This window comes from Aulostomus chinensis, chromosome 21 (genome assembly GCF_037954235.1).
Source record: "Aulostomus chinensis isolate RoL2024-O1b breed Wild chromosome 21, RoL_Achi_v1.0, whole genome shotgun sequence".
Lineage (NCBI taxonomy): Eukaryota > Metazoa > Chordata > Actinopteri > Syngnathiformes > Aulostomidae > Aulostomus > Aulostomus chinensis.
This window is the reverse complement of record NC_141340.1, coordinates 11,535,200-11,606,861: the sequence shown is the minus strand read 5'-3', so window position 1 is coordinate 11,606,861 and position 71,662 is coordinate 11,535,200. Positions and strand designations below refer to the sequence as shown.

The window sequence follows — 71,662 nt, the reverse complement described above, 5'->3', positions numbered from 1 at the left end:
GCTGTGTGGTCTCATTATGGATCATATTGAGCATATCAACGTGGCTTCCGAATCATAAACAAATCATATCTACTTGCCAATATTGATATCTGTGCTCTCAGAGTTTATGTCAAGAGCAGGGCTTGCCTGGCTTTGTTAACTTGCTCAGATTCTGCTGATTTGGTCATTGTCTCTTGGTTTATGTGTTTCTATAATGAGCACAGAGATTATAAGTATAAGTACCAGTTGCCTTTATTGTCACCAAGGGATCGAGCCCAGGGCGAAATGCCATTACACAACTCAAAGCCTGATACAACTATCACAATCGGTCACAATTATTACAGATTGGAAGTAAAAATGGTACACTTCAGAATTTAACAACAGCACATATACATGTGTATGTACGCAAAACTTGAGCAGTCCGTTGACCCAATGGAGGCAAGCGAGAGTGAGGAGTCGCAGTGGGGGCCGCGCCACCAAGCCTGGGTGGGGCAGGCTGCAGCCAACAGGCACTGCCACCCCAAGGGAGGTGGAGAGGGCAGAGGAGGGGGTCAGGAACACACGGGGTAGTACTTGCCATTTGTGTCACCAAGGCAGAAGGAGTTCTCCTGGAGGATAAACAGTGGGGCAGATGACCTTCAGTAGCCGTGTTTGGGTTTGGGCAGAGGAGCACACATTCCAATCCATCTTCTCTTTCAGTCCAATCCAAATTGTAAAGTTAAAAATGTTCTGGTCTTCAACATCACTCTCCTCTTCGCAGAGCGGCCAACTGCTCCGAGATGGTTTCCATCCTGCGTTTCAGTTCAAGAGTCTGTTGTTGCCCCGCTTTGCCAGCCTCAATAATGAGCACAGAGATTATGTGGTTTATCGTGTCCATTTACATTTGTTGTTGAGATCGGGAGTTTGCACATGGTGTTTTATTTTGAAAAATGACCAGATTCACCATGCCAATGGTGTGAGAACTTCCTATCCATGGATCCACACATGCACATACGCCATGGCACTGCCCCTACATCACGCACAAGTACACATGGTCACCAAATAAGATATTTAGCAAATATCAAGTTTTAAGGCATTGTCAGTGTTTCACCAGTGTATTTATATTAAGCCAACTATTTATTAGTATGCAAGGCTGAAACCAAATTATGCTTGATATTTAATTTAACGTTGACAAGAGAATCACATCAGTAAATGAACACTCCACAATGTAAGCGAACACCCAAATTACTCTCTACAAGATCCTCAAAGTCCCAAAAGAGGTCAACTTTAAAATCTAAAGTCTTATGTGAAGAAGTTATCAGATGCCACATGTTTATGATTATTTACAAAGCAACAGATGGTTCTGTCAACAAATAAATGTAGCAAACAATGGTGCAAAGTGTAAACTGCTGAACAATTGGCTTACATTTTAACTCTGTGGTTTCTCTACACATTAAGAAAGTCCTCAAATGGCTTCAACAGAGTGTGTACCAGTGAACAAGATAATAAATCAACCAACACTTCAGGAAACAGAGCCGTTCTTGTCCCGTTTGGCAGTATTCTCACACCACTAGCTTGCTAACTTTCTGACCCGACTGTCGGGAAATTTTAACTGAGTGGTTTTATTTATGACAAAATACGGCAATAACCGTTTCAAGAGATTTGTTAGGGCTTTACCTTAAATTTTTATTCGATATTCCAAAATGGAAGTCAGTCCTAGGTGAAGTTTTCCAGGTTCCGTCGCTGGTTGAATTCAACACTGCGACAAGTCAGGTACGGCGACACACCTGGGAGTTCATCAATTAGGCCATGGGCGTCTCTTCCGGTTTAAAAATGAGGGAGCAAAGTTAGAAAAATAAATAATTGTCGGGGGTTAAACATTGTTAATCATTTAACTATTTTCGAAATACGCGGTTCCTTCAAAGTACGGACATTTTGGATAATTGAAATGGCCTCCAAACGACTGATGTCAGTCTCATCTTCTGACTGCGTACTGAACTGGTTAAGCGCTGTTTACTGAGCGGAAACACAACGCGTTCTTGCAGAAGTTTCACAATAAAAGCCGTGGTAAGGAAATTTAGTTTGTCACGCTTTAAAGAAACGCTACAAGGCTTTTAATTTGAAGATGATGCTGAACGTATTAGAAAGGGTCCAAAAAATGCGTGGTTTATTTTTTTAATTACTTGTTTTTTCCGTTGTTGCTGTTTGAAAAAAAAAAAACTTTGATAAAGGATGCTCAGATATCAGCTCCTTATTGCAGGTCATATTCCAGTGGTGGAAGAAGTACATGTTTTCTTTACTTTGGTAAGTTAATGGATTAATAGCCAGAAAAATGCAGTCATACTCTGGTAAAAGTGTTTTTTCAACATTCTACTTCAGTAAAGGTAGTGAAGTACGGGATTTAAAATTTTACTTAAGTATCAAAAGTAAACATACATATTCAACATGTCTTTTGTGTATTCTGGTGCTGTGGGGCATTCATTCCTTAAACAACCTACCTCAAGGTTGTGTTTTAGTGGTGTGTCACATTTGATAATGTCCTAATGTTTCAAATTTGAAAGTACATCATCTTCCTCAGATTTGATCACGTTTTCTTCTCAAAGTTTTTCTCTACAATTAACTAGTAACTTCATATAGATGCAGCGAAGTAAAAAGTATAATTTTTCCTTTGAAATATAGTGATGTAAGGTACAGATATCTCAACGTTTTACTTATGTGCAGTATAGAGCATTGTACTTTTGGCAAATTAAAGATTGGCTGGACCCTTAACAGGATAAGCGGAAGAAAATGGAAGGATGGATGTAAGATTGGCAGGAAAATACGTACTTGTTCAGCTATGTATCATATATATGTATCATACCTCTATGTATGTAAAACACACCCACAATATAATCACCCTGCCCACTAGAACAGAGGACTAATATCATAGTTCGGCTAAATGCCCTCTGCTACACACACTACTTAATATCAAATAGATGGTTTGTACGACTTGACTATAGAACGATGTTTATTGTATGCACAATCTTGTCTACATGTTTCAAACAAAGACAGAGCCCAACTGTGATGTAGATATCTTTTAAAGGGTTTTACATAATTTTATTTTGGTAAAGATTCTTACTCATAACACAGTCCATATCATCAGCCTGATTGAAGAATTTGATTTTTTTTTTAAAGAAAGTATCTTTTTTTTTCAATTTGAGGTATAACTGAATAATCCTATTTTCTAAACCCCAAACTCAAAGCATTACGATGCATTTGTTTGTCCAAGGCAATTTAGAAAAAGTGTGAACAATCCTCAGAGAAGCAGCATATCAACATTTGGAAGAGCAACCTGACAGCATGATAAGTGTGATTGTAGTGCTTAGTATTGTTTTCTTTCCTCCTAGAACAAATCTGTCTTCTCTTGAACCAGGAGAAAAAAGTGCAGTTTCTAACTATGACTATGAGGTAGCCTATGGGGATTAAAAAGTCCTCCAAAGACAAATGACTGTAGTGCAGTGGTCTCTGATCTTGCAGTTAATATATTGGCCAAATAAAACCAATTCAATTTGGGTGAAATTTTAAGTACTATTATTTTAACCTTAAGTGGTTGACCAGGGTCTAGATGTCCTTGCAGAACCTACATCTGGTCACAGATTTAAGACCAGAGTCAGAAAGACGACCCACTATAGATATGAAACCTAAAAGCCACTTTCAGCTCAACTTATGAGACTAATTAGTGTAATTGATCTAATTATTAGTTAAAGTGCACATATTTAACATTTGTAAAAATGTTTAAAAGTGGATGATTGAGGACACTCTGAGACAACTCTATAAAACACAGAGTGAGACTACAATGGAACTTGTCCAATTAATCAAATAAGTGTGGCAATTAACTAAGTGAGTGCTGAAGGGGGCGCCGACAATTGATTTTCTCTAAAAGTACCCAGCCTCTCATTTCATTAGAACTGAAGAGTGGTCAAGAGGCTGAATCCAGATATAAAATGTACAATAAAAGTGCCTGCAGATGAATTAATAACAGCGAGGAGGTGTGGACAAAGAGGAATGTTCACACCCTAAAAATGTACTAATATACTGGCAAATCTGGTGTAAAGATTTCAAGTTTGTTTTGTTTCAGCGAATGACTGTATCCTGGGTTAATTCTGAGCCTTGTGGTGGGGAGTGTAAAGACAAGAAACGCATCCAATCAGGACAGCCTTGGAAGCAGCTCTCCCTGCCTAGATTAGTTTTATTGAACAGATGGCGTTTCAATTTTGAACTTTTGCACTGGTGCAAAATAAGCTTGGAGAGTCAGGCTGTTTTTCTCACATCACTGACAGAAGCTGCGCATCAGATGAAGGGGATGTGTGAAATAGCATTCCCAAGCACTTCTGTCTTCATGCTCAGGACACAAACACTAGATGCGGGCGCAGTGCGGAGGCCGGACCATGCTGCTCCATCAGATGTTAAAACAAAAAAATGAAAGTAGGAATTCAGAACAGGCCGTCTGTTGAATGTACAGCTTTTTTATGGTGTTGGTTTCTATAAAATACTGTATAATAAAGTAGGTTTTAGCACCTTGGGGCGTCTGTCATACCCAAAATAGAATACCAGTCACTTATTGAATGTCCTTCTTCCACCATCCGCTCCTATTGCCCCACATTAGCAGCATCATGTTCTCAATTTTCCCCCAGTAGCATTGCTCGTCCTGGCAGCCAGCTCACCCACGCCGGCACGAGTTGAGAGGACAACTGGAGAAAGATCACAGTTCAGGCTCAGTCAGACGGAAAATATGGAAATCAGGCGGTGGACGGACAGACCACTGTGTGTTCCCCCTGTTTCAGCAAGCTGCCACAGTTTGACTGACAAACTGACTTTTTGAAGGGCCTGTGCCCATTCCAGTCAGAGTTTATTGAAGGTGATTTTGATCTCCTCCATGAGGCCACAGCAGTGGTGCTGCCATCTGTCACCTTGATTGCATGGCGGCCTCTCTAGGGGGAGCGCCATGGCTCCTGATCGTTTACAGATTGCGCTGCTTTTGCCTCCATAAGGGCCACATGCACAGGGCCAGATGGTGAGCATACACGCTTATTATGAGTCTTTATCTCTGTGCAGGAAGGAGTGGAACCATTAGGCCTCCCTCAGGATCTCCACTCCTCTCTGCAGCCATGCTGTTCTTCCACAAATACAGTCCTCTTCTTCAGCTGTCACTGGCCTATGACAACATACACACACACACACACATAATACACAGGACAACTCGTCAAAAAACAAACACAACTCGACTCAGGGCATGCGATGTCTGTGTTATTACGTTTGCACTCAGATATCCTCAACCTAACACCTGTTTCTGATCCTGAATGATAGGAAAATATGGCATGTGGTGAAATATTAGGCAGGGCATGATGCTATTTGTCGTCTTGGTAACACACTGTCAAGTTTATGTTTTGACAGCTAGGATGATTGACATGAGTTACACGGCCTTACACCTGCCAGATCATGGCGTTGGCTATTTGGTCAAGACTAATAGGATTGTCTAAATATATTTGTCTGGAAATGGTCCTAATAAAATCATCAGAGCTCTCATGTGAAATAGAGTCTGTGTGCACAAATGTCCATTCATGCATGAGACTGATTCAAACAGATTCAGCCTGGTATGAGACTTTGGCAGGAGTCTGTTGTCCCTATCTGTGACATATGTACTGCATGACCAGGAGGGTGAAGAGTATGTTCAGGATTAAAATCTGACATGTGAAACGTCATCACACATTTGTCATGCTCCTTCAAAATCTCAAGTTCACTCACTTTAATGCTCTTCACTGTTTGGTAAACTGTGTGATTTTTATAGGGAGCTGAAATGGAATTCATAATTATGCAGGCATTTATGGTGTAATGCCTTAATGAGCGTTTACTAAGCTCTTCATGAGAGGTAATATCCCACTTGATCAGAGATTAACAAAGAGCAATTCAGAGCACGCTTTAATGCAAAAGGCTTAACTGCTTGAAGCATGGCTTCATTTCTCTCAATTACATCTAATCTAATGTTTGGATTCCCTCAGCAAAGATGCACTATTCAAGCGCATAGCTGACCTAATGAGTGCAGAAACACTCCTTTGCATAAATAATGTCTCTTCACTGTTGCATATCAGCGGAAAAAAATCACGCCTTTGTATGAGAGAGCAAGTAAACTGTTGTCAAAGGAACATAAAGTACCCTCACTATTGTCCTTTGCTGTCCCTGATTCTCTGTCCTGAGGTCATAAAGCAATGTGCTGCACTTTTAGGGACAACAGACGGCTATCTATGAGGGTGAGCCCCCTAGTCAGCACGGTGCTCAAACTGACATACTGTATGCCAGCCTGTGGTCACATTTAAGCTCAGGGCAAAGCGGAAATGCTTCACAACCACAAACTGCTGCACTACTTCACTTCAATTCAGCAAAAGATCCCTGGAAAAGCTATTATCACTTCTTGGTATATTTTAAAAATATTGAAACCAGTGCTCATTGTTTTTGAAACCAAACATGTCATTTGCCAAGAGAATTTTATACCCACTAATATATCAGTGTCTGCATTTGACCACATGCCACTGTGATGTCACCACACTAAACATAAAAATAATCGCTCATGAAAGAAGGTCAGTAGGACCCTCAGGGGGCATACATACTGAACTGAGCTGCACCTGAACTGGACCAAACTGCACATCGACGGGGTATCATGGAAAGTGCCACAAGCACCCAGCCCTTGCAGGCCTGTTACAGACTGAAGGTGTCACCCAGGAAACAGCAGTTAAATTAACCTCCGTGGGCTCCAACCAAACACAGCCTGCAGCGTGCCAGCACACTCCAACTGAGCCCTCGTCATTTTCTAAAGCCTAAAAATTACTGGGAGGATTCTGGTGATACAGGATGGTGAGTGTAATGCAGAATCAAAGAGGAAATAGGTTATCCACCCATGCATAAAGTAGCATCCTGCAACTAAATACCTTTATTTAAAGCAATCACCTCTTAATTGTAATATTAAATTAAAGAATCCCCGTGAGACAAACCTGTGTGGTATTGTGTTGTACAAAAGAACTTCGGCAGGATTGCAGAGGTCAGCATCCTAACTGTGGCCCTGAGAACTCAACACGGCACTGCAGTTTGTGACCAACTAATCTTACGTGAAATGAACAAAATATATATATATACATTTTTTTATAACAATGCCATTTCTAAATATATATTTGTATTATGTTGGAGCCCTGTGGTAACGCTTTGGTTGCTGCGTCATGGAATTAGCAGCACGTGTTTTTGCAGCATCCTCTCTAAATGTTCCCATCCTGTTGTCAAATGTTTGCTTATTCCATCAACAGATAATTTTACTTATCGCATGCAAAAATATGCCAGAATTCATTATTTACTTGTTTATTTGTATTTGCTTTTTTGCTTGTAATAAATTAAATCATCTGTCAGTGGAAATAGCAGGATTTACTGAGTAATTGTTTTTGGAAAAATGTATATTACATCGTCTTTTAAACCTGCCACTTTCTCTTGTGGCCTTTTTTTTAATGCTTACTTTAAAAGTGATCCTCCTGAGATCATTTTACAAGACATTCAATACATATTGTAGACAAAACCTCACTTTTTTTGTGAGATGAATATGTGTTTTTGAGTGTGTATTGTGGCCACGGTACTTTCAGGCCATGCTCAGGTTTGGTTCTTCCATATGATCCATCCAATGTGAAAATAATCAAATGTATATTTTCTATAATGCATCTGTGTTAGAGGACGATTGTTGGCCAAACTTCCGTATAATTGACAAAGCTATGCTAGACCCCAGCTGAGACATACCATCAGAGCTGAGTTACTTAGAGGGAGCTTCCTCTTGTTTGCCTTGGAATTAGCTCTGAGTGCACATACACACCCATTTCAGAACACACATTCACTCACTCTCAGCCTTTTTCACCCCTCTGCATCAATCTGTTCCCAAGCTGTTCCCACATTTTGGTGAATTTCCCAGGCTTATTCCTTGGCACAAGTGGATACTGGGGCTGATTACTTCAGTGTGAACCCATTAAGTCTGCCCAGTGCGTGCAAAACATGCACATTTAAAAACTGGGCTACCTTTAACTTCTCAAAGAAATGTAATAAGTGCGAGTTATTAACATCAGTTTAGTGAACACGCATATAAACTGCACACATTCCCCAGATGCAGTATCCACTTTTAATAAAGAACAGCCACCAGCAACAAATCCAAACCTCATTAAAGAATATAAATTCAAAATCTATTCTGGCACTCAATGCAGTGCAGCTTCTCTCCCTCTCTCTGTCTCATAAATTACAGTTCTGGTGCACTGTGCAAATATTACCAAGCTGTAAGACAGCTGTGCTCCATTAAAATGTGTTATGGTTGCTGATTTCCTACAGCACATGGTCATCGTGCCAGATCTACAGCCAGTAATTAGTGGAGATGAAATGTTTAATTGTGCCTTAATTTTGATAAAATTTATCTGTCACCCATCCTATAATCAGGCAGTATGCTCACAAATCAGTGTCAGCCGATTTAGGCAGGGAGACATCCACTAACCTGACAGACATGTCTGGATGTCACTGCCCTGCTCTTGCTGCTTACAGCCCAGGAACAGGACGGTGTGTGATCATAACAACGAGGGTACAAGCACATCATCTAGCTAAGCTTATGCAAATGTAAAAAAAGAATATTGGGTCACTAATAAACAATAGCTGTGTGTCTCCCTGTGAACATGATGGGAGCATGTGTGGGTGATCTTGTAAGAATTACTGGACAACAGGAAGAAAGCATTCTCTGACAGATGGATGACAGGGGAGTGGGAGAGGGTCAAGATGGGAGAAACCATCCACGCTGACTGGGAGAGAGTGTGTGATTTCTCGGGGTGCTAAACAGTGTAGTCCTGCCAAAGCACGGAAGAGGCAGGTTGAGAGGGGCTCTCAGCAGTGACACCGCTCTCCTGAGGGACATCGAAACAAGGCAGTGGAGAGGGCCACTTTTTAGATCATGCAGCAAGAGGATGACAAGGATTGATGGTAATATTACATAAAAGTGAACATTTTATTCTGCTTTCTGTATTGGTGTGTACATCTGCTTCAAATGTATCACCTGCTTTAAATCACAAGCGATTTGATTTTAGTTTGAGCAACCTTGAACTAAAACAAAGCCTGTTTGTGGAATAGCATGCAGTAAGGACAGCAGCCGTTTTGCATATTTATGACTAATGTTGTCCCTGAGAGAAGCTGCCCCCTCCCTGGGGGAATTATGGGTGATTATTGTCATCTCAGTGCAGCCAGTTATTCACCAACATGCACCACACAAAACACATCATTACAAAGGCCTGCGACAGGAAATGAGATGTGGGGCAGGGCTCCAGGAGCAGCCCTTTCTAATCACAATGGCCAACTGTCACCCTCCGCATCCGCTCGTCTGCCACAGCATTAAGCATCAGCGTGGAAGGATTTCACTGCAAACTTTTGAGTGGATCTGCAGTGGTAGGACATCCTGTGTAACATGTGGCACCCATGATAATTATGGCAGAATTAACACAGGCGGGTTTATGGCCCTTCTGCCGCCAGAAGATGGCTGCCAGATAGACACAGGCCTCGTGTTTGAGCAGCATACTTGGGTCCAGACGCCCACCCGTCTCTAATGCTTCTCACTACAACAACTGTTCCGGAGGAGAGGACCACTTTCAGTAGAGATGCCTGTCAAAAACACTCTCATCCTCACAGCAGAGTCTGAATAAATTGAGGAGAGTTCTGGCAAACTGGCAAATTAAAAACACAAAGTAGCCAAATGAAAATTGTTAGTGCTAGACTTATAGTTTCCACTCAGTATTTCTAATCAGTGTTTTGTCAGAGCAAATGAAAAAAAAAATATAAACAGAGCATACAAAAGTTGATTTTAGGGAGTTATTTTATTATCTAGCCATTTCAACTTCACTGTGAATCAAACTTGGATCGTACCCCAAGTCTTTGTTGTGTCTCTGGTGCAGATGAGAGTACAAGATATGATGATCATGTATATCTGCTGGCTGAACTTTATACACAGGCACATCAATGATTTTGTTTCCCCCATCTATCCATGAAGGGGAGGAGACATCAATAAATGAGCGCCTGCCACCACCCCGTCCTTGATTTCTCCAGTTTTTGTTCTTAGATTAAAGAAGAACGTCTTGCGATTTGCATTTTAAAACATCATGATCAAAAACAATTACCCTCCTCTGGATGTATTTCCTCACAACAAATGAATGCGATTACAGGCCTTGGTGAGCGCCGGTGTCTTATGGCCTTGTTGCACTGACAATATTTGAAGTTTCCTGCAGTAACTTCATTAGGCGTATTTTGTCCAGAATTAGTGGAGCGTGCTGAAAATTGCTAATGACAGATGTTTCTCCACACTGTCACACTCCTTGTATCATTTGATTTGGAAAGCAACATACGGTGTTCTGCTCCATCAGTATGTCACAGACTGTCTGCAAACAGCTGGTCATAACTCAGTTCAGTGAAAACCATTACTTTCCAATGAAGTGCTGGACATGTTCCAAATTGGGTTTTGGCATGGCCTCAGCTGCACCCGTGATGCTGTGCAGCTTGGTCTTTGCAGGTACACGTGGAAGAGGAAGAGGAGGAGGAGGAGGAGGAGGAGGAGGAGGAGGAGGGGTTAAGGGAGCAGGTGAAGAGGTTTCTGTCTCTCTGCTGGGCACTCGTAGACAAGAGGAGGAAAATCCCGGAGAGCCGATACAGTGAACAAAGACCTTCAACCCAGAGAACACATAAGAAGGTTGTTCAATTTGTGCATGATTAATATTTGCAACCCCCCAAAAATGTGTTATATAAGCATATAAATCCCACTTCATGCTGTTAAATATGTAGATCCAAAGAATATTGTCAGAGCTCCTGTCTTGACTTGAATGTTTGTCAATCTCTTTTATTTTGTCATTTGGTTTTCATGTGTTTGTTACATTTACTTCCTGTCTCTGATTGGTTTTCCCACTCTTTTTGATTACCTGCCTGTCTGATTAACTCTGTGCATGTGTTGTCTTGTATGTTCCTCTGCGTGAGATGTTGATTTTAGCATTTCAGATGTATTCCTTGTGCTTTTCCTAGTTTTCTTCCAAATGACTCTTTTTGTTTGACCTTTGAACTGTTTTTGTCTTTGACCTTGAGCTTGTCGGACAGGTTTGCCTTCGCTTGCTGATCTCTGCATATTTTGTACGTTTATGACCTTTACATTCAGTTAACTCCTTGTCAATTATCAATATCTCATGATTGAGACTTTTACCAGTGAAATTCTTGCACACGTCTAATCCCTAGTTTCAAGATCCTAACTAATAAACTGTCATGTGCACGGCATTTCTGTCTGAACTCAAGTTTTATTTACTATATCAAAACATTGTTCAAAGACTCGGTAAGCACTGAATATCCTTGTAATTAAAAGGTAAAGATTCTGGGTGTTGGGCTACAAAGCTCTGGCCAGGAAGAGGGAGCTGCGTGCCAGGACTTCTCACAGCTCAGCTGCCGCCTGCATGCAGCAGAAGTGTCATCGACACCTCTCTCCATCTCTAAAGATAAGGCAGTAATGACGTTCTGTATTCCCGGGCCTGACAAGCCTGGGTGTTAGGCACTATTTGGCCTGAGTGGTAAGGATCTCTGCCGGAAAATAGCACACTGACAACATATGCTAAATTAATCTATGGCTATTCATTAACAAGTCACATTTCTGTCTTTGGAGATAATATTTGAAAACCATGACATGTCAAAGGCAGCAAAAACCTTTGGATGAACGATCCTCCTACTGTCGACGGTAAAAGATGAAAAACTCGTCCAACAGTTCCGTGACTTCTGGAAATATCTGCTCCTTTTGCTTTAAATATGCAACTATTTGGAAGCAAATTTGACAGAACAGAATTGAATTAATGACAACAAATGTTTGAACTCGCTTGCGACCCTTTGGATGGTAGTTTTTCTGCAGAGGCCTCAATCATTGTGATAAGTCGGAGCCCAGTGAGAGATTTGACAGCTCAGAGAATTCTGAGCTGAGGACGCCCTCGCTCGCCACAGTCCAGCACACGAGAAGAGAAAATGAGCAGAAAAACAAGAACTGCAAAGAGTTTACAAGCTGCCTTTGAGGAAAACACTGCACGTGGTAAAATTTAAGAGAGGCAATAGAAGTCTTGATGTAAGGATATAAATGGATTCTATCATCTTCATTTTTTATGCTTCCCTTTTCTTCTTAATCTACTGTATGAGTTTCTGTTCAAAAAACCTTGTAGGACTTTTTTCAGCATCAGTCACATTAAATGTGAATATTACTTTAAATATATTTATAAAGGGACCACTGATCCATTTGTTTAGCACAAAAAAAAGATTAATTTTTCTCCCTCTTGACGGAATCCAGAAGTCCGGAGTGAACCATAGACCCTTTTCACGACTGCCATTTTGACGGCTTATCACTGGGTGAACCTAAAGGTGTAGTAAATCGCGGTAACTAAAACTGGGTTCATTTGAGGTTGGCCACTAAACTGGACGAGATTCCAATTGATTTTATTTGAAAATAACATGTGTGTTTACCTACGAAAACAAAACGGCTGCTCTGAAAAGGGTCCATATTTATAGCCGACGCTATAAATGTACCAAGTCATCTAACGGTCGCCTGTATTATGAATACCTATATGAATGAAAAAAAATGTGTTTTTTGGAAAAATAAATCACTGTTTTTTTAAAAACACACAGCAGACAATCAGACTATCAGAAGAAGAGAAGGAAGAACTTATATGTTTCTGCCTTTTTCTCGCTTGTCCTCATTGGACACATTTGTAACAAAATTTATTTATTTCCCATATATCCAAAATTTTAAAAAATGAACAAAAACAAAATCTCAAATATATTTGTATATTATTTTATCTCTGTAATATAAAGGCATAGAATGGTCTCTCTGATCCTGATCCCTCCCTCCATCACTTTGGACTCAAGAACATATCACAATTGAGGAATTTCAATATTTATTTGATAGATGTTTAAACGAATAGTTAATTTAGATAATAGTGAATACAAATGTTATTTTATGGCAGGATGAGGGACCCTTAATAAGTTAAAAAAAAAAAAGATATAATTTCAAGGTTGATCAACGCTGCTGTATTATCTCGTTATCACCACTCACATTGCTATCAGACCATGTGCAGCGCAGTGGAAGCATGCATGGAGCATCTTTAAGGAATATGGTCCCATTAAGCTGCTCCGACGACAAGAACCAAATTTCTTGTTGGCTTCTGTGGAGTGTGATGATGTGTTGTTGCTATTTAGCCACAAATACGTGAAAAATGTAACATCATTTGTGTTTTCACGGTCGCGTAAGCATTCCTCGAAGCACGACATCTCTTGCTTTTAATAAGATCGTTTATACCCAAAGACACATCTTATTGCATTCTCCTCATAGGTGCTATATTATTGCAAAACGAACATAATCATCTTTAATAAGTGAGCTATTTTAGTATGCATATCCTTACCTTCTACACCATGACCCAAAACTGACAATTGTGTTAAGTATATCTGATGAGGTTAGTTGACATGAATTTACTACATTAAAGTGAACGGAGGAAGACATCACCTTTAGAGCATCAACTCAATCAATACTAATGACTCCAATGCTTCTTTGAATTTAATACTTCGCACACCTAATTGACACTCATGAGGAAAGGTGAGAGGTCGGATACAATCTCAGTGAGCCATGTTACATTTTTATATTTATATTTTTCTTATTTGCTCTCTTTCATCTGCATTCGTTCTTCTCTCCATCTCTGCTTTTGCTCTTTAGTCAAAACATTTTCATGTATTTGGGTGTCTTCAGTCACTCTCTAATTGGCCTTGAGTAGAAAATGTAGTTATTACTGCATTCTTTGTTTCATTTCTTCCCCTCCACCACTCCTTTCTTTCATTTCTTTTTTTTCCTGCAACTTTTGCGCCAGTAAGTTCAATGCATGGGCACGTATACGCTCTGGAAAGGTAATCTAGAAGCCAGTTGAGCCATGACAAATAGGGACAGCTGGCCTAATTGAATCATTTGAGCTAAGACAGCTCAACTTGGTTATCCCCTCTGCAGCCCACACTGATATTAGTGCGGGAATCATTAGCCATGAAATCATGTCTGCTCTCACTGACTGCATCCTTTATGACATGACAGCCAGCCCAGCCTGTCTCTTTCACTCTCACACCGAAAAGAGCCCTTCATCATAAACAGGAGGAGGTAGAGCCGATGCAACCGCGACTCTGTGTCTTGTTCTTGTTAAATGCCATGTCCTGGTTTCTCTTGCAAATGAGACAAATGTGTCTGAAATAAACTTGCTAGTAGAGCTTCAAAATGACCATTAATATGTTGCTTTTCACCAAATGTTCTGTTAGGTGTTTTGTCACATTCTTATGAAACTGTTACATCCAGTCCTGAAGACCATTTGTGACTAATATGTTAAGGTTTGAAGGACTGGATGGGGGGGTGGAGATGTTGCATGTTCAGAGACCCTCTTCACTCCCAGCCTGCTTTCTCTGGTGTCTCTCTGCAGCACAACCCTTCGTGCCAGCCTGTGTAACAGAGAGCCCAGGGGATGGAGCATCCGGCCACACATCTCATTGAAGAACGGGTTCATGCTTTATTTGTTAAGAAACTCAAAAGGCCAAACACACAATTGGAAGCCTTTTCCTTTACGGCCACTATAGGCTCATTATTCAGTGATAGGATGAAGCATGGTGAATATGAGTGTAATGGATGGCCCTTGTGCAGTGCAGTAATGGATATCCAACTGGGAGTGAGGACGCCTGGCTTAATGGAGCCCAGACTAGGGATACTGTGCAATGTTCAGGCCCATTTCCTTTTGACTCACATTCCACCGGGATGCCGTGACCCCAATGAGACGCCTGCTTTCCCCAGGTGGCAGTGAGCGATGCTCCTCCACAGTGTCAGTGCAAGGGAGCGAGGAGACCCTTCTTTGTCCAGTGGGCTGGGCTGGAAAAACAAGCACCCATACACTGACTTGCACATCTCTTATGCACACATACACTCAGTTACCCTCAGGGGCTCCAGCCCACTTTCAAGGAAATTTTGACATGAGCAATTATTGAGGGTTAGAGAGTGACAGGTCTATTCCAGGTTTCAACAGGCACGGAGAGGAGGAGCGGGCTGACAATCGTCTGGAATTACCGCTCGGGTTGAGGCGGTGTCGGGCTAAGTGAGCTGCATGTCTGCCTGCCTTTCTCTCTCTCTTTTCCCCCTCAGGCCTTTTTAGACGAGCGCTCAGCCTCTCCCTGGATGTTTACACATCATTAAGGCTCCCCTGTCTCATCTCTGCACCGTCTTTTAAGAGAACAGAGCTGGAGTAGGTCTGAGGTGGAAGAAAAGACAGTTTCTGGTCGAGTGTAGAGGAAAGAAAGAAAAAGGAAGAAAGAAAAGAAGAAAGAAAAAGAGAGAAACGGGGTGGAGGAACTGAGATAACAGCGAGAGAGGGGAAGTTTACAGTTCAAGTCTAGACTTTTAGATTACAATAATATTGTAATCAAAACTTTTCTCACAGCATCAGAGTATCTTTAAAGATCATACAATTAATCATTTAATCAAATACACAGAAAATCGACAATAATTATCAAAAGTAAGGCAATCAGACTGCATGCATCATCACCACAGAAAAGAACTTTACAAATGTGACTCGTGGAGGGAAAAAAAGCAGCAGGAAAGTCTGGTGTGTGGCAGACACATTAGACAACACTGGTAATGAAGCATTGGCAGAAAGTGATAATTATTTTAATTAATGATAATGGTTTTAATGATTCAACATTTTGGCTAATTGATTATGATTGATTGCACATTACTAAACAAGGAAAGTGAATCAGGGAGGTAATCAGGGAGATGACAGCGCAGGTCAACACTACAGCGTGACGGAACATACACTACACATGCTAATCAGACCCGCGGAGACAGAGAGAGAGAGAGAGAGAGAGAGAGAGAGAGAGAGAGGGAGCGAGAGAGAGAGGGAGAGAGAGAGAGTCAGAACTAGTGGATTGGGTTCTCTGCAGAAATGGAGGAAGATAAAAGAAATCACAATAATTCCAAAGAAACAGACTGGTGTCTCCAGGCAGAGGATGGTTGGTCAAGAGTTTATATCCAAATTAAAAGTGACATTGTGAAAATAGGCCAAATTTTACTCAGAAAAAAATTTCATATTTATAATTACTATATTTGCAGAGAATTTTGCAAGACTGAAAAAAAAATAACATTCAGCATTGTTGCACATTTTCCTGGAACCCGCATCTTTAATGTTTGTGTCGTCTTCACTTGCGTTCTATGCTAGTTTCCGTCTTTCTGGATGCTGATATATTTATGCTTGAATATGTTATCGCAAATTGAGATGAATGAAACACTAAAACAATGTGTTGACATGTCAACATGAGTTCAAATTGAACTTATTTTCACGGAAAGTTTCAGTAAAAACCACAGACCTCAGACAAGCAGTTTTATGCCGCCAGCAAATGAAGTCGTATTCACGGTGCTCATCAGAAGAGACGCCAAGAAAGAGTAAAAAAACTCCCTATTTGAAAATCCCGCTTTTACTCAAAACCAAATCTTTTGTCATTTTGCTTTGATACTTGCATAGTGTAAAAGAAATCCAATTTGCCTATGTTCTGAAAATAAAAATTACATGCAAAGATTGACATTTGAACTAATTAACCACACATTTTTTATGACGCCACCTACTGCAAATTCAGATAATCAAATTCCCAAACTCACAATAAATGAAGATGAACAATTATTCCTGGTTCTTTCACGTGATTCGGACCATTTAATGGATTCCTTCTTAGCACACGCTAACAAACATCCTTATTTACTGACTTGTTTCTCTTATTTTCATTTGGATCAAATTTAGAATCTACTTGCTTTATTTTTATTGTCCATCAGATTTTAGGAACACCGGTGGCTTTCCACAGCAGTTTGACGTGCGTTCATCAGGGAGGAGACATCGCATCTCCGTACCAGACCACCTCATGACCTGGAGAGAGATTAACATTTGAGAGGGGAGCCCCCACCCCCACCCCGCCTTCTCCATGCACCCCTCTTGCTTCTCCCACTTATGCACACACTTGTCAGGAGGATTTTTTAACTCACATTCCCTCACCCCACCTCCACCATCAACCACTATTGTCTAATCTCCTGGCCCCATCACAGGAACCCACCACATGCAAATCCATCCCCTTAATTTCACTCTGAGAGATGGTGAGTGGCGCCATGAAGTGCCCTGCCCTCTGCCACCCATATACCACCACCACCACCACACGCTCCCCCCCAACACTCCCACTCCCCACTCGTAGCCTCTGAATGAGGCGTGCCACAAAGTGGATGGACCAGGTTTGATTTTAATTAATGAAATGTATGATAATGTGATTTCTTTAATAGAATGACATAGTCTAATGGTGTTGTGTGATTATGATTAATATAGTACTTTGGTGGGAGAGAGCATCCGCCAAGGGCTAAATGAGGACCTTCCCTCTCCAGTTCCAGTCCTGGACACGTTTCAGCTCTGTTGTGGTCCTCCTGAGTCTAATTCCTAGCTTCAGTAGTGGCTGCGCAGTGGCACTGTTGTTGGATATTTAGGGATTTTTATTTCTTTCTTTCTTGGAGAAATTCGATCAACAGTCATCTCCTGTTCAATCCCATTTCATAGGAATATGTGAAATGATCATGGAACTCACCAAGACCTCTTAAAACCACAATTTAAAAATTAAAATGGAGAGAATGTCAGTAAAACAGCATTAAGGATTTTCTTCAGGTTCAGTGTTGTTCTGTGGTTTAGAAAACTTCATTTTATCCTTCTTTTACCCGCTGAGGGTGGGAAAAAAGGTAACATAGCTGATTTGATTCTGTCCAGATGTAAGAAATCCTCATCCTGAGACTAGAGGAAGTCGTCACTGAGCCCAGCCAAGAAAAAGCCTTGTATAATCAGCATTTGAGCTCAGTCTCCCCCCGCCCTTTGCTTCTGTCTTTGTGTTTCATCATCTTTTGATAAGCTATGAAGGAGTAACACAGCATATCACAAGTGAAGTGTGATGGGAGATTTGCTGCTGAAAGCTACAAAGTTTTTCAGTGACAAAGCTGATTCTGTTTAGTCTGTCGGGTTTCAAAATTTTATTCTGACTTAAGAACATGAAAACAATAAAAAAAATAAAAACCACACCTCATTCATGAAATGTTCTTACGTACAAAGTTGTTCTTGCACGCAATGAGGATAGTTAGCCCTCGATTTACAGACAGGAAGCAAACTCTTTACTCCTGACATCTGTTGTGTACCTCTTGTCACATTCAAGTTTTTGCCAACTTGGGTGATTGACAGTAACAAGAAATACACAGTAAATGTCAGGGGTTACATGAAGATTTAGGGCTTCGTTTCTTGCCTGGAAGACTAAAATGAGGGCAAAAAACATTCCACAATATCCATTTTCTATACCGCACCCTATCCTGGACGGGTCGCCAGTTCACCGCAGGGCCATCAGGAGCAATTAGGGGATCAGTATCTTGCTCAAGGACACTTCAACATGGTCACCGGGGGAAGTGAGGATCAAACCAGCGACCCTTCAGTTGCTGGACGGCCACTCTGCCTCTAATCCGCAGTATGTAAGAGCAAATTTGTGCAGAAGAACATGTAATAAATAAGGTCAGGTGTTATTTTTACAAGCCAGAAACCCTCAATGAACGTAGCTGTTGTAGCATGTTATTGAACGGTGCTGGTGTTTTTATCTCTCTACCTTTATAATAAAAGAAAAAATGCTGTTCATAAATACGTCTCATATAACAAGCAGAAGACTTATGCCTTAAAGGAATCACTCATGCTTCTATTTGTAATGATCTAATGGGTCAAAGGTCGCTATTTTCTGTTTCTGATGTAGTGATGTGGCAGTCAAGCATGAATCATATTATCCTTGAAGAGATTAATGTAGCTGAGGAAATGAAGAGGGTAATGATGTGGACAAAGGCCTCTTATTTTATGTCAAGAGGAGACACTTCTATCTTCTGGTGGTGTGTTTTCTTTATTCCAGTCTAATTTTACCACGAGGAAGCAAAACACTAGGTTTTCTGGTCCTTTTCGAAGCGTAAATGTCAAAAACCAATGATACCGGTACAACAAAGCCTCCCGAAGTATCTGAAGGTTACTTGAAGGACAGAAGCCATCGTCTGGAGAAACAGGAGGTTTGAGGGAAGAGCTTCTCAACAACCGTTTGTCACCCTGATATCTGGTAAATGTGATAATTAATACCATAATTTAACTAAACCCACTCTGTGAGGTCTGTAATTAAAACTGATGTACCTACTTAGCACACCAAGCATCACAGGTGGGCCCAAATTAATCTGCAAATAGAGCTAAATTGCCTGCGCTTAGCGTTTTCGTCAACGTCACTCACTTTGGGGGGAAATATCGGTAATTAATTCTGATATAACAAAGTCATAAATTTGAGGTTAAATGCAGCCTTGACAACAGACGCCATGACAGCAAGAGACCTCATCTAGTAGTCCCAGATGGGATCCGAGACTCTTTGCTTTCTCCCAAGAACTTGGCTGAGACTTCCTCTGACTGTTTGCCGTCTTAGCAACTGTTTTACTGCAAAGACAAGGGGACACATTAAAAGATAGACTCGTCTTTTCTCGCCTTCCTCTCTCTCTGTCTCTCTTAGCCTTTTTTTCCCCCCCTTCAATTTTGAGATAATCGAAATGAACTGGAGTGAAAGCTGACTTCCAGGCTGCAGAACGGAAAATGAAATGATTAGTTCTGGAAGGAAGCCAAATGAATGGATGCATTTTTTTTATTATTTTGACTTGCAATGAAATGAAGCTGCAGGCGAACAACAATTTACAAGCTTGTAGAGTGTGACTTTTTCAAGTTTTCTTCTATCATTTCACACCCAAAAACAACAACAACAACAACAACAACAACAACAACAACAACAACAATCACTGAATGTTGACTAGCAGTTAAACTATTCCAGCTTACAAAACCTGATGTTACTTAGCAAATATTAGTTTTTTTCTTTCAGGGGAAAATGTCCGCGGGGAACCATTCAATGAATTCAATTCACTTCACATTCCATTTTGCAACATGACCTGTGACATTCCCAGCCTTTCCTCGTACAGAAAAGGATTCAAATCATCAACAACCGCAGAGAAACAAAATTAGCATATGTATGATGTAAAATAGAGGTGTATTGAGAGTAAAGAGACAAAAAAAGTAAAAGGTTCCTCCTCTGAATGCACAGTAATGTTCATTGTTCTCTCCTGGATTTTTGTTTTGGTTGGTGCACATCACACCGTGGACCGGCATCCTGCTATTGTTGAGCCAAAATAGTAGATTGAACTGAACAACAGTCAAATCAAAGAAATAATCAAATATTTATGAATATTTAATATGGTCATGGCAAATAAGGCGAGTAATTAGGAGTTTCCATAAATTAGCAAATTGTTATTTTATGTTAATGAGAGATCTTCAGCTTCCTCTTTTTTTTTTCCTCAACATGAATAATTTATAAATCAAAGTTTTATCAGCGAAGGAATGAGGAAGTCAGCGTTGATCAGACAAGCTCCCATTGTTCGGTGCAGTTTGTCACTTTTAATATTTATAAGGCTGAAGATGGCAGGTTTTGTGAATTTACAGCTGGGCGCTGACTTTTTTTGGAAAGGAGAGGTGATACTGGCGTCGCGAGCCGCAAAAGACCGTTCACTTTATTCACAAAGCAGAATATCCCAAAGGTAGACAACAAAGAAAAGCTGGGGGAATAAAAGACAGAAGGGGGACTGTTAGAAAAATGTTTTTGGAGAAGAGCTGCAGGAAATATGAGGATGAGGAAACCTCGGCTCATTGGAGAGCTGGGAGGGGTCTCACTAAAGGGGTTAATATGAAGGCGGTGGGGAGGAGAGGGTGGGGCGCGGAGGGCAGTGAGTCAGAAAACAAGTGCAAAACAAATCTGTGATCTGGAACTCGGAGAGCAGCCACTCAGAAGGGATTAATGAGAAGTAGGAGGCTGTGAAATTATGTGGCCTTTGAGTGGGGAGAATGGCCCTAGCAGAGCATGGCCCTGAAATGAGGTGAGACAAACTTCACCTGATCCACAATTAACAGCGTCATCCGGATGGGCGACGCGGGGGTCACAGCAGGGGAGAAAGATATATACATACATACATACATATATATATATATATATATATATATATATATATATATATATATATATATATATATATATATACACACACAGTATATATACAGTGTATATATACAGTATATATACAGTATATATATATATATACATATACCACTCTTCTTCTGTCAGAACCCTGAGGTGGAGGAGAGGGTTTAACATACCTGTCTTTTAAAAAAGACAGTGGAGAGGAGAGCAGAGCTTGTTAGAAAGATTTATGCTTAATAAGTGCAGACAGTAGCTGGGGATGAAGACAATTATAGGTATGGAAAAAACATAAAGAGAGTGAGAGGAGGAGGAAATAGGGTAGAGTTGATTGCACAGGGGGTGAGGAGCAATAACAGGAGCAGGAATGATTAAGTGGTGTTAGGGACTAGGAACACTTGTTTGCAAGGACAATCTTTGTGTACTTTTGTTGTCTGCCGGCCGCCTTTATCTTTGTGTAATGATGAAATGTGTTTAAAGAGATGAATTGGGATCGGAGGAGCCGTCCTGACATGATTATGAGGGATTCATCTGCAGCCATCTGCCACCGTTATGAAAGGGGGAGGGGGTGAGGGAAGGCTAGCAGAGAGATAGAAAGGGAGAGATGGAGGGAGGTGGGGGAGGGAAGTGTAGACCTTCTGTTCAGCAACCCTGCCACAAACCCACCATTACACAGGCCTCTGGCCTACAGTTTAACATGAAGGCTTGCTTTTCCCCAGTATGTGAAGGTGAGCTTTGGGTCCAGTTAAAAACACACAGGAGTGACTCATAAAACATGTGCACTTGTTATTGTTTTACATGTTTCGATGAAATAAAATAAATTTGAATTCTATATGTATTCACATTGCACACAAGCTCCAATTTGACCATTTGTAGAATATTTCCCAGGTACAACTGGTATTATATTCCAGTTTGGAAGTGGCTCCTACAGATTCACACACCAGTTGGAGGAGAGGGCACAGCAGATGGGTCCATTGCTCATCACAACGTCCACTTGTTCGGAAAGGGGAAAGCGGGGGACTCAGACAGCATCTTAAGTTGTGTAATAGGTTTTTAGAGTCACAAATAAAAACTCGCACGTACATTTTTTTTTCTCAGGTTGTTTGTTTTTGTTGGAGGGAAGATTTTCACGATGCCCAACATCTCTTTGATTTTAGCCTCACCGAGGAACACAATTTCGCAAAAGCGCGCGGTTATATTCATAATTACTTCTGATATTCATGAATATAATCTCTTATTTTACGTGGATGGAGTCAAATTCATCGTTCACTGACAGCTGTCCTCTTTTTACAACTGCTTTGTTCCATGTGTAAAAAAACCCACCAGCTCTCATGTGTTTTAACAAAGCACCGTTTTCATTCTTGCTCACTTCGACCAAACCATTACTTCATATCACAGGTCAACGTTACGGTGCTTAATTATGTGCCGGCTGCTCGGGGCTCCTAATAACCTGTCATTGAGGGGAATTTGAATGTCACACCATATTGTTGGGCCCTAATGGCAGCCGGCAGATCCACTGATGAGCCGTTTTGGGACAATTACAGCGGACATTCAAATCACAGGTCCTAGTGTGCGCTGAACTGCACCCCACACAACCTGACAGGGTTTGACCAAAAGTGTATGCAGCGCACGTGCATGCACGTATACACTTGTTGTACCTTGACCCTGTAATCTAAGTCTCTTGACACATAAAGTAGATGCCCAGCAGCCCCCCCTCCCTCCCCGCTGCTGCTGAAACACTTTAACTGTAGCCTGATCGCTTTTATTATCTGCCTAATCCAGATATCAGCGATTTCATCAAGCCAGGAAGATATGCATATCATGAATTATTTTGACACTGGGACCTTTTAATTCTCGCTGGCAATATTTCATCCCACCAATCAGTGCCTGGAGTGGTTGTCACCGGGCAGACGTGGCAATGTCAGAGGACCAGACTCCCCCTGGCTGATTCAAATCATCCGGGGGGACAATAATGAGCTATGGCCACAATTATGAGCTGCCTGTGTGTGCATGCATCTCATCAAGGCCCCCATGCAAGCTGCTGCTGCTGCAAAAGGGGGTAGACACAATGCAGGAAACACACACGTTAGAAATGAATTTTAATTTTTGTAATGCATCCACCTTACCTGAGGAGAGAATTAGTGATACTTACATTCTACATTTAATTTATGGATACCAAATGCAGGCTACTTCAGTAGTAGCATACGTCTTGCGCATTGCATCCATTTTGGCATATTATGCTATTTTTCAGCAGTTAATTCTAATTTTTTAAGCGAAAGAAAAAAATGAATTAGCTGTGCTGAACATGTGGAATGGCAAGTTGGTTAATTCCTCTTGTGCAAGCTAACATCAAGGCATACACTGTATAATTTGACACAAACATCGGTTTATTAGCCCTGGTTGAGGGGCTTATTTTGTCTGTTTTTTGACACCTAAAAGCATGGAATATTTTCCTGCACTCAACAACAGCTGCACAGATAGCAAAAGCCCATCAGTTAGCTTACTTGTAGGCTTTTAGCTCATTTCTGCTAGCACAGTGTCCGCCGCCTGGTTTTGTTAAAGTTTTGCACAAAAGATCCTACTGTCAATTTCAAGATGCATAAACATATAAAGCAATTCATTCTTTCACTTGAAATCCCTAGTGCTGGTTGCCCAGGTAACCCGCTTGTATATTTCCAACAGTTCTTATCTTTAGGCTCTGGTAGTCACCTCAATTTTGTATCTCCAAATTTAGACTAACTCACCTTGATTGCTCCATTTCCCGCGAACCCAGTTGAGATTAAAGATCTGAATGCACTTTTTCCAGTCTTTGATAATGCACACTTAATAAAGGGATCTTAATAAATATAATAAATCGTGACTATGTAGCAGATTGTCTTTCCATCACCTGACAAAGCCTTAAAACAACTGAACACCACACTACTTCATCCTTCCCCTTTAATTATCTGATTGGTGTTAACAGTTATTCATTCATTTATTAATGCTTTCTAATTTAGCTTTAAGCCATTAAGAAGAATATCTGAGCAGATAGTGAAAAATCCCTTTACAGGTTGGACCATTTACCATTGATATGACTTAATAACACTTACTAGAAGACCTAAGTATTACAAGCCCTTATTAATAACATATGAGCAACTGTAGACATGAGTTTAGGGTTTCATAAAATGTAGTTAACCGTATTTTTCCACAAACTTGCTCCTGTAGATTTGTTCATATGGCTGGTTTATAACTGACCTGAAGAGATGTAGTCATTGGCCGTTTGTAAAGCCATTAAATGCAACTACATAAAAGGTTCCTTGTTAGAAAGTAGAAGATACAGCAATCGCAATTCTGTTTTTATTATTGCCTTTAAACACTAAGCCCACACATGAATTCGCATGTATTTCTGCAGCAGGGTCATGTCTGCTGAGGGGATGTGTAACTTAATACTTGGTGTCTTTACCCGTGCTCCCTGCAGAGCTGGTATTACGTGAGCAAATTGGATGCTCAAACACTCAGTCCGTGACCTTCTCTCATCCTAGATGTTGACCCCCGTATAAAGAGAGACATTACATCTCGTTACACAACAACACAGCCCCGGCGCTTCTCGCCAGATAAAGAAAAATGTCTCAATTAAATCTTCACTGGGGCCCCCAGCAGAAGAGTTATTGCTGCCCCGGTAGCGCTGAACGCTACACTCACACATCCTCAAAAGTTATTTGACATAAATTGCCAGAGTCACATCATTTCCTGCCACACTCTCAACGGAATTTACGGCTGATCCCATTGACTGGGAGCTGAACCTCCAATAAAATTCCTCAAGAGCCCGCAGGTCCCAGAGACACACCTATCTCCCCTCCAAGAGCCCCCCCCCCCCCCCCCCCCGCACGCAGATTAACCATGCAAATACACACAGGTGGGAGGGCGATACTGACAACACATTTATGCACCAGCAATGATAGAGCCACTGTGCACAAGACTGATTGTGTTTTATCTGATAAAGGAGTCAAGGAGGAGTGAGGGAACATTTCTGTGGCTCTAATTTGAAAATGAGGGGTGACTGCTACTTGATGTTCTGTGGAAGGTAAAAACTTCTGAGAGGGGGTTAATATCATTACATGGCAGCATATGAATTCTTCAAGAAAATCATTTAAAACAAAATAGCTTCTTTTCTTTTTTTTCACAGCAGTGCTCAAGCATTGTGAAGAAAGGTGGCTATTATATTAACGACTAAAGACAACCTTATGGCTGCACAGGCCTCCTTAGGTGCGCATGGCCAGTGATGATGGTTTGTGATGAGTCCTACAATAAATGCAGCCTCAGCAAATCTACGGTATTTAGGATCTAAGGTCATTTATTTATATATTTGATACTTTTACATGATTTTGTGTTATTCTTTCTCTAGCGGTGGTGGGGTGTTTCAGAGGTCTCACAGTTCTACGGCAATACCAAGCCCAACTACACTGGACTTTCACCAAACTACAAAACTCAGTATTCTAGTTTCCAGAAAGAGGTTTACAAGCTAGGATTTTCTACTGTTGCAACTCATTTGGATACCCAGTATGTTCAGCATGACACATTTGACCTTGCACTTCTTTTAGTTTGTCTCATGGGATCTTACACCCATGAAGGTTTGATTTGCAATGTTCCATGTAGATCAAAAACTGCTTCATCATAGTTCATCCAGATGATATGACAGGACAGTGAAGTCGTCCTCTCCAGCTTGGCTCGGCATCTCAGCAGCAGCAGCAGCAGCAGCAGCAGCAGTGGCTGCAGGGCCTCCAGCTGGGGCTGGCTGTTGCCTCTGCCTGCCCACCAGCACCCAGGCTGGGGGAGGTGGTGGGTTCAGCCCTGAGGCACCTCATTTATGCACCAGTAAAGGAAACTGAACTTCATCACCTCTCTGCTAAGAACAATTGCTTCCATGTGAATGTTTAATATGACAGAGGCTAGCAGCGCTGACCATCAAGAGAGGACGATGCTAGGAAACCACAGCTCAGGAGGCAGAGTGGCTGTTTAGAAACCGAAGAAGTGCCGGTTCGATCCCTGCTTCCCCCGGCGACTGTGCCAATACTTCCTGTTGGGTCGATTGGTGCCTTCACCCTCAGTGTGTGAAGGACTCAACATTGTGAAGAGAAATCGAGCACATTCAGTAAAACCATGTGAAAATAAAACAGCTCCAGACAGAAGTTGATTTTAAGTTTATCAGTATATGGGAATCTACAGTTTACAGTATATTACAGTCGATGTACACATGAAGATACACGTTTCTCTGTCATCTTCACAGATGTTAATAACAGGAGGGGAATGATCAACACAATTTTCAAGTATTCAGTCTTAAGCAGGAACTGAATCTTTTTTCTTAAATGTGCAAATCTTTCAAATAAAGATGCTTAAATTTTAATACTGATACTTTTTTTTTATTCAAAAACATCAAACTAAGGGATGCTGCTAAACTATTGATGCTTATATGATTATTAATCCCCCCTCCCCCCCCCAAAAAAAATTAAATCATTGATTTTGAAGGGAACAGCTACCGTCTCAGGCCATTCCAGCATTTGATGTTTCTGCGCCATCAAAACAATAGTAGTCGCACTGAGTATAATATCTGTTAAGGACACACACGCACACACAAGTCAGAGGTGTGAGTCAGTGTAACGGCTATAAGAAACTCACTACAGTGCTACAACCACTCGTCCCATTTAGTGGCGTTCAATGCGAAAAAACAAACTTTCTTTCACATGTACAACTGTAGGGAATCAGGCACCATTTACAAAATATACATAGTTTGACAGTATAGTAGCGCTACTGCTCAGTGTTAGTGGGTCCTCTGTATATGAGCGGCATGATCTTTGCTTTAAGGACACTGCTGGCTAACCCTAAAAAAGATGGGGGGGGTATATTTAAAAAAAAAAAATTCTTGTTATTAATTCCAGGTAGCATAGGAGAGGAAGTAGGTTTGCCATGCAGCTCATGAGCGGGATAAAAGCAGAGGTAGCCTAAAGTCTGTGCAACTGACACAAATTCATCGCCGAGTGATTTTTTTTTTTCCTTCATCCGAGTATGACATCTAAATGCAGCGAGGAGCTGCTTATTATCGCTTCCCCTTTCAGTACGCATGATGATACTGCAAGTAAGCAAGCGGCTGAATGGGCTGCAGCCTCTTGTTGGCGTCTAATTCTACTCGAGCGGCGTCCCTCCGCGAGCGTAAAGCTGGGAGAGACCGGCTGCTGCTGCTAACGGCCACCTGGGAAGCACAAATGTTATATGCTTTGAAGCTCTCTGAGTTATTTGAATGAATGATGAATAAATACAGTGAAATGTCGTGTCTCTCTCCCCCCCCCCCCCCGAAAAAAGAAAAAGGCACACACAATAATCAAAAGATCTTGGCACAAAAGCATGCTAAATTAAAAGGGGAAAAATAATCAAGAATGAAAGATTCAATTATCTATATAGTAAAGGGATAAGAGCTGCAAAAAAAAAAAAACCCAAAAAACATGCAAATCAAATAAGCCGGTAGGACACATTTCCAGAATGCTATTTGGCTGATTTAAAGTTTGTGAGATGCAGCGAGCATGTTGTTGTGCACATACAGTACAGCCAGTGGTGGTGGTGGTGGAGGGTTGTAGCTCAGTATGTACAAAGTTATTGCATGTTCCACTCTGCAGTCCAGCACTTGTTGCATACACGTGTTCGGGCTCCTGTGTGCTTTTGCAGAGGGAACTCTAGACTAGAAGAGGCTAATCCAGACAAGGCTGACAGACGCCGACGCTGCAGCTGGATGGTACTTTATAAAGGGGGTGGGGAGCAGATCATGTGAACAGAAGGTGGTCACCAATAAAAGGAGCGAGTCAGGAAGTTGGCGGCCGTGTTGAGCCAGCCCATGCCGTCTGTAACCGAGCCGACGCGTGTGACTGCCTTGTCCTGTTCCTGGGATGGGCTCTCCTCCTCGGGGAGGTAGTCTGGGATGTCTGTGTTCTCCTCTACCACCACTGCTGAGTCCTCCTGGAATGGCATGATCAGCTGCATACAAGTAATATAAATAAAAGGGTAAATTATATTTGTGTTAGCGCACAAATGTGTCCAAACAACTCCAGGATTGCACTAATAAAGCAGAGAGCCAGACAATTACCATTGTCGTGCTTCACATCACAAATGTCTGAGGCTGCTCTGCCCCCTGCTGGTCGTGTCATGTATCACTACTCATGTCAACGTTCAATTCTCTCAATTATTTGGGGAACCATTGTTCCATTCTACAGTGTCTTTTGCAGTGCAACATTTTTATTAAATCGCTTTTATATATTTTTCAATTAAGGGATTAAAAAATGAAACAAAAGGAACAACTGTTAAAGAGCAACTTGTGTTATGTCAGTGTGGATAAGTCAGCACAAGGAGAGGTGAGGGAGGGGGTGTATGCAAGGCACCCGGCGGCAAGCCCACTGACCTATCAGCTGACGTTCTTACCTCTCCTCCGTCCTCTGTCTTCACCACCTGCTGGGCTTTCATGACTTTAGTAGAGTTGATTGCTGTTCCCAAAGCCTGCCAGGAGAAAAATACATCATTCTTTGGTACGGCAGGATAAATCGACTGTATTGTGTTCAATCACCTTCCACGCGACGCTGTTGTTGAAGACCTACAGAATCAATTCTACTTTTTTACAATTTGGTGCATTTTCATCTTTTCTCTTCTTTTTTCTTTTTTTTAGGCATTCATATTTCATGGTATTTTTTGGTGATAATATTCAAAACAATAAGAATGAGATCCTCTTTTCTTTGTCACATCAGCCAATACTGGCATCGTTGGTTATATAATGCCAAAGAAAAATTAATTTCAAACAAACAGAGACGTAAAATTAATCTTCTCCGTAAAACTGTTTTAATACTGACAATAAGAAATTTCCCCATAGGGGGGATTTGTTACAATATTACAGTTGGTCTGTTGTCTAGATTTGAAGATTTGACATGTGGAAATAGTGTAGTTAACTGATCCGTCAAGCCTGCAAAGCACAACAATTAAAATCAATTCATCAATTAGTTGACGGAAAGCAAATGATTCGCCAAGTATTCTAATAAGGACGGCTCATCGTTTCAGTCTCATTTAAAGGCAAATTATCAATCGTGCTACTTCCACACTCTTAAATATCAGGATTTAATGCTTTTTTTTTTAATTATTTTTTAACCTGTGAGTTTTTTGGACTGTTGGAGGGACAAATGATGTAAACATGTCACGACGGGCTAATTGTGAAAAGTATTTAGTAAATTGTTTTTAGGTTTCATTGACTGAATATTCATAGATGCACTGTGAAAATAATTGGATTGCTCATTAGTGAAGATGGCTTGCAGCCCTGATCAGGACACACACATGAAACCTGATCCTGCATCAGTTGTAAAACATGCTAAAACAAATCGATTCTATGTACTGCATCTGTAATGAAAGGCTGTGTTGCTTACATCAGCTTTAAGGTCAGAGCGGATCCTGACCACACACCTCTTGACAGCCATCTGGAAGGTGAAGCTGATGACCCCTCGGATCTTTAACAAGGCCTCTTCGCAAAGGCTCCTCCGAGTCTGAGCGGAGGAAGAGAAACATTAGACAAACTGTAGAATCAAGGCACTGGGAGGAGTAGTGACACAGAAACCCATAACATTTGACACGTTACACTGAAGAACAGCAGTTCGTGTCTCTCTTACTCTTGCTGCCGCGTTCTCGTGCTTGTGCTGGAGCGATAGCGCTGCAGCTCACCAGAGGCCGTCTGTCTGCTGAAATGTAATCTGGCTAGGTGCGAGCTTCCAGCAGAGCAGCGTTCGGCTTCGATCTCAACGTCCTGCTGTTTAATGGCTGACATTTACATCCAACTCCACCCCTCCTTCCCCGAGCCACACCGCTCGGACACACCGGTAACACGCTTTACATGCTCTTCAGTCATCAGGCTGTACTCAAGAGATATCAGCAGCTTCAGCGTTTAGAGACGTGCATTTGGGTTTTCTAGATCCTGTTTTTGTTGTTGTTGTTTTTTTTCTAATAGGATGCTCTGCCATTGCGACTTACACTTAAAACTGAGTTAGCGATAAAAAAAATGTAAAAGCACCACCGACTGACGGAGGAGAACTTGATGTAAACCTAAATTAGAGTCAGACTGAAGCATGAAAGCCTTGTTGGCCTTGAAGAACGAGGTGCAAACCATCCAAGTGGACTGAACAGTCCGACTTCTCCTCTTTTGCTCCCAAGGTGACTATTTTTAATCTTTCACAGTTGGACAAGAATCAAAAAAATATCACCTTGCGCAGCTTAAGTGCTGGGAGCATTAACGCTAATACTGATTTACCCACAACAAGATTACATTCTGCGGCTGGTTCATTTAGTGAATACAAAACTGAGATTAGATTAAAATTCACACATTCACACAGAAGTGGGTTCTCCTCTCGCACCAGCTTCCCGTCCTGACTTGATTTATATTGCTCATTTTTATTAAACAGGTCTTCACGGGTGAAGTACACGGCTCTTGACCTCTCCGTGTCTGTGAATGCCTAAACGTGGTCGATCCCTGATTTAAGTGTTTTGACGCTGCTTGTTGACATCGGCTGTGTAGCCGTTTTTTTAGCCTGACCCTGTGTTCCACCCTGTTCTCTGCATTTCAATCCTCTACTGGATGTGAGTTTATTTAAATCTCACTAAATTCTGGTGATCTATGAACCCAGTTGAGTCGCTTATGCTAATCTTTGATTTTATTACGTATGTTTGTGACTTCAAAGTGTGAGGTTTTTTTGGGGGGGTTTATTCTGTGATTAATTAGACTCTTTGGCCATTGCAAGACAGGCTCGAGTCACCCGAAACCTTGACAGTAGCGTTGTGACTTTGACCTGAAACCATCATTCTTATGGAGTTGAAGAGTTACAAGCTTTTCATGTCAGTAGTGACGGCAGGCTGCTTTCTACCATGCTATTCATACTCATATTTTAAGAGCAGATCCAAATTACAGGGCAGTAAAACCCTGCGTTTCACGTTTATGTGACAGTTTTAAAGCAGAAGGCATTTGTAACCTTGTTGCTTCAGTACATGAAACAATAATCTGACGCGTATGTTGTGAAAACTTACAGAGTCATCGAGTCCATCGATGTGCAGGACCACAGTTTTGGCTCTCTTGTTGTTGGAGCCCAGGAAGAACTGGGCTTTACGTCGGCAGGAAGCGGCGGCCGCCTCAGCCTGCTCAGCCTCTTCTTTACCGGCAGACTGCAGAATCTCATAGATCTCAGAGGCCAGGAGTTTGGTTTCTCCGGGGGACGTGCTCCTTAGGAGAGAGCGAGAGGGAGAAGAAATCAGGACAGAATATTAAAATATCTTGTGTTGTGCTAATGAAGCGGTTGCTGTGCTTTCGCCTTTTTTTTTTAAACTGCAATCTTCGCAGAACACAAACAAAACACCAAAAAAAGCAGAGTACGATGGAGGTTTTTTCCTTGAAGAAGCCACATAAGTTCAGTTGCAGTTGTGTTGCCAGGACCGATATTTTATGACGGATCCTGGGATTCCCCTCCAGGCTATACCGCTGTATATGTCACCAAGCCATCACATCTTCCATAGTAACCACATATGACATCAGCTGTCCAACGAGGCTGCCCTCTGGGGGCTCCTCCGCTTCTAAGGCATAACTACCTCGGCTTGATGGAAGCCTTTCAGCCAGCCGAACATTACTAACTAGTTATCCCAAGAAAAAGAACAACGGGGTGAGACTTAAACATTTTGTTGAGAGGGATCATCTTCACAAACGATTTTTTTGAACTTCTGTGATTTTGGAAGCACAAATCTATCATCACTCAACATTCGTCACTTTGAGAATACGCTAACTTACATAAGAGTTCTCGGGGCTCATTCCTGCAACTCTATATTTAAGTTAATTTAAGGAAGAAGAACTGCGTTTGCACCTTTTTTGTGTGACTATGCTAGACGTTATCCCTCAGCCATGTGTTCCCACTCTGTCCAGCTACGACTGACCTCCATCTAACAGTTGCTCCTGTTACTGCAGGGCTCCTCCTCCTCCTGACACCATCTCAGACTAGATAAAAGTGACTGGCTTACTTTCGGACTACAACAGGTCTCTTCCTATCATGATAAACGGTCATCACTTTACAGAAATGCCACAGGTCATCAGCTCGGTATAGCAACTCTGCCTCTGACACAACATGGATGACTACTACAAAGTCTACCAAAAAAAAAAAAAAATGAAAATGCCAACATCTTCTTGGTAGAACATGTTTGGGTAAAAGGAGCCGCCTCTGCAAAATAACACGCTAACATCGTGACACCGTTTACAACATGCAAGTGGACTTCAGAACTGACGGGATGCGTTAAAATCTAAGACATGCAAAAACAGCAATTCGACTGTAAACGCCATTTTCTAATTCAACTTTAATCACTTTCACCCTGACACTGTGACTGGAAGGATGTGGTCCTGCCTGGAAAATCTGCAGACAAGCATGCATCGTCTAACAAAACAAAACAAATCTCAGGTTTTATGTAGCGAAAGTGCAGAGTGTGCATGAGTGTGTGTGCGTGCGTGTGTGTGTGTGTGTGTGTGTGTGCGTGTGTGTGTGACATGGCGGTGTCAGGGACTTGCTTCTGCATGACATTCTGCAAACTCAGCATCATGCCCAGCTCGCCCTTCATCTTCTCCCTGTTGGCTCGACATTCTGCCAGGTATCGCACGGCCTGCAACGACAAGGGTGAGGGTTATCCAGCCAGCAGCTGAGAGCTCACACACTCTTTAGGAGATTATAACAGAGTGAGAGCTGTTTGCACGGACACGCGTGTTGCATGGGTAAAATGTTACATAACCAAGAGAAACACACACATACTAAGACCCTGTGTTTACACTTCACTGGTCACCTTCAGAAGCAACTGTTATATAAAAGCACTTCAATGTGTATACACAGGACAAGTGACACTCTGCACAAAAGGGTGCTGTTGGTGCAAGCGGGGGAGGGTTAACCTATCAAGAGTATGTTCTGTGTCTATACCACTAAACTGACAGCAGATGTCACTACTGTGCAGTTTTTGAGAACGTTGCCTGGGACAGGGTGAGAGGGCCTTTGGATGGTCAATGCTGGGTCAACACAGAACAGCAGGATCTAAGTGATCAAAGGTTCGTTCTACATGCTGGCTGTAAATACAGCACAGCACAATGTGTTTCATTCTTACACCAACTGATGTTATTTTCTGTGTTATTGAAAGTATATCATGTTCTTTTTCTGTTAAACTTCATGTGAAACATCTTACATTGCTGTCTTGCCCACATTCAGCATCTCAAAGGGAATATTTCTGCTTACATAAACTCTATTACCCAATAAAACATACTCCTCTTTAACTACAATCCATTATGTCAACATGTTAGGAGAATATGGCTAAATCAGAGCTACTTCAAGTGAAGCAGGCAGGCTAAAATTGGCTTAATAATGAAAAGTTATCAAACCAAAAACTCTATTTTTTCCATTATTTGACCAGGCAGTAGAGTGACACTGCACAGGACGTCAACCTGCTAATTAAGTGACTCCTTCGTTCTTTTTACATTTCTCTTCTCCACATTCTAATTATACAAGCAGCTACCTGCATTTGAATAATTGAACTTTAATGTAAATTGAGCACCAGATAAATATACTTTTTTATTGTAACTGAAACCTGTAGTGTTAAGTTGTTATATTTAAAAACTTAAAGCAAACTGGACTGAGGGAGCGTGGTACCATTTCCGTTTTAATTGTTTGCTCCCGGCCAACGGCCCACCACTACACCACAGTTTTGGCCCTCTGAGGGAGGATGCTACTCACCAATAGTGCCGAGTAGACGACCTGTGGGTTTGGGTGGTCTAGAAAAAGGATAAGACCTGGGAGACAGCCTTGGTCCTCTACTATGGCTCTTCGGTTCAAAGGGTCAGCAGCGAGGTCTCGCAGCTGGTTCACCACAGTCAGCGCGTCCACCTCCGCACTCATGGTGCCTCTTGTCTGAAAGCCACGGACATCAAACCAACCTGTTCCCTCTGCTAGAAAAAGGTGGTAAACAACAGATTTTGTTTGTGAAAATAAGGACTGTGGCTTTGGGTGGTTTTCTTTATCAGTTACAGCAATGAACAACATTTTTTTTTAAATCAACAGTTCTACCTGGAAAAAAAAAATCTGAAAAATACCCGCAATGAGTTTTTATAATCATTTGATATTCAATATGCAAAACAAGCAGCAAACAATAATTCATTTATTTTTCACAAGAGGCTAAAACAATAAATCAACTCTTGGACCTGTTGACCTTTACACTTACAGATCACATTGTTTTCATTTGTCTAAAAACGAATTTACAATACTTGATTTAACTAAGTTCATGCAGAATACTGTCAAAATAACACGTTAAACGCTCTATAAATAGTAAACCTTAAATAGCTAATACTTTTCCATGGTCACAGACCACGTTTGCAGATTTGACTTGACTCCAACAACCTGTAATAAATTCTACAATTATTGCGACATTTAAGAGACTTTTATAGAATAACTGAATCTACGGGTAAGATACCTAAAAGATCAAGCACACAAAGCCGCTAGCACGCACACGGAGGCTACTGTTGAGTCATTCCTTTACATTCTACATGCTATACCTTACCAACAGATTCAAAACATTTAAATAAGAAAACTTAAAAAGTCGATATAAATACTATTTTTTTCCAAAGACACTTTCCACGACCCCCAACCTCACCTCAAATCACGCCCTATAGAGCAGGGGCGATTCGGCAGCTAAGCTATGCTAACCAACACACCATTTACAACATAGCTTTCCGATCATTTTTCTGTTAAAGCATTAAACAAACTCTGATAACTTCAATCATAACAACTGAGGGAACGACGTACTGGGAGACTCGATGCCACTTTTTTAAAATAAAAAAAAACCTTTACAAAAATAATCTCATTAACCCCGGGCCTCTTTCTTTACAATACTCGCTCGCCTAGCTAGCAGCTGTCCTCAGTGTTTGGGTTTTGTGGCACATCAATGGGTGCAGTTGTTTTGTGGCTCAGCATGTCCCAGTTGACAGAATGAACACAGTAGTTCAAACACAGCTCCGGCCTGTCGGGGAGTCTGGAAATACGAATCGAACAGACGTATAAATCCTCACAAGCAATTGGACAATCATAATATGATTGATGGCTGTAAGGCCCAATCGCACAAGAAAATGTTTGGAGTCTGGATTTCTATTGGTGATTTTGTCTGTCATTCAATATAATTACCAAATTGCGATGCCCAACATTTACAACTCCCGTGTCGTAATCTCTATAATCCTATTGGCTCAATGTTTCTCAACATCAATGACCGAGTCACGGAAGCTGGATAAGGTTTTTTTTTTCTCTCTCTCAATGCTTTATTTAATTTTGTTGATTATACAATATGTTAAACCCTCAAATTGAAAGGAAAACAAACAAACAAAAAAAACAGACTTTGGTGAAAGCTGCTGGAACAGCAGAAAAAAATTCATGAGATACCATTAAGCAATAGTCTTTATAGTAGTCCAGTACAGTGGAGTACTAACAGTCTATTAACGAGTGTTAAAGGAATCAATGAGTATCCAAAAGAAAGTAAAATAAAGCCAAATATGATGTGTATCCTGGCTGCACTGCATCTTGAGTTCATGGATATGACTGAAGGTTTAGTAAAAGCACAGATGTGGAGTGTGTCATCACGGGAGTATGCACGTCACTGGAGTATCACGCCCAATAACAATCTTGCAGTATCCACACAGATAGTAATGGAGACATAATTGAAATTCTGATGGATTTAAGAAGGTTTGCTTGTCTAAATAATGATAATGAACAAGAAGTGATGTGCAAACCAACACAAACTGTCCAGCTGCCTGGTGAGTTCATGCAGGTGGAGTAAGAGTGAGCCCAGAACAGGTCACAATCAAAATTCCCATTAAAAAACTCACCATCTTGGTTGTACAATTCACAATCATGAATGCGAATCAACAAGTCAACATAACACAGAGGACAAACAGCTAATTAAAAACAGGTGCCATCGACTTGTTTTCTAATTTAGTTTAAACCTAATAATCAGAACCCAGACCCGTTAGTCATAGTTGGGAACTAAAATTTGTTGGGACATTCATTGATAGTCAGAAAGCTACTGTCGAGTTCTAGTTTGAGGTCAAATCTCACAGAGCAAATAATTCATCCACTCCTGATTACCCCAATTACAGTAAAGAGAGAAATTAAACCATTTTTAAAATTCTAGGAGGGAGGGAGTCCCATTGACCAGGTTAGGAAAAGTATTGAGGTTTCATTTCCAAAAACTGGTAGTCAGTGAATTCTTGGAAACATGTCTTCATACTCCTGTACAGTAGGTGGCAGTTACGCCCATGTTAAACCAAAAATTGCAATCAACAATAAAACGTGAAAAAGAAGAAGAAGAAGAGGAAGAAGTTTCCCAACATTCCTTCATGTAAAGTCACTGGCTGGAGATGTTCGACGGCCGTGCAAAGACAAGTTGGAAACATTTATGAAAGTTGTCAGCCAGCGGCACTCTGCGTGAGTTGAACTCAAAAACCCCAGTAGTTTTGTAAATAACGTTAATACACGTTCACAAATTGGATAACCAGATTGTTGTTTGTGTGTTTTGGACAAATCCCGACGATCAGTTTCTCCGTCGCAGTGAAAAGTTGGTTTGTTATAGCTAGCCTGCTAGCTTAGCATTAGTTAGCCTTCAACTTCAGTTGAAGTTGAAACTCAACCGAAAAATGCTCTCAAACTAACATGTGTTCACCGTTATCACTTATATCAACTACTTTTAGAGTTGTTGTGGGAAAACGTCAACGACATTTCGCGGTGTCCTCATTCGAGAATAGTAAACAAGTAACGAATATCGAATGTGGTGTTCGCGTCATCTGCTACTGTCTTGTACTTTTTGGATTTTAAAGCAGCTCATTATACCCAGCGTCCTGTCTGATCTGTGGCTTGATGTGTTATCGATGACTTTTCAGGATGGTATCGTGAATCTACTAACAGATCATAAACATAAAACTGTAGCTGTTATTGCTACTTTGACAGCTCGTCATGAGACGAAAATCACATTTCTCAGCAGATCAAATATCGGTTCCTGTGTTGTTTTTTTCAAAGTTGTCAATTTTTATTTATTAAACGGCAAAACTAAAACTGCCTATAAAATGCATGTAGAAGGTTTATTTTCACTCTCCACTTAACACAGGGTTCCTGAAGTAGTCATAATGGTTGTCAGTACTGACACCCTGGTGGTTTGCAGGTTGACAGACTCTCTGAATTCACCGATCTGATGTTGTGTTTCCATCAGATTGCTGGTTGGTGATGGTGCCCTCAGTGTCTGGGCATGTAGTCACCTGCCCTTGTGAAGTACCTCAGCAGAAATGAGTAGAGACAATGAACGGATCGAAATGGACCTGGTATGAGACTGATACGATGAACAGTTACACCATTGAGAGATTTGATTCTGAAGCCTGCGATGTATAGAAATTGTTGAAGTGCTGCTTTCGTATGATGTATAATTACCGCTTTTGTATTAAAGGCGTTTGGATCATCCAAGCCCTACGGGTCCTCCAGAAGTATTGTAAGGAGAATAGCTACTAGCCTTCCTCTTAAACCCTGCCCCCGGGTTCATTTTCAGGTGAGAGATTTTCTCCCAGATCGCAGCTTCATCACGTGTTTTTATTTGACAAGCAAATCTGACTTTGGTAACATAACAACGCACTGTCCTCCTTAGGGTGTTTCTGTAAATTTGCTACATACAAATTATGTTCTCCTTTGTTTCTCTTTACCGTTCAACACCTCACTCTCACTCTTCAACATTTGTTTACCTCTGCTTATCTCAGCTGGTGTAATATGAACCACAAACACGGTGGACGACGCACGCACAGTCGGATTAGAAACTGTTTTAATCGCATCAAATTGTGTTGATCTGATCTCCAGCGTGTCTTTTTCTTATTTAAAGCTTTCCTTGACTTCTGTCTCTTTCAACTCTGCTTTTCTCTTCTTTTCTTTTCTTTTTCTCTTCCCAGTGACCCTCCCTCACTAGGAGGAATGCAGTATGTCTGCTTTAGGTCAGTTTGTTCAGAAACCTTGTGCTGATTTAAGAGTAAGGCTGTGCTCATAACCCAAACTCATCATTAACAACTACCAGGACCTATCCTTCCCTTCCCCTGGATCCACCTGCAGTTTTACTATATAAGCCAGTTTTGTGTTGTCATGCATGCAGCCGTGTGTTTTTCCTTGTCTGTTTTTTTTTTTTATTTGAACATGTCCGGTGTCTCTCTGTGACAGCTTTATCCGTACTCTGAGGACGCTGGTGTCCTGATAAGTGCCAGGAAACAGAACGGTCTGGTGGCTTCTCTGGCTGATATTGCCTGGCTGGACGGGAGTGATGAGGAGGAGGATGAAGATAACTACTTTGGCAGACCTCGGTGAGAGGAGTATATTGAAAATGGCTCTGATAGTTGTTTATGCATGAGTTCCATAATAACGAATAATTTGGTTGAAACAGTTCAAGGCTGCCGGCAGGACTCGTGTTTCGAGCCCACCAGCCTCATACCAAGACTAAACCCCTAACCAGGCAGAGGTCACTCCCGAGCCTGCATGAGGGGACTCCTGACCCCCAGGGGCCAACAATTGCCAATAATGAGGCCATTCAAAAGATCAGTGCACTGGAGACTGAACTTGCCAAACTCAGAGCACAGATAGCCCAAATCGTCCTGGCCCAGGAGAAGAGCGCACAGCCAGGTACTGCCTAGCATCAGCGTCCCCAACACACATTTGTGGTAACTGACTTTGTCCTCTAGGGGGCAGCAGATTTTCATATTTTCTACAACAATTCTTTCCTTTGTTTCACCCCAGCTGCCACCACAGGGACACATCCTCCCCCACCTCCGCCACCACCCTGTGGCACCCTGCCTCCCCCTCCTCCTCCACCACCACCACCCCCACCCCCACCTCCACCCCAGAGTCTCCAGCGGACATTTTCAGCCATCGACTTGATTAAGGAGCGCAGAGGGAAGAGGACAGACAGCCAGACGGTGTTGGATTCAAAGCCGGCAGAGATCCCCAACATGCTGGAGGTGCTGAAAGACATGAGCAAAGTCAAGTTAAGGTCCATCAAAAGGTAAACGACCTCAAGACGGGACGGAACTCGCAAAGATTTGCAAGCTATCAAAAGTGCTCTCTGGTTTTCTGTAACGAAGTTAGAGTTGTATTTTGACGTACAAAAAAAAAAAAGAGGTCACTGGACAGTTGTTTGTCTGAGGCCAGCACAGCATGCCTGACAATTTGAATAGAATCATAGAAAACAGATGGGAGCTATAAAGCAACTCAAACTACCTCAAATGAGGCAGCCAGCTGACACACATTTCTCTAGCTTCCTATTGTGCTCATCTCCCCTCATGCCTTTCTTTCTGCCTCTGATTTTACCTTCACACCATCTCCCTTTAGAAAAAACAAAAAAACCCTGCTGTATACAGGCAGACATGTTCAGATAATTTAAAAATGCCCTCTCAGCATCATTTTTGTGTGTGTGTGTTTTTCATAGTCGTCCGCTTGAAGGAGAAGCCAAAGAGAAGGTCAGTGAACCCATGGATGCTGCCGCGCTCATCGCAGAGGCCCTGAAACGCAAGTTCGCCCATCGTTACAGACACAACAGCGGACAAGAGGACATCGAGGAGTTTAAACTCCCCGAACCAAAAGTGAAACTTAGACCTGAAACCCCTCTGGTAAGAGATGTCACTGTTTGCTTCACTCTTCAACAAGAGCAACAAAATGAAACACAAATTGTTTTGACATTTTTATCAACTAAACAGTTCATCGAAGATGAAAATGAGTTGCGGTGCTGCTTCATCTTGCATCCGGGCAGTTTGTGACCGACAGCAACAAAAATAAAGTTCTTCCTCCTTCAGTTTATCAACTGTCAAAACTTTGGTTTTCAACAGTTTGTGCTCGTCTATATGTTTCTCGTCTTTAATCAAAAGATGCGGATGTACGACGTGACATCAGCTGCTTGATTGTGTCTTTTTTTTTTTGTCTTCTCACAGTTCGGGCAGCACATGTTGAAACCAAGTGGGAAAAAAAAGTTGCTGTAAACTGACTGAGTCCACGTTGAGAACTGGAAGTCCAGATGTGGGGGAGGGGACCTCATCAGGAGCTTCAGGGGGGACCAGGGAATCCACCTGAACTTGCCAAAAGGCCGCTCACCTGCATCCCCTTGCCCGATTTGCACTTTTAAAAACGTATATCATTAGTTTTCTCTTTCACAAACATGATTATTCTAACTATTGTTCGCTTGACTCTAAGATCTTCCTCAACGACAGACACACTTTTAGAGAACACTACAGAATTAATATAACGAGTGCAATCGTTCAATCAGTAGGTTTCGTTCAGTACGGTCGGGCGGCTTTTCGCTCCTCCACAACCGCCGAAGAAAGACGCCACTTTCTTACTTGTGGAGTAACGTGTGCTGTATTTCAGATGTCTGTGATGCCTTGTAGTTTAATTTATGATTATTTCCATTTATTTATATTGTGGTGAAGTAATCTTTATTCTGAAAGCGGAAATGGTGTCCTAGATTTGTCTGTTGTTAAATCCAGCCAAGTTTCAAGTATGAAGAGTCTCAAACTGTCCAAACCTCGCTCGTCTCTTATTTTCGGTACCTCATTCAATAAGGTTTGCCTTCGACCCCAAAACATATCAATCTTTTTAACAATCTCACTAATAAAAGGTGTCCTAGGTCTCAAACACGCATCTCATTCGTCTTACCTCAGTTTTTTAAATGTGACACTAAGCGCCGACCTCACAGGGTCACGTGACGTTTTTCTAAGCAGTGCGTCGTTCAATGTGACTCATCATCGTTCATTATTTATGTCACCAGTTGCTGCTCCAAGTGGACTATTAGATTTAAAAAAAACAAAAGGGAAAGTGGACTGTGTGTGTCAGCGATGCGGTGATTTAAATGTACTGAAGATTTTTGCAGAACAGTTGTCTTCCATTAAAAGTAGTACTGAGCTGTTAATAAAAGGTTTTACGGTCTGTTCTGGTCTCCTACTGGTCAACTCACCTGCACTCATTCAAGCTGAAGTCATTTGAAAAGTGCGTAATGAAGGATTGAAGTATACTGCCCGCAGCTACATAAAGTTAGCACGGTGCTGTAAATCTCAACAAAGCAGTGGCTCTAAGTTTTATAATTGCCTGTTAACAGAGGGCATTGTGGGTAAAAGGTAAGTGGTATCAAAAACCGGTAAAAATTAATTTTCATATGCTACAACTTTTAACCTTACCTACATTGCACCTCCGATAAGTTTTTTTTCAGCTGTTAAAAAACAACACATCCATCCATCTGTCATGAAGCATCAATGTCAAAGGGTTGAACTCGTTCAAAAATTAAAAAAAAAAAAACGGATCTTTGGCTTTTGATTGTGACCAATAAAAAAAATACAACTGATGTTTTTTTTTTATTTTAAAAGAATTTTTTTCCCCCTGCGGCTGGGATTCTTTTTGAACCGCTCAAAAACCCTTGAAAAAGTCAAGCAAATTTCAACTCACCTTTGTGCTTCACTGGCGTATAAACTCAGCATTTACAGCAGTAGAATTTAGCCCAGGTTTAGGTGACATATTTGGATTGTGTGACAGGCAAACATTTGTCAACAACAGGTTTTTATTATTCAAATAGTAACTGCAACAGGCATGTATCAAAAGGGTCAAAACAGCAAAAGCTTTTACAAAATCTGGCTCGACACTCAAGTCTTCCCAAAAAAATGGCTGTCGCAACAAATTGTAAACAGTTTTATCAACAGTCTTACAGCACTTACAGCAAAAATACAAATCAGCTAAAGTAAGAAAAGCACCTGTTATATTTCCAAAAAAAAAAAGTTGAGAAAACACAAGTTGTGCCACTGTACGGAGTCAAAAGTAGACAAACCAAACACAAAGAAATGGAATGTTCAAAGTCACTCAACCATTTTGTTTCCATACATAAACAGGACAGCTGAAGTTGTTCCTCACAACAACAACAACAATAACAATGAAAAAAAAAGGCAAAGGGATTGGACAGTGCATTCAAAGACAAGCACACCATGCACTTGATGGGTACAGGAGCTGGTTTGGTCACTTAGCGTAGTTTGTGCATAGTTATAAGGCATCGATCGAGCAGTCATTTCAGTTGCATGTGGCTGTGAGAGACATTCTGTTGGAGAGGGAGAGTCCTCCTTCATGTAGCCAGAGCTTGCAATAACTCGCCCCCCCCCCCCCCCCCCCCCCCCGTCTTTAGAAGAGACTGGCGAAACCCTGAGCGAGTCATGTTGCGTGGAGTTTCAGGTGAGATGCATGTGCAGCGAGTAACTTATCACCAGCGTGGGAGGGGATCCCCCCGCCTCTCCTCCTTCCCTCGCTCCCCTTCAACCAGCATTGGAAGAGTCACCAAAAAAAAAAAAAAAAACCCTTCACAAGGTGTCTTGCAAGATGTTGTAGAGACGAAACTGCACATCCGTTGTGGTTATTTAGGAGTGCAAGAACATGTAGTAGCACAGCTGGAGTTAGTTATGGCATCTGGTGCGTGTGTGTAAGTAAGTAAGGGGTCTGCTCATGGCTTCAACAGTAGGATGACAGTTCAAACCAGCAGCTCTTCACATTTGTGCTTCCAAGGCAAATTGTGAAGCCGCCGCGGTTCACTTCAGTTCCAGGGGGAAAAGAAAGAAACAAACGAGTAAACAGTCTTGGTAGAGGCAGCAAGAGGACTGGGCTTGTCACATTTTTTTCTGTTTTGTTTTGTTGGTTTTTTTTGTTTGTTTGTTTTAACATGAGGAAGAATCTTCAATACAAATGCAACACGGCACTCAGTCTGAGGAGGGTCCGTATACTCCAGGTGTGTCTCAGTCATTCTTCAGATTTTCTTTGTTTTCAAATGGCACTTCAAAATACCAGGGGGAAAAAGTCTTCTTCAGTTTTTATACTACCTTTCCCCAACAACAAAAAGTGGCGTGTTCAGTCAGTAATGCCAAAAAAACAACAACAAACAAACCTACAGTGGACAAATAAATAAAATAAAGCAAATAAAAGAAAATACAGCAGTAGCCAAATGAGGTATCTATGTATTGCTCTATGTCAAAAAAGAGGAATTTAAAATTAAATAAATTAAATAAAATCAGTGGTTTATCAAGATGGGAGGCAAAAGCAACAAAACAGAAACAAGGATCAGGTGGGGCAGCAGCTGGCTCCACCCAGTCCCCAGTGTGTGTGGTGGTGAGGCCCTGAGGCCAGGGGTCAGGGGTCAGAAGACTGAGGTGAAAGGGCACGTGAGGAGTGTCAGGATACTCTGCTTCCCTGAGGTATTTCTTTGGAGCTGGTTCCTCCTTTGGCCGTGTTGCCGTTTTTCGTGGAAACGTTGGTGTTGCTGCCGGCTGTGCTGGGCTCCACCTCCTCGCAGGCAGTTGTTTGTTCCTGCTGAAGGCCCCCCCAACTGGCCTTGTTAAGTCCCATGTGACCCAGCATGGTCTGGGACAGGCGTGTGTCAGAGAAACGGGCCCACTCGGCGAACAGCGGCTCGGCCACATACGTCATGAAGCCTGGAGATGGAGAAGAAACAGCAAAGGTTCATTGAACCTTCAAACGTTTAGTGAATATACAACATGCATTCCAACACTACTCACCTATTTGAATGTTGCCAACTGTGTTAGTCTCTCTGTCGTACAGTGGGCTAACTTCAAGTTTGTGCTTCTTCTCAATGTCTCCTACAACACATGAACAAATTATGAAATTATGGTACATTTGATCTTTTACAATTGGGGAGTTTGACTGGAAAGATTCAGAAATAACTAGCGATGCATCGTCATTGGTATCAGCAGTTATTGGTCATTTGTTGGTCGAATAAATTGGTAAGATATTGACAAAACATCCAATACCTCCCAAGAAATAACAAAGATAAATGATTCTGTGATACAACAAAAAGTAATCATGAAGCTAGCCTTGCTGGAAGAACTCCTCCGTCACTTTCTCACTCCACTGTTTGCTCAGCTCCCAGGGTCTGCAGGGGTTACAGATGTCTGCACACTTCAGCGCCATCTGTTCAGGGCCGGAATAAACACTCAATCAGATCCCACAGTTATGCAGTGATGTACTCAGTGAAGGAGGAGAGCAACCTGCAGGATGAAGTGACGGTGGCTGGCGCTACTCAAGCACAGGCTCTCCTGGTCCAGGTGCAGACGAAACCTGGACAGGTACTCATTCTGTCTGCTGATGTCAGTGGCCAGGATCAGGGAGCCCAACTCCCTCTCCAAGTTCAGGCTGAGGCACCAGAGAATACAAGTTGAAGTTATTTTGGGTATGAAATCCTAAATCGAACTGATGAGTGTGTGCTGGACAGACCTGTCCTCAGCAGGCAGGTGGGAGAACAGCCCCGTCTCTCTGAGCAGCCCCACAGCCGACTTCCAGTGGTGGTTTTCCAAAACGGAGGTATTCTGAGTTCAAAAATAGCCATGTGCGCGAGCGTCAGACTACGGGTTCCACTGAGTTACATTAAAGATGTTCTAGCATGCTTACCCTATAGAGTGTAGCTAGATAGTGGTCAGTCTTGATGAGGAAAGGCTGGTTGACCCCGGGATGGTCCAAGTCGTGAGTGGCAGCTGCTAGCAGTCCCAGTAGGATGTCATAGGAGGTCAGAGACTTGGCTAGCTGCACCCACAACAAGACAGTGCAATTATGCCCCAACAGAAGACACTGAGCCACGTTTTTCATCAATGAAACAAAACCAAACAGAGCTCTAATTCTCCTTCCAGTCTGCAGGTCTCACCATAGGTTCCTGTAGATAGCAGTACATGGCCTGTGTGACATCTGCGGCGTGGACAGAGTTGTGGTAGGGGTTACTACTGTGGTAGTCTGCCTGGACCATGACCAGGAACCTCCAGAGCTTGACCATGTCCAGCTGGAAGAGCTCCACCAGGCCGTACTGGTTCAGCAGGTGGAAGGTCAGAGTGATCAGGCTGTTCCCTGACAGAAGGATGACAAAAATCCAAATGACCATTCTGCTTTTCCTCGCTTCCATTGAGCACTCTGATTGGTGCACAACTTTCTCATTGTTTTTTTTTTCCATATCCTTTATTTAGAATACATACACTGTAAATGACCCCCCCACACACACTTTCCTTCCTAAAGCACAAAGGTCTCTCAAGGGATATTTAGCCGGGATAAACAAATCACCTCCAGTTATAGGCTACCTGGTTGACCTCTGTGGTTATTATTCTGAAAAAGGAAAAAAAAAAAAAAACTCTTTTTGTGCTCAGAAAATTTTGAATCTTTTATTTTGAAATCCCTTGTGCATGGAAAGGGCCAGGGTCAGGAGACATGTAGAAGACAAAGCCAGGACATTTTTTCATTACAGATTTTACAGCTGCTTCTAAAAAGTTAATCATAGAATTTTGCTCTTGTAAAATAAAATTTCAAAAAAACCTTAACTTAAAGTGGATATTTCCTTAATTGAGTCATAAGTTATGAGTCCTCAGTTGTCCAAATGATTGCAATATTGTTAGCAAGTTGTACACAGTACATTTCTTCCTGGTATCATGACCTTTGACCTCTAACATAACATATTTTACGTACCGTTTGTCAATCTATCGAAGAGGAAAATGTCGAAATTCCAATTCCCAACTTTTTCCAGCATGCACTACAGGAGGGAGAACAGACAGAATTATAGGGGGCTCCCCCTCATAGCAAACATGTCTGTCTTTATATGTGTGACTCTGTAAAAAGGTGGACGGGTGGGTGTCATACTCTGGCCTGTCCAGTGTAGTCTTCATCTAAGATGTGCAGGGGGATCTGCTGGGGGATGCCCCGCAGCAGGCGAGACGAGTGCAGGTATCTCTGGAAGCTTAGTAGTCGGTGGACCCTCCTCTCAGGAGCAGAGCCGGCTGACGTGGACCCGCAGCCCAGCCGTGCTGCTCACACACACACACACACACACACACACACACACACACACACACACAAAAAGTGTGTTAAGTCCAATAAAGGAGTAAGGACATTTTCGTTTCACAAGCTGGTTTGGCTCCAAGAGTCATGTAGTCAGGGGGTCACACAAACCCGGTCGGGGATCTGACACCAACACAGCGATATACAAACAGTCGCTGCTGACACAGCCGCCCACTCATAAGCCTTTCGTCTGGGTTCACACAGCAGACATGCTTTGTCAGTGGTCTCACATGCACACATGCACACACACACACACACACACACACACAAAAGCACGGTGTCTGAATAAACCATGGCTCTGATTTGGAAACACGTCAGCATGAGGTAGGATTACTTTTGGGTCAAAATGTTAACACACTACTTCTTTTTAGGTATTTGATGTTTGATGTTATTTTATCACACACACCCATTTCCAGAAGAAGAAAAAAAAAAAAGCTTAGCGCAAGGTTTAGACTAAGACACACAGCTCGGTCTTTATGGTGCGAAGTGCTGTGCAGAAGCAGTCTTGGGGGTGGAGGGGCAATAAATGATGAGAAATGATGAAGGAAGCGAATAAGCGGCTGGTAACGTCACTCATTACCACAGAGGCTGGAGGAGCGCGGGAGGGGCGGAGCGATCCATACTCACTGTGAAGAGTTCGGAAGTCGATGCACAGGTATGGGTGGGAGCTTCTTCGTTCCGGTTCAAATCCAACCTGACTTCTCACTCTCACATCTCCTAGAAGAAATTAGCACTTACTTCCTCAAGACTCATGTTGTCAAAGAACTGTGTGGATGTGCTAGGCCAAGTAGTATTTACACACATTTTGATACCAACAGTGGGCTTGTGAGGAATGTGGGACAATCCTAAATAGATGCCTCTGCAATATTTTGCACTAAAAGCCAAAAGCAGGAACTTTATTCAAAAGTGTAACACATGGATTTGTGAAATTTTAACTTAACTTTTTATTTTACGAGGTGACCGATGCTTTATTTCTTCATGTGTTTGGTCTTTACTACATATTACCTCTATTGTGCCAAGGAAATCAGATCATAATAATTAAAAAGTACGCAATTGTCAGTCTTTCTGCCTGTAATCGTAATTCATACGCACAAAGTTATGAAGCAGCCTGATTTACATTGACCGATAAAGACCGCAATAAAGATTCCATGAGTTTTTGATAAGAAAATTGTAGTTGTATAATGCTAACAAAATAAAACAACTTTGTTTTGGCAAAATGATTAAGTGTCAAATGTTTCTGGCCAAGTTCATAGTTCGTACAGAAAACCCTCCCACTAAGTTTAAACGATGTGAAAAAGCCCTGCTAAACCTGGCAATGATGGTGGATTTAATGCAGTAAAACCAACCGCTCTACTTCTCTGAAGCAAAGAAAAAAAAGAAAAAAAAAGCCAAAGGTGTGATTTTGTAAACACTATTTGACCCAGACCTCATGTATATTGTGTTATCCATGTGCAGGACACACACACACACACACACACACACGTACGCACGCGCGTGCGTGCGCGCACGCACACACACACACACACACACACAAGCACACAGAGGGTGGACTGGACAGACAAGACAAAAAAGAGAAAAAGAGCTGAGCATGCGATGCCATGTCAGGACATGTAGGCTTTACTATTAGTACCACTGATCTCTAGACCCATCCATGATTGTGTTTAGTAGTCAGGCAGAGGAAGGGGGAAGGACTCCAGAGTTGCACCTGACAGATGGTGGCCACTCGGCCAGCCGGCCTGCTCGTTGACTGCAGTCAGAAGGAGTGAGAGCGTAGTGAAGCGACAGGATGGTGCTGGGACACTGACACAGTAAAATGCTAGTGTGTGTGTGTGTGTGTGTGGCTGCAACACTAAGGAAGACTCTACACTCCCTTGCCAGTTTACTAGGTACCCCTAGTTACAATCTAAATCCTCCGCTCATGAGGATGAATTAGTTCAATTGAATGGCAATAAAAGAGACTACACTGGGTTTTAATGAAGGGTATATTTTCCATCCCATTTATATGAAAAAAAAAAATCAGAACAGCTCCCTGTATAATGACAAATGACAGTAAATAATTAATAGGCCAATGTTTGTCCAGTGCTAACGATGTTTAGAATAGAATAGAATAGAATAGAAAGCCTTTATTTACGGCTTTACATGAGTACGTCTGAGGATGATCAGGAGGCTGATAAATGACACTTGTGGCTGATATTCAGTGACAGTGAACGCCCCAAGTTCTGTGCTGAAATTTATAGCACTATAAACCCTGACACGTTGCCTTTCTATCAACATGTGTTAAATGGAAGAAAATGTTTTTATATTCCTGGTACAATACGGAAACAAATGTGCCAGTACCGATAATATGAGAAACGACAGATATCTACGCCGATAAGCTTCCAAACCACTAGTTAGCTGACCTTTAATAAATGAAGGCTGAATAGTATAATTCTCCTTAAGGAAGATGTGCATGCATTGCTGCATGAGTTTAAGTGTACCTGATGAACTAGCAAGCGAGTGTATTTGGCATTGTACTGATCAAGGTAAAGACAGTATAATGGTATGTTTCCAGTAAGACACTTGTGACTTATGTGCATTAGAATTAAATCAAATCAGTCACACAGGTGTGTTCTCCAACCAGCATTGCTACTTACTTGCAAACAGCTGTTTGAATACTACACAAGCTCCTATCAAAATAACAAAAACTAGGAATTACAATTCAATGCAAAATAATGCTCAGTGTTTTTGAAAAGTTGTTTGTAGGGCTGTTGGTATGAATATGGGGAATGAAACAATACAGTGGTGTAGCAATGAGTCCTAAAACCTGGAAATAAATTAGCATTGTTGAACGTTCAGTTCCCTTGAACGAGTGGGTGTTCATTTAGATGCCTGAAATATGGTCAGTATTTCAGGCATCTAAGTGAACATCCTAGCTAACTGACATCTAAGTGAACACCCTGGCTAACTGACATCTAAGTGAACACCCAAGCAAATAATCCACAACTCAACTAAATCAGACGAAAAATGTAACACGGCAAAAGCAGAAGAGGCAGGAAGCCAGTTGAGGCATTTGCAGTATAGTTTGTTTTTAGTGTCAGCTAATGTTAGCTCTGTGCTTTTAAGGATTTCATTTAAGCTTCAAAACTCCTAAAAGTAACTTTCATTTGTACGGATAATCTTGCTAATCAAAATCTACAAGTCTTGCAGAACTGATTTTCAGCAATAATTCAAAATTCAATGCAATAATCCCATTGCTGTTTGCTCAAGGGATCTCAAGGCGATGCTAGCTTCCAGGTTAGCCTAGTACATCATCCCTGCGGCACTCTAGACCAGTGGTATTTCACACGCAAGACATAAATTGTGATTCATGCAATCCTAAGGCTAGAATGTGTGTGTGTGTGTGTGTGTGTGTGTGTGTGTGTGTGTGTCCACATCTGTAATGTGCAAGATGCCCATTCGAGGGCACAGCACATGTGTGGGCTTGTGTGATTCATGTGTTCTGAGAGTCACAGGGTGCATGTTTCCCCTGCGGTGCATTAGCGCTGGTGCTCTGGGGTGGATGTAGGTCATGTCATTATAACTGATGTGGCGAGAGCTCTGAGTCCAGCTATTTGAAAGCACATCAGCATTAACTTGGCAAGCTGAACCCTGGCCCGGGCAAACACCAGTCTGCATTAGCGTGCCTCTCCTCATACTCCATTCGATAGAACATCTACAGAGACAGATGCTTTATGCCACTGACGTAGGAGACTGCCCTCATACTTAGCCGAGTAAAATGATTAAAAAGATAAAGCTCCTTCAGTCAGCTCAATAAACTGCTTTTACTGCGGACAGACACATACTGAAGTTGTCAACTCATCAGTATTATCAAGCTGGAAGGTTGAGAAATATCATGTCATACAATAAACCCCATATAGGGCTGCAGGATTATGGCCTAAATGATAATCACATTTAATCTGATCGCTATTAAAATCAAGATTATCACAGTAATTGATTGATTCGTCTTTCTTGCACTTTGTGTTGTTAAAATGCCTTTTGTGTGAGTGCACAACTGTCTCAGTCTCTATTTTTCTTGCTTCACTTGCGCCAATCTGACATCCTGCACAAGGCATCACTAAGCTGCCTGATCAAATAATGAACGATTCTTTTATTATATTAGTTATTTAACAGTATAAATAGTGTACAACGTAATTTTTACAATCAATATTTAATTCTTTGTAATCTGGCCTGCTGTCATTAGTGTATTCAATTCTATATGTATACATTGCTTTACGTTTTCACATCTGGCAGGTAAAATCAAACCCTATTGTGGGCTAAATTGGGGCCCCGAGCCCTATTTTGGCCATTTCTGGTTGAGAGATTACACTGACATGCACCTCCCTGGAAATATAAATAAGCATTCCATGGGTGGAGCACGCGTTTACAATATCAGTAGCTCTACATCATGCACGTGTAATTGCAGGATGCTAAAGTTGTGATTAATTGAGCCCTCAACTGTTCTTAAAAGTCCACAGCAGCAATCTGATATTCAAGAATGACACTGACAATGTGAGCCAGCTCTTTGTTCGCGGCCACAAACACAATCCCAACTACAAGGAGAATCTTCAGACGCCTTGATGAGTGCATGTTCCACCTCTTGACCACGGTTCCGAATCACTGATACTCTACTGACACTCAAACCCGGCATACACAAGTAAAAACAGAGCCTCTCTTTTGTGTAACCAGTGTGTGTGATACACACTGCTGTCAGGGGCTCAAATCATACCATTCCTGCCAATCGCCTCATTGATGAGGAAGCCGAGGCTGAACTGGCTGCTTCCTCCATTTATCCCAATCCTCCTTCTGGAGCTGGGAGCCCTCCATCCTCCAATCCATGTTCCCACTGCTTATCTGCTCAAAGCTCAGTTGGGGTAGAGCCGGGTGAATGAACACACAGGTACACTTACACACACATAGAATGTACACACAGACACGTGCACACCAACACAAAAACACACCCTGCTGATTAAATATTAGTCTCCTTGATTTAAAGGACATCCTGGACTCTTAAAAAAACCTCTGACTTAAAGACACTCAGCATTGCAGATACACCAGCTAAGCCTTTTGTGGTTGAGAGATTACCAAAAGGCCCGGGATTGAGCACACGTGCACTCTTCCCCCATCTTTTTTATAATCTCCACAACCCTCTCCATTTTCTGATCCATCCATTTCCCATCTCGCTGCATTATAATCCGTTGTGTATTCCGGAATGGAATGAGATCACGGAGGAGCTCAACCAACTGATGTCTGAAGAGTGTGTATATACCGATAGTGTGTGTGTATGTGTGTGTGTGTACACTGATAGCAGGAAATCACTTACCTAGCATACGAATATACAGTGCTGTCTGATCTGAGCTGTCATAGGAGATGGCTCCTCGTCTCTAAGTACACAGGAAGAAATATTGTCAATAAAGTGAATTGCAAACACAAATCAACAGAGGGGGAGAACAAACAACTGCACAAAGATCAAGATTAAGATTCTTTACCAAGAAAGGAAGTTCCACTTGAATGTAATAAAAGAAATTAACACGTTCAACACAAACAGAGGTCAGGTTATCTTAGGAGCTCAGTTTTAGAAAGTGAGTTCAATATGAAATATGTTGGGTTTTTTTCTTCAACAAACCCCAAGATTCTCTCCTTCTCCCTTCCGTTTTATAGAACCGGACTTTTCCTCATTCATTCAAGTCCAGCGCAAAGCGAATCATGTTCATTCACTGAGGTTTAACTGACTTGACACAATCTAAAATTGTAGTTTTATGTACGTTTTTCCTCTCAAATTTGCAATGAACACCATCTGCCTTTACTTCCTGTCTCTGACTAAATTGAGGGTTTAAAAGAAACTCCTATGCAAAAAATGTGTGGGCAAAAAGTTGCAGAATATAGTTTTAAAGTGGGGTTTTTTCACTTAAGGCTTAAGGTGCACACTCAGAACATGTTTAACAGCATTTCAGTAATGTTTGAAATTACTACATTTGTTAAAGTACATTTGCCCTGCAGCACTTCATTATTTTGCGACCTCCTTTCCATTGTTTTGCTCCCAAACTGTAAAGTCAAAGAATCCCACTTGGTTTCCCACATCAGGTGTGTGCGTGTTTGTGTGAGTGAGAGTTAATGGAGGCTGCAGGTATTCACTTTTTCACTGTAAACTTTACCTTCACTAGTCAGACTCCTTAAGTTCAACAAGTACATTTTCTATACCCCAAATATTTGTGTCGTACACACACACAAACAAACACGTTGCTAACTAGTGAGTGGTGTAATATTGCTGCAGTGACTTTAATCTGCTGCGCGAGTGTGGGTACGCAAACCATGATAAACTTGTTCCAGCTCCATATCAACATGAAACTGCCCTTTCACCGCTATCAGTCAGGAGAAATCGACATGTCATGTGATCTCACACCCCCACTGCTACCTATAAATAGATATTATTTTGGGTTCTGTCCAAATTGATTTGTCCCCACCCCAAAAGAAGGTTTCGGTTGACTTTATATTGCCTTCTGAAAGTGCCCCTCATATGAAAAGTGCCGACTGATTAAACAGAAATTCCCTCATATTGCTAACAAGTCTAACAAGTCAGTCTAAAATATTCGTGTTGCACTGTGAAATGTACATGTTTTAGAGAATCCTATGAATCTGAATTCTAAGAATTTATAGCAGAGTTAATACCACTACACCCCCCCCCCCCCCACACACACACACACACACACACACTTCTCTTTCTACCTAGCCTTAATCTAGTGATTTCCATTCCACAGGGAGCCTACATGACTGGACACTTAGCTACTCTCATGCTATTAAACCACAGCATTACTGGGAAGATTAGTTGCTATTTTAGGACAATTTCACGACAAATATAAATGCTTGTAAATTTTGTACTTCTTGACCTAAGGATTAGAGTGAGTCTCCTTCACGTCCACACACACACACACACACACACACACACACACACACACACACAATTTCCTGGAGACTAATCCCACTCAACCACTAGCTGACTCATAGTACGTTCCACTGCATCTGCTCGAGGTTTGTTTACCACATGTTAGAAAGAGATGGGAAGAGGAGTTGAAATGCATCAATCTCATATAAACTGAATGGAAATAGACATTTTAGGATACAAAGTAAACATAAGCTAATTCTGCTCAACTCAGTCCGCTGCCATATTTGCTCTGACGTCAGGTAGGTGAACTCGGGATCGGCAGATCTTGCCCGAGTTGCTGACTTGGGATCCTGAATTGAATGACTGCTCCATTAAATGTCCTGTGTTAGCTACTGGGTGAGTACAATGGAACACACCATACCCTAACTTACCTTAGGTGTGCCTAAATCAACCAAAAATATCCTGTTCTACATCATGGGGACTTAATCTCTTAGTCCGACAAGGAGGTAATGTTTAACATGACTGTGTATACACTATTTAAAGATTTTTGACTTGAAAAAATGAGGACTATCTGATATGTGTATGCTACACACACACACACACACACACACACACACACACACAGTCTGTCCACTGACAGCAGCCAATACAAAGCTAATATTTTACAAGCTACCAAACAGCTTGACTTAGGCTGGGTAACCTGCAAAGCTGTATTTTAGTGTCAACAGGCCTCTGTGTTTACACACAGCACAGGTGGTTAGTATGAGCATTATAGATTGTGTGTAAGTATGCATGGGTTGTAAGTGCATGTGTATGTCTACGTGTAATGAGGTCTTATCTCCAACATTCATAGGAACTGTATAAAGCTGGCACTAAGGCTGGGAATGGAAGAGCGACCAGCTCTGCCAACACTGGCCCAAACAAACCTTTTTAGCTAGAGATTGCGGCAAACACACATACACACACAGCCAACCACTAGTTGGCACTTAAGTGGACACTGGCATGTGTTCCCTTGTGGGCTGGTAAGGAGGCTGTAGTGCAAACACTTTATCAATGTCACATTCCCACTGTGGACAAAGGGGAAAGTCACATTTTACCCTTGAAATGGTTAGCCCACAACACACGCGGCTGCCATGCCTTGCATTGCCAACACACACAAAACCTTACGCATGTGGTCTTGTCATGGTCCAACATTCATGAACTTGAACTCCTTTGTAAGAGCTGTGGCTGGCTTTTATGCTTCACAGCTGAGGACGAGGAGAAATAAGGGGGAGCGGGTTGCGCAGCAGTTGAACTTGATGTCTGACACCCACCAACACACACATACACACAGTGCTACTTTTTTAACACATCTTTAAGTGACTTAAATTTGAGACAATCAAATGCTTTTGACACTGCGTCGATGTCACAAGGAAGTGGCTAACTTGTTTCCTGGAGGAGTTCTTAAACTAACTGGGTACAGCAACTGATTAAAAAGAAAAAAGTATCTTTATTTAGATGTGGGCATTTTTTTTTTGTCTGTGTGTGTATCGAGAACAGATGTGGTGAACTGGTTAGACAGAGAGAGAGTAGGGCTCTATCCTCCAGCATAAACATGGTGGTACTGTGTCCATATCAGATGTGCTGATCATGGTAGTGCAAAGATTATAGAGCTTGAAACATATCTGACTTGAGAGAAATCTACCCGTTGATCATTGGCTGAGGAAAGACATGCAGATAATATCTGTGACATCATCAATGCATTGCATAAGAAATATTTAGACTGCAGTGTTTTTCACTTTGGGCATTTCCTAAAACTGTTTTTTTTTTCATTAAAAGCATAAACTCAGGCTGAGACACTAAATAGAAATGCATCAATCCACAGTTTTTCAGTTACAGTCCAATTCTGATACACATCCAACAATACCAGGGTTCTTTAATCTCGATTATAATTATAATTGTTGATACTGGCATTATGTTAAAGAAGCCTCAAGCCTGTCAAAAGCCTCCAGGACACAAAAATTTCAAAAGTGACAAATTTAGGGAGATTTTTTTCATTACATGATGTTGGGATAAGTGTGTATTTTGCAACAGTTTGTAGTAGTAGTTTTATTTTTGCTTGTCCTCTGAGGTGCATTGGTTGCCAGTTACATTTGCCTCACTGCGTCTGGCATGAAACAAGTCAGGATCACAAAGTCTTACCATCTGTTGGCCTGTGGCTTTGTTTTATTTGACACTGATGTGGGAGCGACGGTGTCAATTGGAGGAGTTAATTCACAGAGCTACTGAGCAATCAGATCATCATACACACCATAACACAGCATAGACATGAGAATGGGATGATGGTGGATTTAGGATTAGTACAGAAATGCAATTCCACGCTGATGTGTTTAAGTATAATGATGACCAAGTACATCAACAATGTCAGATCAGTTATCCAGATAAAAAACATTATTAAAGCAGAGCATCAATACGTCAAAGGTGGACCACATCTGGAGGTGGTTGTGCTCAGGTTAATACCAACGTCATCATCCCCGCTATGACCTTTGACCACAAGAAGTTCTGACAATTTATGAGAACATTTCAGGATCTAAGTTCAAATCATTGAAAACCAGATCACATGTCCGGATAATACCAAGTGAAAACTGGTTCAAGGCCACAGTTTTGTTTTCTCTGTGTGTGTGTGTGTGTGTTTAAATTTAAGATGAGTATTACTGACATTTTTCAGGAACAGCTGAAAATCATTGGCTGTGGGGGCTGCTGTGTGAACCCCTGGAGTTGCAGACAGATGGTGTTTGATCACAGGCTTGTTTTGCGTTACTTCTGACATTATAGTCTGCTCGTTGTTGTCTCTGCTATTCCATGCAAGCTCGTTTACATGCTTCTCTGTTCCTTATCTCGGCTTAGTCGTTCTGCCTGGGGTCACGATACTCAGGTTTCTGGAGGTCACATGATGTCAAAACCTCTGACTGTGTAAGTAACCTCAGGGCTTGTATGTTAGCATCTATTTAACTTTAAGTGAGTCGGAAAATGGCGAATGACATCACAAGGGAGTGACCCTGTAGGAATCCAGTCATATTCTGCAGGTAGAAGAGTGAACCCTTGTGTTTGCCTTCATTGACAGCTTCTTATTGTTATGCTGATGTTCCCGAAAGCAAACAGACTTGAGTGTTTTGTGTGTGCGCATGTTTAAATGGAAGTATTCTATTCAAAGTAGCTCAATTTAAATGTTTCTCATCATCATAGCATTGTGATTGCGCCGATATTGTTGTCTCTCACCCTTCTGATGGTATTCAACGCTCTGATGCATGTTGTAAATTCTCGCACTTCCTCGTTACGAGCAGACACGGGCTCTGCATTTGTCATTTTGCTTTAAAATTAAGTTTCAGCTGCGGATGGGCATATTACATGAAGTCAACTGGGGCCAGGCAAATATGGGAGCCTGCCGTATTCCAAAGAACTGATATCAGAAACAAAGCATCACACACACGCAAATTAGAGAGACAAAAAAAGCAGCTGAACTCAGCACGGTTTCACAAACTGAAAGCTTCCTTCTGAGTTATGACCTCTTGCAGCACTCTAACCGTGTGGGATGACACATTCCAGTAAGTGTGTGCTAAGCCGTAAACGCGGATAGATTTGGAGTGTGTGTTTGTGTGTGTGCACGATCCACTGCGTACACAAAAGCACTGGATGGAGTCTACTTGTTGCAGGAGTGTTTTACGAGAACAGTTTCCACTCTGACACACTCCAGCTGCGGTGGGCTTCTGAGAGAGGGCTGCTGGTTTTGAACCGAGGCCGGAGGTGAATTGGCCTGATGCCTTACATGAGGCCTCCGTCAGTTAATGAGAGGGCAACGAAGTTTCGTAACACATCTGCAACTTATTCTCTTACTTTAAACTGATAGATATAAAGCATCATAAAATGATTTAAGCCTGGCTCTTAAAGTTCAAGAGGCGGTGGTGTTGGTGGCGTGCGCACATGTGTGTGTGTGTGTGTGTGTGTGTGTGGGTGGGGGGTCGGGGGGGGGGGGGACTTCTTGTTCTCACAGGCTGTCTAACCTGCAAAGGAATTTCATTCATTTCAAACATCATCCTCAGGCTCTAATTACCTCTCTGAGCCACCTTAATGACCCTCCTGGAAGTCTTAACTCTCTACAGGGGGAACACAAAACCCAGGTCTCAGACTACAAAGAAATGTAATGAATAAATTGTCTTTTCCTGTATCGACTCGACGTGAGTATATAGATTACGCCATATCACTTTGCCCATGACATCGTATCCGTTAATAGTACGGAACCACATTCTCACGGCCGGTTTGCACTGTGGCACAAAAACAGAATGGTCATGTGATAAGAGGGGGCCCCTTAACAGAGAGAAACACAGAGAGAGAGAACGAGAGGGTGTGTGTATGTCTAAATGAAGACAGGATGTGAGACTGGACCCTCTGTTTATTTACCAAACACTATAAATCTTTGCTTAATGACAAACAGCTCATTCACAGAAAAAAAAAATCACCTAAGATGTCAAACTCTGGCAACAGAGGGGTTAAAGTTTTTTGAAAAAAAGGCTGTGAAACACTTTGGCTGAGAGTCTGAATGGCTCCTTCAGCATTCTTACCACATCCGGAACCAACGTCAATCTTGATGGCACTGAGCAGAGAGAGAAAACCTTATCGCTTCACTTCAAATCAACAAAGTAGCCTCCCTCTCAAAGAAGCGCTGTGCTCGCATGTTCCCTTATCGATGAAACCAGCGGCGCTATCTTGCAGCTCTTACGCATGAACATTATCTTCCTGTGTTCAAACATCACACAGGAGAAGAAGAACAAGGAGAAGGAGGAGGGAGAAGGAGTCAATCTAGGGACAAAAATATGACAGCAGAGCTCTACTGACACCGAAAAAAGCCACGTGACTTCCTCATCAACAATACCGAGCATCTGTTTATTGATCTTTTTAAAGTTGCCGATCAATGTTACCACCAGCACCCAAACGTGAATGCCTGCCACATGGCAGGCAAGCGTCGTGTCAGAGATGAGTGCAGCAAAGCAAATCCCCCACTATCGCCACTTATATGAATTGAGATGTGAACAACATGAACTCCTTTGTCCTTTCATTTGCCACCGGTTGACCCTTTCAATAGAGAAGCAGGAGATTGACCAGCACACATCACAACAATATGACCAGAATCTTAATCACTATACTTTTAGGAGCAAACAGCCAACATGTTACAAAAAGAAAAAAGAAAAAAATCACTGGAGACATTGTGACGGATAAATGAACCCATTTATGGAACGCCATCGCTGTTTTCAACGCCTCTTTCACAGCATATTTACACCCAATCTTAAGCATTCCATGACCACAGTGACATATTTCTCTCACTCTCTCTCTTTCTCCGTCCTCTGTTTACGAGATGAATTGTCCTCATCTGCGAGGGGAAGAAGGTGGGGTGGTGGGGAGGGGAGCTTGTGAGTGAGCGGAACAAAATAGCCAGAGAAAGAAAAGAGCCCGAGACTCTGGCCATCTGTGAGTCTGGCTGAGATCCAAACCCCTGCCCACAGAGCACAGGCACATGCCTAACTGCCTAACTGCCTCTCTCTCTCTCTCTCTCTCTCTCTCCCAATGCTAGTCCAGCCCTGCTTCCACAAACAACAGGGCCGTGGAACCACACACTAAAACACAGCAGCCACCAAGGACAAATGCACCCTTATAGTCATAAATAGGGCCTGAAAACACAATATTTGCAGAAGTGTAATTGCTTTGTGACAAAGGCTGAGTGGCACTCTCTCCATTCCCGTCTTGTTTTTTTTTTTTTTTTTTTTGCACATGGTTTTCTCATAAATGACATGCAGACCATTACTGCTTCACTGGGAAGTCCCTTAAAGTTGTCGCAAATGACGACTTTTACCTAGTGATGCAAGATACTGGATTTCGAAATATGCAGATTTTTTTTGTTTTGTTTTTTACAGCTGAACTGGAAGATAGCTGGTACAGACGTTGGCATTACCTGCACAAAACACAAACGGGTTCATTTATGTTTTGTTGACGTGAATGTCAAAAGATTGTGTTTTTCTTTCAAAAGATTTGGACGACAAAAATCGATATAAACAATATATCGCAATATTCAAATCACAGGATACAATATTTGGCTGCATGTGTCAAATTCCCTCTGTATCATGGTGCAGCAGAGATATCCCAGCATGCAAATGGTATTTTATACCCCCCCCCCCAAAAAAAATTGTTGTTTGGTACAGATCACTGCAACCATCACACCATTATGATTTCAAAATGGTTTTCATTTTCCAAAAAATGACGACAAGGGAGCAATTAACCCTTTTTAATATTGAGAATCGTTGCAATATCAACCAAGATAATTGCAATTGTGTATTTTTTCCCAGTCAGTCATACTATATTTACATTTTAGCAGTGTTTCCTAGTCATTGACAACAGATGATGAGCAGAAAAGACAACAGCGAGAGTGGGCTGATAGAAACATTGACTGTTGGGCCAATAAATAGATTAATAATATAATATCTGCCGATATTATCGTGTGACCCTACATTTATACCAACGAAGGAGTTCACAAACTACACACGCACTAAACACGTCCAGGTGAAGCCGACAAGGAGACACAATGGCATTGTGCATTGAAGTCGATGGGCAATGGAGCCTTACGTTGTTTGGGTTTTCTCCTGAGGTGCCATAAATCCTTTATACGATCCTGAGGTCACTCCCACAACAAGCAAGGCCCGGCCCAGTGGACGAGCAACACTGAGGGGCCTTTGATCACCAGAGCTATGCATTAGTCTTTGAGAAAGCTTCTGCCTGTAATGGTGTGGTAGGTTCAAAAGCAGACACACATGGGTGGTTATGTAGAGCAGAGTCCCGCACAAAGCATTAATGGAGGGAGCCCAGTGAAAAGGACGCCCTCGGAGTTAGACTTAATGCTTGCTTCATATGTTGGGAGAAGCCCTGCAATATCAAGGGACACAACCTGAAGAGATCACAATACCCACGGAAGCCTCTGCGCAAAAAAGAAAGCAAAAAAGACTGAGATAAGTGGTCTAAGTTTGCATGCACGTGCATTGCAGTTAAAGTCTAGTAGACAAAGCACAATGCACGACACTGCAATAGCGCGGTTTTCATGTAGATGAATACAAAGTCAAAACATTACCCTGTGACATGAAGACTGTTGTTGTGGCCCACCTTCTTTTTTCTTTCACCACAGAACAGAAGTATACACACAAGCTTATCAGAGGCACATTTCCACGAGTTCAAGAATAGGAAAGCAGGAAGTTCAAGTATGACTCAATGATTTATGTTTCTTCTGTCAATGTGTCAAGGGATGTTAACATAAATAACAGTGCGGCATGTTCCCTCTGACAGATGTAGCAAGTCTCAGGAGCAAAATATACATCTACATCATCCTCTCTGCCAGATAAGAGAAGATGGCCTTTTATCTGTGGACAACATGCACGAATGCAAAGCGGTTTCTTTCTTTTTGGGGAGGGGGGAGCAGTGTGGTTTAAGTCCAACAGATAAGTAAATGTGTGAACTGCCTGTGCAGGTGAATGTGCTGCGGCCTAGATATCCAGCAACCACCTGCAAGATTCCTGTGGATTATTCATATATTTGTTAAAAGGGTGCTGGTTTTAAGGCCTTGGTGATTCCAAACTTAAATGGAAAAGCAAGTATAAGGTTTTTTATTTATTCATTTATTTTCAAATGTTCTTTTACCTGTGACAGCTGTCTCGGATCAGGAGCCCCGAAGAGAGAGGAGCTGGAGCTGAAACTAATGGCTCCCCTCCGGCTGAGGACATGCTTGGGAACCGGCCTGTCTAGAGGCAAAACCGGCAGCTGATAACATACTTCCATTGAATAGTCGGGGCTGGATCCGGATCAAAAATATTAAAAAAAAATACAATAAAATTAAAAATAAATATGAACAAAAAAATTGCAGGAAAATCTACAAAAGCCGGAAAAAAAATTCAATATAGAGGAACAGATCTACAATCGAGCCGTAAAGTGTTTCTGTTCATTATGAGCGACTCAAAACTTGTCAAGAGCGTCTTCATTAATGGTGCGACTCTCAACCTCCACCGTGTTACCTCCTTTACAGAGAGAAATCATGCTGCTGTTGCATCTGATCCTTTCCTTCTCATTTTAGTCAAATCCGGGCCCACGGACGACGAGACCTTCTTGCCATTTTCTGGGTCTTTATGAAAACGCTTCCTCATTTTCAAAGCAGAAAAAACAAACGTCCGCTCGTCTGCGTTTCGTTACAGATCCGCATATCCCGAGATGAAAACAAAAGGCACGGTCACTTCCAAAAAAAAAAAAAAAATGTCTTCAACAGAGCATTTTGTGTGTGTGATATGTGCTCCAGGATGTGAGTCCTCGTCAGTGGTAGCGGGGGAGGTTTTTCTCTCTTTAACGCTCGCACCGGTGCCGAAATGTAATCAACACGTAGGGCTTTTCCGTCTTTTTTTCCAGAAGCTGCATGATGAAGGACCAGTTGTCTAATACACCGCCGACCGTGAAGCACAAGGCTCAGTGAGGGGAACCCCGACGTTCATCTCATTCACGGCGGTTCCGGAGAGCTTTAAGGACACGTAAATGGCTAATAAAGTAGCGCAACCAAAAAACGAAAATTCTATAAGCTAAAGTGTGTTTATTTCCCTGTGACTACCTACATATCGGCCTAGCCTACTGTATGCTTTTAAAGCACACACCACCTGCCAGAGATGGTGCTGTTGGAGAGCAAAAAACGCCCTTATATTAATTCAACCAATAGGAGTGAGGCAGCTGTTGTTACCTAGATGCTGATTGGATAGCGTTGCTTTACAGGTAGAATACGGCTACTCTGATTGGCTAAGCGCCCAGGGCGATCCCAAGACCTACACTTGCAGTCGTTTGCAGGCGGCGTGGACTTCCTCAAGGGTATTCCTCCACAACGGGGCTTGCCCTGCAGCGGTCCACATCATTGCCAGTGATTACCTTCCTCTCATGACTCATACTAGCTGTGAGCTGAGACTCACAGGGAGTTTGAAACACAGCAAACGCTCTCAAGCTCAGACAATATGTTGTATCCAACTACTTCAGGTGACATAAAGCAGTCAGACTGGTGTACTTGTATTATTGTTTTTTTTATCTAAATAATGACGAACCATTGGTTTTCTGTTTGATAGCTGACCACAAGCTGCAGCTGAGTGGATCAAATCATTTCCCAACACATCATTGGACTGGAACATGTTCGCAGGAGGTTTCCTCACCATGTCTTTGTGCTTTTTTTGGGGGGGGGGGGGGGGGCAATGGATGTGCCATGGCAACAGTCAGGCTCTGTGCCAATGGACGCATAATCCCCTCCCTCCCCATTTCCATGGCTCTGAATGTAGTGCCTCACAATCGTACCCCCCACAAAGACACCCACCATCTTTTCCAGGCAACTAAGGCAACACTGCAAAACACAACACCAACTGAAGCCATTAGTGCTGCAAAAAGTGGTGACAGTAGATTAAAATAGATTTGAAATCAATTATTGTGGTAATAATTGCTTTTATTCTGTAATGCTGTTTTGAAGGGGGAAGTAGATCTGTCCAACACACCAGAGCAGCAGCTTTAAAACTGACAAGGATTCTTCAGCAAGCATCATTTAACTGTTATCACTGATTTTAGCGTTTTTTTTAAAGAAACATTTACTCAGCTAGCTGTACGTCTGATTATTTTTTTGCACCCCTGAACAGGGAGGAGCAGATACTTTCAACTGCTCTGATTTTTAAGGGACACTTATTAAGCAGGGTTACAAAAGCAGCCTTATGTAGCTACACACACACGCACACACACGCCGAAAATACATGGACATTCATTTCATTAAAAATTGGCCCTCAACTTTTATATATTAAACCATCAAACAGACGTCCGTAGGGTTCCTGTGTACAGGCCCCAAACTTGGATTTTATATTTTGATTTTATTAATGTTCTACTTCACATTTAAGTTGCAAGAGGAAGCCAGATTTCCTACCAGGAGAGACACAGCAAGCAGGTATTAGAGCTGTGTTAACATTTTATTAAGCATCTCATTTGTAACTAAGTGAGAATCTGTAAGTGATAATCTTAAAATAATATTGAAAAGTCTTGGTGATATGATCCTCTGTTCCACATGAGGAGCGCCGTGGTTATAGACCTCGGCCGTTGAGATGAGGTGGGGTGAGGAGGAAGATTTTGATGCTTCCTTTTACGGTTGAGGATCTGAGTAGTGTTGCTCACCCTCACTGTGGCGTCTCTGGATTTGGGTCAGGAGATTAGTGACTCAGTATTTTATTGCTCTTTGCATGTATTTTCTAAACATTTGCACATCATCCATCTGTCTTATGAAAGCTAAACTAATTCCAAATTTGCACTTTATAAACATCTGGTGGTGCAATGTCAATTTATTCAATGTGTTTAGTTTAACGGCATTCTTAACTAGAAACAGTCTTGTAACTGTCACTTAGCCTCATGCACGAATATGTTCTTACACAACAGGGTTTTGTTTTAAATCCTGAATTTCGTCTTACTGACAGGAAGCAAAGCCTGATGGCACTTTGTAAGTCCTTAATCCTGACATCTATTGCGTACCTCTCAAACTTCCAGCTCCTTCACTGGCCAGGACAGAAGTTGTACTGCTAACCATGTAAATGTCTGGCAGCGAAGTTCAAATGACTGCACGAGCTGGTCACGTCTGGTCACGTTCAGTCTTGTAGAGAGTAGAGCAGGAACTGTTTAAGCAAGGTGGTTTTTAGCACAAATCCAAGTATTTTTGAAGTATTGAGCAGACAGCTGGATAAAGAGGCCTTGTATGTATGTAAATATATACTGTGTAACAAGACATTTTGAATCGTTTTGCTGTTGTTCATTTTTGTCTCCATTAGCTTTCAGTTTTCTGTTCTCTATATTCTGGATCCAACAAAAAATTCAAGCAGGGAGAGAAAAAGGTTCCTCGTGAATTCAAAATATCTCAGCAAGTACTCAATAAACATATCACACTTTTTTTGGCATGAAATATGTCTTTAAATTGCCGAAGATCTGCGTCAGCACAGCAGAGGACGCCACGCAACCCTAGAACTGCATGTTTAACAACACATACTGAAGACTGTGCATTTTTAGGAATTAATTCCACAGCATTCCTTTTTTTTTGCCACCTTCATGCAGAGCAACAGGCAAAGGGACACACACACACACACACACACATACACATGTTTAAGCACGGCAGTGTCAGGAGATTTGTGTGCATCTGTGTGCTGCAAACCCGCTGATTCCCCTCGGGGTCATGATTACAGTATCTGCTCGCCCCCCGTGCTCCAGCTCCCCTGACTCACATCCGACTGAGATCTCTCTGGAGAGACATTGAAATCTGCAGTGTTGCCTCTAATTGATTTACCTGTTACCTTCTGCGAGCATCACTGGAGTCATTATCTAATGCTGCAGTTGCTCACGCAGAAGTTTTACTACTATGGCGTTCTTTGACGTAGGTAACTCTGTACACCTAAACAAAAACCCCACCCACCACACATGTGACACCCAGACATGCAAACACTTCCTCTCACAACACCAACGTTCTTCAGACTTTGTTTTGTGTTGCTGATGTTACATCATCTCTTTGATTATTTTGTGCATTTGGGCCTGTTATGTCAATATATTAAGACATGTTTTAACTGCCGTCATTTAAAATGGAAAGAAACAACACTGGCATTCTTTTGTATAAAATGCCAGCACAAATCCCTGGAGATGTAGTGCTCTGTGTGTATAGTACCCTCTTGTGGCAGGAAAGAGTCCTACAAAGACACAAAAGTAGTTTTATTATGTGCTTCTCTAGTTTATTTGAGAGGAGGATATTAGTTTGTTTTGTAATCAGAAGGTATTGATTGTGAAGGGAGATTGACAGATTTGTGGCATTTAATCATTTTCATCTTTTTCAAGCAAAAAAATGTCAAACTTTTGAGAGTTCGAGAACCTAAAAATATTGCTGCTTTTTGTCATTCATGTGAGAAAAATAATGTTTCAGATTCTTGAATGGACAAAAGAGGGAATCTCTCTGGCTCTGGGAAATCCTGATGAGCTCTTTTCAAATTTTCTTGACATTTCACAGACTAAACAGTTAACCGGTCATTCGATTAATGCTGAAAATTATTCACAGACAAAGCGATGATGAAAATTATTCGTTGCAGCCCTACGTTTGCTATATTACATATTATTAGTGTTTCCTGGGGATCTCATGCAATTTAGAAATCACTCCCTACTCATTTTTGTGTAAACCACAAACTTTAACAAAAAAAAGCAGACAGAAGAAGGCAATGAAAATGAGGCATTCTGTGTGTGACATGGCAGTTTTGAGATAAAGGAGATTTCGGAAGCTCACTACTGTATGATGTAGAGCAATACTGAGGCCAATTAATTCAATAAGTAAACTGCAAACAAATGATTATTATTATTCTGGACAATTAAAAAAATGGTTTGGTGGGGATTTTTTTTTTGGTAATCTAACCTTTTCCTGTAAGGGCTTGTGAATGAAAAAATTATTTCAAAATGGACGACTGAATCCAAGACAGCTTCGGCACAAAAACAATGTACAGCCTATTAAGCGATGACGTCAATATGCAATATGCATAACTCCTGCATATGTCCCGCCTTCGTTCCGCCACTAGATGGCACCTTTTTACTTTGTTAGAGGCCAGACGACTAAACAGTGGCTGCTCCTATGTAGAGGTAACACTACTGAAATGCTTTGACCAACAGTATCATTCAAATAGTTCCTTCAGCACGATTTACAAAAAAAAATAGAATAAAAACATGTAATTTTATTTTATTTTTAATGGTGAAGAGAACACAAAGAGTCAGCAGACCACCTTATACTTTAAATATAGAGAATGGTAGAAGGACAAAGACTGATCTATTTTTAAAGCTAATTAATTGACTCTAGGTTTTTCATGGCAGCTTTTGGTGTGAATGAAATGGTAGATCGCTTAACAAATAATCATAGTTTCACTTCTGCGTTTTGTACATGTATATCTTTGTTGTCATCGTACCAAACAAACTAAGAGACTGCATGCATTTCTGTGTGATTCCTTTGAAATCTGTGAAGTAAAACCACAGGGAACACACAATACCAAAGTGTTTAAGAACAGATTGAGGCATGTGGTCATGATAGCATCACTCTCTGCTGACGGGCTAGGTGATGTGTTCCACTGCATTCCACAGCACCAAAGCGTTAAAAGCTGAGACAATGTGTACTGCCTCTTATTTGTCACGGAGCAGAGGGTGTGATTTTAGAGCCAAGCTGAGATGATCACTTGAATGCAGAGTGCGTCTGAGTTTCCCATGACCATCAGCTGCAGTGGTGCCTGTTACACCCTGCTGACGTTTCATTTTACGTCATTGTATGGGAGAGGATCTTACATAAAAGCCGACAGTGGAAGTCTGCCAGTTTGATTCTGTCTTTGGTAGTATCAAGTGACATTTACAAGACTGATATTTACCATGTATATCAGCTGCATTTATGTAGGTCATCCCACTTAAACCAGTAAAAGTGAGGTGAATTACGATAAAAGAAACTGTAACAGCTTGTAAGTAGTTTTTCATGTCTTTCTCTTTTCATTATCAGAGGATTAAAATTCGAAAGTGTATTACACGACGATATTGTCACATTGTCTTCGTGTGATCTTTGATTATACCTATCAATTTGACAAAAGATGTAATGTTCTGCATATTTAAATATGTCTGCAAATGATGCAGATTTTCACCAAACCAAGTGGAGCCCATCACAATCGGGACATATCCATTCAGAATAGCGAAAAACTGGATTCTTGTTAGATTTGATTCGGTGATTTGGCTCTGGTGGAGGTATGTGGCCTTTAAGCGCCTTTAGTTGTCGGTGTGTGCTTCAATAAGATGGAATCGTTGCTTAACCTCAACCTAGTAAAGTTACTAGACTGGTGCAACTGAAGTAAAAGGTGATGTGACTGAGGTAAATACTGGTAGTTATTATTTTTACACTTGCCTGCCAGTGTAAGATAAGGATGGGAGGTTATATCTATGCGGCTGAATTTTGCACTCCCAAAAGTCCACCTAATTGCTCGTTACTAATGCTCCCAGATCATAAGATGTTCATGTGCTGATTCAACTTTAAATCACACGAGCAGGAGCTGCCTTTCATAGAAGTGGATGCTCCAAAAAGGATGCTTCTATGAAATAAAAGAGATGTAATTTTGCAGTCGTTTTATTAAAGTCAATTAAACGGATGCTCTTGTAAATTTGTGAATTCTACAAATAGAGAAGAAGCAATGCAATATTGCCACAGGTGCTGAAATACAGAAAAACTATCAGGGTTTGATATAATTTTAAATATTTTGCAGTTTTATTTTTAATACCTCTTTAAATTTACATACATACACAGGCTGTTAGTCTATCTGGACCTTTGTTTAGCGGGTCATGACAACAAATGATGTCAGAGTTGAGGCAAGTGACACACCTACCTGAGGAGAAGATCTCTGCTCGTGCTAGCATGCATCCATCCATCCATCCATCCATCCAACATCACCCGCTTATCCTGTTTCGGGGGGGGGGGGGTGCCAGTCCACCCCAGGTCATGTTCACAAATTCTAAAAATAAAAGGGGAAATTTACACAAAAGCTGAAGGGTAGAATAGTAGAGTTTAAATTAGCCGATCACCTTTGATCATATATTTTGCACATTGGAAATTAGAGCAGAAACAACAGCTGAAGGATTCGCTAATTGCATTTACTCCTGTGTACTGTAAACTAAACGTTTGGTTGCATACCCTTAATTACCTTTTCAGCTCTCTCTGCAAGTCGCTGATGAGTTGCTTTACTCTCATTACTTGATTTGTACCTTTAAATTTGCCGCAGGCTGACAGTAGGAACATCTTTACTGATGTTTTGAAGTTAATTTATTCATCGGGTCTTTGAGTGTCAAATGTAGAAATAGGCAGGATGCTTACCAAGACCTTTTTTAATCACTGGCAGCGACTGCTTACCATCTGTATGAATACAATATGACTTCCACCTAACTGAAATATTCATACAAGGGAACAGATGGCACCCTTTGCTTTGCTCCAGATTCTGGTCCCATATACACTTTCATCTTGCTTATGAGCTTGTAGACCTTTACACTAGTGGTTGTGAATATGTATGTACACAACGCTTTGTATTTGGTAGCCTCGGCAGATCCTGTGGGCAACTTTACTGTATATTAAAACCCCAGTGTATGAGCACTGAGCACAACAGGGAGGATGAGAGTGGTTCTCTTTAGAAAAGTGTCAAGCAGCCCCCAGACTAACAGCATTCATACTGGCTTTTCATCATTAAATTTTCTTTATACTGCTCTTAATCTGTCAATCATCAGTCTTTATCTGTAGGAGCTGCATTACTATGAGTCAGACAGTAATGGTTTAAGATTCAATCACACAGACATAACCCAGAACATCTTAATTGGTCTCATTTTAATTCATTTTCAGCAGCCATCTAAATGGTTTGCATGCGGATGCCTTGCTCGTAGTTAATGAATTTGCATGCTATTGCATCTTTAAAGACTAATGATTAAAAAGCAAAGGAAGTGCCCAAAGCATGACAAGGTAAGGAGAAATCTCATTTCATAATAAATCGCAGGAAAAAGATCTAATCTTTCATATGATAGCAATCAAGTCTAATTGACCTTTGCACCGATTTTTAAACTACAAGTCGTCACCACTCAACAGTTAAGAGTACATTTCAACACAAATTTCTCACCTCTGAGGAGGTGTCTTCTTCAGGCTTAACCCTTTGTTAAAGTTCCTGGAAGGTCACTGAATGAAACAGAAAGAGAGGAGAGTGATAACAACAGACTGATATCAACAACACGTGAAGAAACTGTGAGCTTGACCTTTGACCACCCAAATCTTATTAGTTCACCCTTGAATCTCGGTGAACATTTGAACAAGATGTGAAGATATTCTCTCAAGGTGTTTCTCAGATGCCACATTATTTAATAAAAAAATGGGACAGGTATCAAGAACCTATGGGTTAACAATTAGCTTTTCAGTTCATCTTGGAGACCCCTTGGACATTTATGCTGAACGTGAAAGCGTGTTTTTTGCGGCGTATCCAAGATATCATGTAAGCTGGGACCTGCGAGCACCAAAATCTTTCAGTTCATCCATGAGTCTCGGTGGACATTTTTATCGAATGTGAAGAGATTCTCCAAAGATGTTCCTGCGTTACCACATTAACTAAAATAGCCCAAGAATATAAAGCCAAGTGAAGTCCACTGTCCATCACCAATGCAGTGGCTCTCAGAAGCTAGATTCCTCATCAGCTGGGGAGACCGGCATCACTCTGACCACTCTTGATTCCGTTCATTCCTAATTTTTTGCAGCTATTTAATTTTTCCCTTGTCTGCATTTTTTTCGTCTTCTTGAACTTTGTATCTGGGTTTTCTGTCTTTAGTTATGAATTTAGCAGTTTCAGTCGGCCCATTCAATCCATATTTGAGTAGCACTGACAAGGGTAACTAGCTATCGAGGAGTAGTGTAGAAATACTTAACTAGTACAGTGGTGGAGTGGTCGCTGTTTTATTAATTTATTTTTTATAACTTAAACAAAATGTTTCAAAAGCACAAAGACGTTTGTGGAAATACAGCCTAGCAAAGCAGAGGCTCATGCTGGTGTTGCATATATGGAATACTGTTTGTTTTTTTTTTTTCATGGTTAATGTCAAACCCAATCCTATGGTTCGTTTCGGATGCCATATTATAACATGGCGCCAACAGCTCAGATGCTTAACAGGGTTGTTTTTGAAGTTGCATCCTTCAACGATTCACAACACGCAAAATTGCCCAGTCAGTGTGTCAAGAAAATACACACGTCAACCGGGACAAGCTGTGCACCATACCGATGCTTTCCAGTACTACTAACTACAAATGATACAAAACCTTGAACATCGCGAATATTCTCCAGAATATTTACAATAGAATACTTTGAAAAAAGGTTTCATGAATCTAAGCTATGCCATCCATTACTATAAGATGCCAAACAAAAGGAGCATAACATAAACCTATGCTTTCTAGTTCCTCCACACAATGTTCCCTTTGAACTATTGTGTGAGTACATCCATTTATGAACCCTCACCTCTACACGGGTGACTCCGTAACCATTGTCCGGGATATCACTGAATGTTTTGTATTCCTTGTGTAGGGATTGTTTGTGACCTTGAGTGTTGCTGCTCCTTCTGCTGTCACCACTTGCGGAAACTATATGCTTGTGCAAACAAAACCACGAGCAACAACAACAATCAGCTGCTCGAGGAAAAATTGTACACACACACACACACACACACACACACACACACACACACACACACACATTTAAGATCTAAATAATGTATATGTTGTTCATCCGATCGCAAAGTGTTTTTTTTATATATAATAACACATTGTGAAATCTCGAAGGTGTGGAGCCCTCACCTCAAAAGTACTGTTTCACATTAAAACACTGAGGTAAATGACCTCACTTTAGAATACTATAATCATTTCTCCTTCTTTATGAGGACATTTAAAAGTTAAACATAAAACACAAAAGCATGTCATAAAAGTACAATGTATTGAAATCCTGCATTATTACAGCATGGTTTACTTCTTTTCATTACATCACTCTGGATAAGGATTACAGGGAGGAGGACAGGTTTGAAGAACTTTCACCCATTATAAACAGAGACCCTTTATTTGGGTTTGATGCTTGGAACTAATAATGTGTGCTATATTAATAAACTTTGCTTACATACTCACTTTTGTGTTGAAATACTACTACTTCAATATACACTGTGGTCAAAGGTGAAACTGTGGCGACATAAGATGGAGGCGCCCACAGATGCAGCAGCTTTGCTCCAGTCAATGTAAATGTGTCCGCAGCCCAAGCCATTCCACGGTGAAACCAAATGGCAGGATTTGCTTTTTTTTAATAGCAAGCTGGAGCCAAATCAAGTGCTTGATAATAAACTGTGTGATCTTTTTTTAACATGGTAGCACATCCAATCATTTCATGCAAGGCATGCATTATCCTTCTGAAGGAACAAAGGTGACAAAGTAAGTAGTAACTACTACTCATTGTGTCACTGACAGTTTTTCCTCAATATAAAGAAGGTGTCCAAAACATCCATTTCCCATCTGATTGAGTAAACAAGTTTGATATCAACAGGAATAACAGTTGTTAGGTGAAACAAAACAAAATCAGACATACAGGAGTAGATTTGAAGGTTTCAGATGTTTTAGGAAGATTAACATGCTCTTCAGTTTGATGAAAAATTCTCTCCTTCGAGCCGGATTCGAACCAGCGACCTAAGGATATCCATGATTCCTCTACAGTCCTCCGCTCTACCAACTGAGCTATCGAAGGGAGTTAACACCTTGTTGTACATCATGGGATTTTATTTTGAATGGAATCACAGTTCATCAATGTTGCATATATATAAGGACTCCCTTTGCCGCTTTTTCTTTTACTCTGGGAAAAGACTACAGGCGCTGTTTCGTTGCACTTGACGCATATTTATATTTACATTCGGCAAAGTTTGGGGTTAAACCCAATGAGTTGGTGTGATGACTACAAGGGTAAAGACACATGAGGTGACTTCAACGATATTA

At 41.5% G+C, this 71,662-nt stretch overlaps 3 protein-coding genes, 1 long non-coding RNA gene and 1 other non-coding gene across 9 annotated transcripts in view; 1 reads left to right on the top strand and 4 right to left on the bottom strand.

Moving 5' to 3' along the window:
* The window catches only part of LOC147241697 (uncharacterized), a 116,157-nt gene extending 114,177 nt beyond the window's left edge, over positions 1-1,980 (bottom strand). For both annotated transcript variants that reach the window (XR_015110876.1, XR_015110877.1), the window contains exons 1-2: positions 1,891-1,980; positions 1,636-1,777 (exon numbers count right to left, since the gene is read on the bottom strand). This is a non-coding gene — a long non-coding RNA (uncharacterized LOC147241697). The remainder of the gene's footprint in view (positions 1-1,635; positions 1,778-1,890) is intronic.
* A 24,351-nt stretch (positions 1,981-26,331) lies between these two features.
* On the bottom strand, positions 26,332-35,157 carry armc1 (armadillo repeat containing 1). Of its 4 annotated transcripts, none has more exons than XM_086191934.1 (7): positions 35,016-35,157; positions 33,951-34,162; positions 32,747-32,838; positions 31,231-31,423; positions 29,586-29,702; positions 28,600-28,674; positions 26,332-28,158 (listed from the first exon to the last, which is right to left on the bottom strand). In XM_086191934.1, the coding sequence occupies exons 2-7, from the start codon at positions 34,110-34,112 to the stop codon at positions 27,967-27,969; spliced, it is 831 nt and encodes a 276-aa protein (XP_086048060.1). In that variant the 5' UTR covers positions 34,113-34,162; positions 35,016-35,157; the 3' UTR covers positions 26,332-27,966. The 4 variants fall into 4 exon arrangements, with proteins under 4 accessions (XP_086048060.1, XP_086048062.1, XP_086048061.1 ...); XM_086191936.1 differs by having other exon boundaries at positions 33,951-34,159; XM_086191935.1 differs by lacking the exon at positions 35,016-35,157 and adding an exon at positions 34,864-35,009.
* Positions 35,158-36,531: 1,374 nt separating this feature from the next.
* On the top strand, positions 36,532-40,833 carry mtfr1 (mitochondrial fission regulator 1). Its single transcript, XM_086191281.1, has 8 exons — positions 36,532-36,683; positions 37,462-37,570; positions 37,693-37,791; positions 38,445-38,584; positions 38,665-38,900; positions 39,015-39,279; positions 39,703-39,883; positions 40,202-40,833. Exons 2-8 carry the CDS (start codon positions 37,535-37,537, stop codon positions 40,247-40,249), a joined length of 1,005 nt encoding a protein of 334 aa, XP_086047407.1. The 5' UTR covers positions 36,532-36,683; positions 37,462-37,534; the 3' UTR covers positions 40,250-40,833.
* Positions 40,834-42,405: 1,572 nt separating this feature from the next.
* Positions 42,406-61,724, bottom strand: pde7a (phosphodiesterase 7A). Its single transcript, XM_086192050.1, has 12 exons — positions 60,733-61,724; positions 51,460-51,520; positions 46,749-46,838; positions 45,924-46,087; positions 45,753-45,816; positions 44,947-45,143; positions 44,697-44,828; positions 44,523-44,614; positions 44,297-44,441; positions 44,123-44,219; positions 43,808-43,888; positions 42,406-43,723 (listed from the first exon to the last, which is right to left on the bottom strand). The coding sequence occupies exons 1-12, from the start codon at positions 60,868-60,870 to the stop codon at positions 43,464-43,466; spliced, it is 1,521 nt and encodes a 506-aa protein (XP_086048176.1). The 5' UTR covers positions 60,871-61,724; the 3' UTR covers positions 42,406-43,463.
* A 9,607-nt stretch (positions 61,725-71,331) lies between these two features.
* On the bottom strand, positions 71,332-71,417 carry trnay-gua (transfer RNA tyrosine (anticodon GUA)). Its single transcript is given in 2 exon segments — positions 71,332-71,367; positions 71,381-71,417. It is a non-coding gene; the product is annotated as a tRNA-Tyr (tRNA).
* Positions 71,418-71,662: the final 245 nt, after the last annotated feature.

Excerpts from the sequence above, each read along its gene's own strand:
- pde7a (XM_086192050.1), bottom strand. The coding sequence starts at position 60,870 with ATGGAAGTATGTTATCAGCTGCCGGTTTTGCCTCTAGACAGGCCGGTT. Across the intron at positions 44,615-44,696 it reads ATCTAGCTACACTCTATAGG|AATACCTCCGTTTTGGAAAA; the intron begins GTAAGCATGCTA and ends TTTTGAACTCAG. Across the intron at positions 43,724-43,807 it reads AGTTGGCAACATTCAAATAG|GCTTCATGACGTATGTGGCC; the intron begins GTGAGTAGTGTT and ends CTCCATCTCCAG.
- armc1 (XM_086191934.1), bottom strand. The coding sequence starts at position 34,112 with ATGAGTGCGGAGGTGGACGCGCTGACTGTGGTGAACCAGCTGCGAGAC. Across the intron at positions 28,675-29,585 it reads GCTCTGACCTTAAAGCTGAT|GCTTTGGGAACAGCAATCAA; the intron begins GTAAGCAACACA and ends TTCTCCTGGCAG. Across the intron at positions 28,159-28,599 it reads AGACAGAGGACGGAGGAGAG|CTGATCATGCCATTCCAGGA; the intron begins GTAAGAACGTCA and ends ACTTGTATGCAG.
- mtfr1 (XM_086191281.1), top strand. The coding sequence starts at position 37,535 with ATGAGTAGAGACAATGAACGGATCGAAATGGACCTG. Across the intron at positions 37,792-38,444 it reads GCCCCCGGGTTCATTTTCAG|CTTTATCCGTACTCTGAGGA; the intron begins GTGAGAGATTTT and ends TCTCTGTGACAG. Across the intron at positions 38,901-39,014 it reads GGAGAAGAGCGCACAGCCAG|CTGCCACCACAGGGACACAT; the intron begins GTACTGCCTAGC and ends GTTTCACCCCAG.